The 69,876-nt window shown below is 53.4% G+C and overlaps 1 protein-coding gene and 1 long non-coding RNA gene across 4 annotated transcripts; one reads left to right on the forward strand and one right to left on the reverse strand.

Moving 5' to 3' along the window:
- Positions 1-238: 238 nt before the first annotated feature.
- Positions 239-20,492, forward strand: EPHB3 (EPH receptor B3). 3 transcript variants are annotated; one of them, XM_081235804.1, is made up of 16 exons: positions 240-823; positions 9,413-9,477; positions 10,916-11,588; positions 13,931-14,086; positions 14,885-15,235; positions 15,388-15,512; positions 15,674-15,833; positions 15,913-16,021; positions 16,408-16,460; positions 17,507-17,629; positions 17,740-17,987; positions 18,498-18,713; positions 18,825-18,974; positions 19,067-19,260; positions 19,364-19,519; positions 19,624-20,492. In XM_081235804.1, the coding sequence occupies exons 1-16, from the start codon at positions 712-714 to the stop codon at positions 19,730-19,732; spliced, it is 3,000 nt and encodes a 999-aa protein (XP_081091930.1). In that variant the 5' UTR covers positions 240-711; the 3' UTR covers positions 19,733-20,492. The 3 variants fall into 3 exon arrangements, with proteins under 3 accessions (XP_081091929.1, XP_081091930.1, XP_081091931.1); XM_081235805.1 differs by having other exon boundaries at positions 15,674-15,824; XM_081235803.1 differs by having other exon boundaries at positions 239-823; positions 18,498-18,974.
- An 18,400-nt stretch (positions 20,493-38,892) lies between these two features.
- On the reverse strand, positions 38,893-40,720 carry LOC308617785. Its single transcript, XR_014015937.1, has 3 exons — positions 40,651-40,720; positions 39,880-40,036; positions 38,893-39,758 (listed from the first exon to the last, which is right to left on the reverse strand). It is a non-coding gene; the product is annotated as an uncharacterized lncRNA (long non-coding RNA).
- Between the last annotated feature and the right edge of the window lie 29,156 nt (positions 40,721-69,876).

The following is a 69,876-nucleotide window of genomic DNA, read 5'->3' on the forward strand; positions in this document are numbered from 1 at the left end:
CCTCTGACGGACAGTATCGCTCCGCCCAATCTGATTCATCTTTTCCTTGGCCCCGCCCACCCCAGTCCTCAGAGAATGAGGGTGGGCGTGATGGAGCCGCCGCCAACTGAACTCCGGCAGAGTGCTCTCGAGGCCGAACCAGCGCGCCTGGCGGTCTGTGAGTGGGCGGAGGGGGACTAAGGGCGGGGCCTCAGAGATGACAGGCAGGCGGCCGGCCCCACCCCTCTCGCCCAGAGCGGCCGCGCCAGCGCTGGGGACAGCAGAAGTGAGTACGTGAGCGGCGCAGCAAGAACCCAGCTCGGACCCCGGACGACGCGCGCATCCGGAGTCCCCGATCCGAGTCGGACCCGCAGCAGACCTCTGGATTACTGTGCACACCGAACTACCACCACTTGCGCACTCCCTCCCCGGCCCGCCCCCCCGAGTCCACTGGTTCCGAGCTCTCCAAGCGCCCCGGATCCTCCAGGAGTGGTCCGTCCAGATTCCCCTGGGACCGACCTGCCCGCATCCCTCAGCATCGCCCGGCTCAGGGCGCCGCCTCGGTCCCGGAGCCGCCTGCCTGGATTGCACCCTCTGCTTGCCTGGATCTCCTGGGACCACCGTGCGCGAGCCTTCTTCGTAGCCCGTCGAGCGGACCCTCCCGCGGGTCCCCGCAGCCCCGCCGGCGCGGCCCGGCGCGGCTCGGCTCGGCTCCCGGAACCCGCCCTGGCCATGGCCCGAGCCCGCCCGCCGCCGCCGCCGCCGCCGCCGGGGCTCCTGCCGCTGCTCTCTCCGCTGCTGCTGCTGCCCCTGCTGCTGCCCTCCGGCTGCCGGGCGCTGGAAGGTGAGCGGCGTCGGGGGGCGCGTCCAAGGGTTAAGGTGTCCGGGGTCGCCCGAGCGTGGGCCGGGGAGGGTCTGCGGTGTTGGTCCGATGAGGGCTGGGCGCACTTCGGAGGAGGCTCGGTCACCCGCGCCCTTTCCAGGGTCCGGAGGATGGGGTGGGGAGGACGCTCTCGGCGCCGCCTCGGAGGCTCCAGCTACCTCTGTGGCAGGCAGTCCGCCGGTTGCGGGATCGCGGGCTGCTCGACTCGGGAGAGCGTCCCCGAAAGTCATGGCCCGGCCGTGAGCTTCTGAGGGAGTACCCCGCACTCAGGGCAGAGGAGCGGGGCCCTGGGCACCTCCTGGAGGCAAGGAAGTGTGGGCGACCCACCAGGCAAGGCGGGGGCTCTAAGGCTGATGCGGGGCTGTGGTGGGTGGAGGCGAAGCGGGACTCCCCAGGTTGAGGGGCGGCGTTGGTTCGGAACCCCTTGGAGTGATCTGTGAGAGTGTGAGTGCGTGCACCCCGCTTTGTCAGGGAATGGCTGCGGGGATGGAGAGGCGGGGGCCTGTTATTGTTTACGGTTTACGAGCGCCAACTACCCACGAGGTGCTGTGTTCACCGGCGTTGCACGCGTCTCTGCGGCACCCCCTCTGCCTTCTAGCAGGACACCCCGAGTGCTGGGGTCTCCACCGAACCCCTGAGGTTCCGGGGCTTGTCCCAGGTAGTGCCGGAGCCGGTGCCTTACCCATTAGCCGGTGGGAAAAGGCCGGGCTTCTCCCGATGGGTTCTGTGAAACCTGCCGAGACTGCTCCAACTTCCAAACGAGTGTGCTTGGATGGACAGCCCAAGTGTTTTTGGCCCCGGTGGGAGAGTTCACACACGTCCACTTGACACAAGCCTGAGGGGACAGAGGCACTGACACTGGTTAAACAATAGACAGACAGATGCAGACACAAACACACAGTTCCCAGAATTTTGGGAGCCGTTCAATGAGGGAAGAAAAACCTTCCTTAAGGTGGAGGGAAGGGCACCACAGAAATTTGGGGGAAATTGGGATTATAGGCAGTACTTATATTTGGTATCTTTAACAAATCCAGTCACTTTCTTAGTTTAAGAAGAAACACATGAATTCCGTGTGACTTGGTTTGTTCATATGTTCACAATCGGTAAACTTAGAGGTTGGAAGGAAACAAGAGCAGTGTTCTGAGAGAAAGGCATCCTCTGGTGCTTTCTCATTTTCTCAGGGGAAAAACAACATTCTTCTGAACGTCTTTTATCTCTGAGCCCATTGGTGCTGACAGACTGATTCACACGGGTGGACGCATGCAAATCCAGACAGACACACCGAGGTCGCGCCCACGCTTGTGCACGCTCACCCACATGTGTGTGATAGGATCACAGGCGTGAGAAACCGGTGTGGGGCTTTGTTGTTGATTGCCTCAAGGGTGTGAGCCAGGGAGCCTGCTGGAGTTCCCAGGTCTGTGTCTTAGCCCAGGAGAGGCGACACAGGCACACACACTTACAGGACTGTGTGTGCCAGGCCCCAGAGCCCTTGTTGTGGGGTGTGGTGGGTGCTGATGCTGAGAGTGGAGTGGGGGCGTGCTTTGGGTCAGGTGAGCAAGGGGTACCTGAAAAGGCTCACCCCTTCCTTCCTCCCTCCCTTCTTCCTCTTTCCCTTCCTTTCTTCCTCCTTTTCACCCCTCACAATCTGCTGGTCCTTCTAGACCCTAGCTGGCAGGCCCTAGCTGGGAGCTGGCATCCAGTCCTCCAGGCCCAGGACCCGAGGGGCTGACCAGGAGGCAGAGGCCTGATGAGCTGTAGCAGCCCAGGAAAGAGAGGACAGTGGGGCCACTGCCCCTACTCTGTCCCCTCCTCCCTCAGGCTGTGAAGTGGGATCTGGGGCTATTCCCTGGCTGGGTGGGTGGTGGCTGGGAGGCTGGGCCAGTGTGGGGTGCCCCTAGGAAGGTAGCAGTGCCTCCCAAGTGTGGCTTTCACGAGTTCCTTCACTTTTGCCATATATGAGAACTTAGGGTCTTCTGCTGGCGTGAGAATGAAAGGAAAAAGAGAGGTGACGCCTCAGGGCGCTGACCCCAGCCCAGTGGTCTACCTAACAACACTCCTGTTCTCCCTCACTGTGAGATGGGATAGTGGTTGAACCCACCTCCTAGGGCTGTTATGAAGATTGAATCCTTAATGTGTGTCAAGTGCTTAGCACAGCCATTGTTATTCAAGGATTAACTGTTATTATTGTTACCCTAGGGTCTGCTCCTTGGGGAGCACCAGAAAGTGAAACTGGTGTGTACCCTTGCCCTGCTGGAGGGAGCTTAGAGGACGCAATAATGGGAGGAGGAAAAGTTGATCTGGGGAGGAAGTTGTCCCCACACCTCCATCTCTTTCTAGCTTTGGGAGGAAAAGGATGGGATAGGAAGAGAGCTGGGTCAGGAGACAGCTGTCCTTGACTCCTGCCTGTACCCCATCCCTATTCTGGAGCTCGAATGGCGGGATGGGTGGACCTGGGGGTCCTGGGCTGTGGCCAGAGGACAGGGCTAGGTGGGACGCCCAGCACTGAAGCTCTCTTCAGCCCCCCAAGCTTTATGGGTGGAGGATCTCACTCCCTTGCTCCATCCAGCCTTCCCTTTGGTTTTGCCAGGATTTGGTTTGCCCTTGGCCTTAGGGAGCCTTTAGGCTCTTGGCCTCTGAGGTCATTATATTTAGGCCCAGGGTCCTTGAGCTGTGGGTGCTGTCCCTCATGGTCTCATTGATTAGATGCTGTCTAGCACCTGATTGTTCTTCCTCCCTATACACTTGGCATTCATGCAGCTACATTCTGCATCCAAATAGCTCATCAGTTTTCCATGAGGATGGAGCCAGGGTCTTTGCTTGTCCTCCCTGGTTGAAGAAACACCTCTCTCCTTGCCCTCTGATTGATTCCCATGTGCACACACACACACACACACACACACACACCTCACCAAACACACACACAAATTGCCCTCAAATTTACCCTCACTCACAGGGAAACAGGGCCACATTTTTGCTCACTTTGCTTTCAGGTAATGTTCCCCAGTCCCCCAAGCCAAGACCATTCTCCCCTTCAGGACCATGAACCAGGGAGTGGGGTCCAGTAGGTGAGCGGACCAGAAACGGGGCGTGGGATAGGAAGGATGTCTGGACCATAGGGTCCTTATACCTCAGATAGGATGAGGAGGTCCCTGCTGGGAAGAGACCCTTTTGAGAAAAAAGAAACAGTTACCAGATGTAAGGGGGCGGGGGCTGGACAGCCTTCTCCCAGGCAAGCCCTGTAGCTGAGTTGCTGCTGTAGTGGAAGCAGGCCCTGGGTGGGGAGAGGCAGGTTGTGACCCATCTCTTTCTCAGAGGCAGCAGCAGTGGCCACTGAGTAGGTGGCAGTGAGAGGGGACAGCGGGCTGGGGTTTCTGTGGCTTCCTCACTTGTTCGAGTGGCCTCTGGCTCTCCAGCCCCGCCGCCCCGCCCCTGTTTGTCTTGAGCTGGCACCTCAGAGCTGCGACAAGGGACAGCAGCAGGGATTTGGGGGAACCAGTTTGCCCGTCACTGTCTTCCCTTTAACCAGAACTGCCGCCACCGCCGCCGCTGTGGCCTCAGCGGCAGCGAGCTAACCCAAAGCTGCTGTGGGCAAGGCCTCCGCCACCCGCCTTACACTAATTAAACAGCATGAAGAGGCTGAATCACCAGGCCTGCATAGTTTGAAAATTGTAGCCCTGCCTGTTGTGCTGAGTCAAACTGGTTTGTCGGGATTGGGCAGCTGGGAGTGGGGGGAGGGAGAATGGATACATCTGGGCACCTGATGGGGTGGGAGAGGCCTCCTGCCCCAAGGGCTGGCCCTGGCGTCGGGGGTCTCCTGTTGCCTCTCCGCCCCCAGACTCCTGGTCAGACCCGCTGTGGCTGGGATCCCAGGGAAGGGCTCAAAGGCTAGCTGTTCATCAGTCCTTCTGGATGCTGGCGGGGCCACAACTGGGGTGGGGGCTATGGATGAGCACTGAGGCATTTGGGCTCCTGTCCTGTGCTTCTTCCTCCCTTCTCCTCCCTCTCAGGTTCATTTAATTATAAATCTCCATGATCTGAGGGGAAGAATGAAAGACAAAATGTGTTCTGTTCTGGGATGCTCCCCTCTCCTCCATCCCAGACTGGAGGCCCTCGGGGCCATGGCAGGGGGGGGAGATGGCCCTCCAGGTCCCATGGCAGGGTCTGCCTAAGACCCCTTTCTCCCCGGGCTGACCACCCTGAGTGTGCAGGTTGGTACACGCGTGTACACACACTGACAGCAGGGGAGGAGAAGGATGGGAGAAGACGGGACAGATCCCTTGGATTGGTTGGCTGAGGTAGGGACCCCAGGCGGAGGAGGGGGACCAACTCCGAGGTGACCAGGAGTTTCCTCCCTCTCTTTGCAGGCAGGGTTCCGGGGTGTGCCTTCTTGCCCGGACCCTGCCCCTCTGTCCTCCTGCCCCTGCACGCGCTGCTGGCCCAGCCCAGGAGCGTGACCTTTCCCACCACCTCAACGTCCTTGGTCTGGAGTTTGGGCCGGGTGGGTTCTTGCTCCTGTCTCTAGATTTTTTTGATTCTCTGGTCTCACTGGCATGCCTGTTCCCAGGGTGGGGTGCTCTGTGTGACTTGGGGCCTGGGGTTGCTGTGGGGTCTGGCAGCTCCATAAACTTGTGTGTCCCTGGCCCTTCACTAGGGCAGGTGGCAGGCTCCCAGCACCAGGGCGGCCCAGTGAGGCCCTCAGACACAGGCTGGGTGCCCACGATGTTCTCCTCCTGCTGGGCCCCCAACTTATGTGTTGCCCGAAGCTCCTGAGGCTAAATGCCTTCATCGTGCCACCCCCTCCCCAAGGGCTCAGTGCTGGGGATGGTGCCATTGTGCTGGCAGGGAAGTGGCCTGCTGCTTGGGCAAGGGCTGCACCTGGGGAGGCTGCACCCAGCCACACCCAGAATCATCTTCATGCCCCTGCCCCACCCCTAGCCTCATGACCTGTGACAGCTCCTGCCTGGGTCAGGGCCACAGGAAGCTGGTCTGGGGCTTGTTCCTTCCTTGAGCCTCTGGCCGAGGCTGCCCCAGTACCTTTGCTTTCTTAGCAGACAGTGCCCTCTCCCAACTCCTCCTCCACCCCACTTGAAAACTCACCTCATAGAAAGAACGTGCTTGTAGCGTGTGTGTGGGTGTGTGTGTGTGTGTGAGATGTGCATGGAGGATGCACCTCTGAGGCTTTACACAACCTCTAGGTATTGATACTTACAGTGTGTCTGCATGCTCCTATGGAATGTTTTGGTGCAAATGGGCATCTGTGCATGTGCAGCTGATGCTAGTTGTGTGTGACTGTGTAAGAGCATGTCACCGTGTCTGTACAGAGAAACTGGTGTTTGTGTTTGTACTTGACTACACTCAAGACTGTGATTTGTGGTTGGCAATAGTGTGCAGTTGGGTGTGTAGGGAGAACGCACTGTTGAATGCACGTGCCCTCACGTATGCATATGTCTCAGGAAATCCGCACATCTGAGGGCTGTGAGAGTGAGTCTTTGCCTAAGGCAAGCCCAATCTGTGTGTAGGAAAGACTCATTGTATATGAATGTCTCAGGAAGACTGATCTGCTTGTACCATATGTATCCGTGCGTCCGTCAAAGACAGACTGTGGCTGTGTGTGAAGCCGTGTGTGTGTTTGCGGGTGGCTGTGGCTTTGTGTGTTTTTGTCCACCATACGTGTGACTTGTCGCTCTTTGGCCCCAGTGGCGGGAACGAGCCCAGCCACTGAGAACTGGGTGACGTGTGTGCGTCTGTGTGTGCACAGGCGGGGGCCACACAGCTGCTGCCACGTGGCTGTTCCCCGCGGCCCTGTGAAACCTGAAAGGGGTGCTGCTTTCCTGCTGAGCACTGAAGCCCCAGTCCCAGAACATCGCAGAAAGGCCTGGTGGCCACTTCCCTGCTTGCTTCGTGGGTTGGTGGGGCTGTATCGGGGAGCAGCCACTTGGTGGGACAGGGGAGGGTGCGGGCCCAGTTGGTAGCTGGAGAATGTGGAGATTGCTCCCTCATTCCTCTTTTGTCCTTGTCCCCTGTACCTGTATCCTTTACCCCCGCATGTGTACCTACACACACACCCACACCCACACATGCCACACACATAGAAAAGGTGGGCTCTGTTGGGCTGGGTCTCTCCCCAGACAGATGGATTCTGGGGACCCCCCCCATGTTCTTCCTGAGGCTGGGACCCAGGCACCTCAGGGTCTCCCCCTTGCTGAAGCGAGCAGGCCCCTCCCCTCCCCCAGAGAGCAAGCCCCCTCCCCACCAGGGTGACCGAGCCCTTCCTCAGGCACACATGACTCGAAATCTAAGTCCTCTCCTCATTAATGGGAAAAATGTGCCGAGATTGAGCGATGGCCAAGGCTGAGCGATGGCCGAGGGCCGATCCCCGCCCCCTCCCTCTCTCGCTCCCCAGAAATTAAACAGAAACGAAGATCCTACCCCACCAACCTCCCCCCCGCCCCCTCCCCCCAGTCCTCCTCTCCGAGCCGGCGCAGGGCTTGTTTTAAACTGCGGAGGAATCTGGCTGGAGGGGGGAGGGGCTGAATATTTGGGTTTAAACAGTTCCAGATGGGTTTGGCACTGGCTGAGCAGAAGGAAGTGAGGGAGATGGAGGAGGGAGGCAGCGCGAGGGAGCGGTGGGAGCCCTGGCCTGCTCGGCGGCGGGCGGCGGGCGGCGGGCAGACAAGCAGGCGGACTGGCTGGGGGGAGGGGGTGCGCTAGGCTCGCCGGCTCCCAGGGACAGCGGTACTCGGGGCCGCTGGCTAGCGAAGAGGCTACTTGGCAGCCTCCCTCTCTGTCTCTGTGTCTGTCTCCTGGGGCCTCCTTGTCTCTCCATCTCGCTGTCTTTTGTAGTCCACCGCCGGCCATCCCGGCTGTCTGGTCCTAGCCAGCCGGCTCTGCCCATCTCTCCAGTTCGGTGCCGCCCACCATGCGCCTGCTCCGCCCGCCTGTCTCCCTCCCTGCCTGTCTCTGGGGCCCCTGCTTCTGCCCATCCCCTCTTCCCTCCCGTACCCCTCTACCCCCCTGCTAAATGTCTGTGTCTGTCTGTCTGCCAGAGGGGCCTGTCAGGCCACCGACGATGAAGCTGGGATAGCTCATCCTGCAGCCGGGCCCTCCAGGGACCAGCTGCTGCTGCAGGAAGACGAGGGAGCCTCACTCCCCAAAGTGAATGGCTGCTGCTCGCTGCCCCCTTTGCCTCACATCAGGGCCTGGGGCCACAGCTGCTTCATCCACCATCCTAGGCTCAGTCCCAGTCTGCAGGAAACTGGTGAAGGCCGCAAGCCTGGAGCCTGTGGGGTTTGGGTCTTTCCCTTCCTGGATACCTCCAGCCTGCCCCATTGTTGATGTAGAGGCCTTCAGAAGTTCTGGGGCGGCCCTGCCCCATTCCAGCTTGGAGTTGAGGGGAGAACTGCTGGCTGTCTTCCAGGCTATGGGAAAGGACTTGGGGCCTCTTTCCGGCTTCTAGGTCTAATGTTGGGGTCACACTGTCAGAGAGGAGAGTTTTCAAGCCAGAACCCAGGATCCAGGTTCCTAGGGGAGCAAGTTTACTTCAGAAACATTAATAGGCCCCTCCTGTGGCCGAGCAAAAGGAAACAGATAAAAAATCCCGAAGCTCAGAACAGGATCGGTGCTATGACAAAGCACCTGGCCCTGGATGCATAGAGGAAGGCATCCAACCCTGACTTGGTGGTTCAGAGAAGGCTTCCTGGAGGAGGTGACATCTTGGTTGGGACTTAGAGTATACACAGGAGCTTTCCAGGCGTTCTCTGTTCCCCCTTTACAGAGGGGCATATTGCAGTCAGAGTGCCCTGGTTAAGGGGTTAGTTGTGGAATCAGATAGACCTGAATTTGAGTCACCTTTCAACTTTTCACCTCAAGTCCTAACAGTTTTACCTTACGCCCTATATATACTGTATCTGGGCATCAGTTTTCTCATCTGTAAAAGAGGTACGCCGACAGTACTTTTATCCAAGGATTGCAGGAAGAACTGAACTAGCTCTAGAGGAACTAGTCTGGGCCTTGGTGGCCCTCACCCCATCCTCAAAGAGCATTCCTGTCCTGTCCTCCAGAGGTGATCTGTGGGAGGCTGGGTGAGAGTGGGCTCTGGCTTGTGACTGCTCTTCCCTTCCCCTGGGCGTGTGTGGAGCTGGGCCTTTGTGCTGGGAGTGGAGTCAGGGGAGGCCTGAGCAGCAGGGTCTGAAGCACACGGCCCTTTGTTCCAGGATAAAGGCCCTGCCAGCCCCTTTGTGTGGAGATTAGCAGAGCCTGTAGGTGTGTGAACTGGCCCTGGCTTCTGCCTCATTAACCCAGACCTGGGGTCAGCAGCTGACACCCACTCCCAGCTGGCCGGACAAGACATCTTTGGGGCTATGACATCTCTGGGGGTGGCTGCAGTGTCTCCTCTGGGCCAGGGGAGCTGAGGGTTTGGGGAACTTGGGGGTGGGGTGGGAGTACCTGGTGGGAATCAATGTCTGGCGTCCTGGCCTTTCCTGGGCAACCTCCTCTTTCTCTTCATCCTAAACTTGGCTCCTGACCTTTTTTCTCCTTTTGCTCCCCCAGAGACCCTCATGGATACAAAATGGGTGACATCTGAGTTGGCATGGACATCTCATCCAGAAAGTGGGGTAAGACTTCCCCACCATTTCTCCCGAGTGTTGGTTGCCAATTAACTCCTGCAGCAGAGCTCAAGAAGGGCTGCCTCTGCCCACTGCTTGTCAGTTCCCCCTCTTGCGGCATCCCCATCCTCTTCATCTGTCACCTTCCTCCTTTGCCTGATGGTCCATTTCTGTGAGTGTTTTCATCTCTGACTCTTCAGCCTGCTTCCGTCCCCCCCCCATACACACCATCTTTGTCTTGTTCTCCCTCTGCCCACCCCCCAGCCTGTTTTCAGCATATTTCCATCCCTCTCCTGCCTGACAGCCCTTTGCATGTCTGTCCTGACCATCTCCCTCCTTCCTGGGTGCTTGGGAACAAGGAAACCTTGGTTCCAGATCTCTGACTTGCTGTGTGACCTTGAGCAAGACAGTTTGCCTTTCTGGGCCTCCATTTCTTGACTGTTACTTTCCTGTAGTCCTGACGTCTCTAAAGTGTTCTAATTAACCTCCCTAGATGTCCTTCACAACTACACTAAGTTCTGGAACACTGGATTTGGGTGATATTACAGGCCCTTAGTTACCAGACCTAACTCTGTGACCTTGGGCAAGTCTCTGCCTTTGTGAGTCTTGACTTCCTCTCCTCTGGAGTGGGGACAGCAGATGTATTGGATAGGCCAAGAAGTTTGTTTGGGTTTTTCCGTGAGATGTTACGGGAGAAAGCTGAACGAACTTTTTGGCCAGCGCAATACCTTATTAAGGAGCTGTGAAGGTTAAATGTGATGGTAATAGTGATAACCAAAGTTTACTGAATGCTTGCTCTATCTATATCAGGCATTGGCGCAAGCTCATTACATATATTAAACAGATTTAATTCCTCAAAGCCTCATTTCCTTGCAATCAGTCCCACTTTATAGACAATGAAATTGAGGCATAAAGATAATAAACATTATAGCTAATTCTCACATAGTACTTACCAAGTGCCCCGTTCTAAGTGCTGTAGTCTTTTTTTTTTGCGGTACGTGGGCCTCTCACTGTTGTGGCCTCTCCCGTTGCGGAGCACAAGCTCTGGACGCGCAGGCTCAGCGGCCATGGCTCACGGACCCAGCTGCTCCACGGCATGTGGAATCTTCCCGGACCGGGGCACGAACCCGTGTCCCCTGCATCGGCAGGCAGACTCTCAACCACTGCGCCACCAGGGAAGCCCAGTGCTGTAGTCATTTAAAGTCATTTATTCCTTATACATCTTCTTCTTACCATGTTACAGATGGGGAAGTGGGGGCACAGGGAGGTTAAGTGACTTACCTGTAGTCACACCACAAGCAGAGAACTGGGATTTGAACCCACGTAGTCTGTGTGCTCAACCACTACACCATGGAAGCATCTCTGTGAAGTAAATATAGCAGATCTGGGCATGTGATAAGCACCTGGCAAATGCCGGTGCTTACTCTGTCTTTTTCACTTGGCACAGTGGGAAGAGGTGAGCGGCTATGACGAGGCCATGAACCCCATCCGCACGTACCAGGTGTGTAATGTGCGCGAGTCAAGCCAGAACAACTGGCTTCGCACAGGGTTCATCTGGCGGCAGGATGTGCAGCGGGTCTACGTGGAGCTCAAGTTCACTGTGCGTGACTGCAACAGCATCCCCAACATCCCTGGCTCCTGCAAGGAGACCTTCAACCTCTTCTACTATGAGGCTGATAGCGACGTGGCCTCGGCCTCCTCCCCCTTCTGGATGGAGAACCCCTACGTGAAGGTGGACACCATCGCGCCCGATGAGAGCTTCTCGCGGCTCGATGCCGGCCGTGTCAACACCAAGGTGCGCAGCTTCGGGCCACTCTCCAAGGCCGGCTTCTACTTGGCCTTCCAGGACCAGGGCGCCTGCATGTCGCTCATCTCCGTGCGTGCCTTCTACAAGAAGTGTGCATCCACCACCGCAGGCTTCGCGCTCTTCCCCGAGACCCTCACTGGGGCTGAGCCCACCTCACTGGTCATTGCCCCTGGCACCTGCATCGCCAACGCCGTGGAGGTGTCGGTACCCCTCAAGCTCTACTGCAATGGTGACGGGGAGTGGATGGTGCCTGTGGGTGCCTGCACCTGTGCCACCGGCCACGAGCCAGCTGCCAAGGAGTCCCAGTGTCGCCGTGAGTGGGGACTGGCCTGGGGAGGGTCTGGGCCACAGCCGCCCGCTGCCCCCTACCCACTGCTTCCTACCTGCCAGACAGGGGGGGTCTGGCCTCAGCTCTGGGGCAGAGGGAGGAAAGGGAGGAGGGGTATCAGGTGCAGAAAACATGGTGCAAGGAGGGAGATGAGAGAAAATGAGGAGAGACACCAGGATACCAGGAGGAAAAAATGAAACTAAAGAGAGAGGAAGGAAGACATGGAGAATTCTTGACAAGGAGGCACCCGAAGAACATGCTCAGAGTCTCAGGAGGCCAGCAGAGATGCCCGTTTGTCCAGCGCCACGTTTACGTTTCACCCTGCAAGGCTTAGGTGGGACCCAGAGCTGCAGGCACCTCGTGCTTGGCTGTTTTACCTGGGGGGGTCTCACCTGCATCTTGAGAAGCAGTATTTATAGCATAGAAGTTAGGGGCCCAGTCTCTGAAGTCCTGAGTCCTGACTGCCACTTACCATCTGTGAGACCTTCGGCAAGTTATTTAACTCTTTGAACCCCGGTTTCCTCATGTGCAAACTGGGGACATTAATGGTGATTCCTTCGTGGAGTTGTAGTGGGGCTTAACTGAGTCAGTGCATGGCAGGCCCTGGAACAGTGCCTGGGACGTGGGGAAGCACAGCACCATGTGTTAGCTGTGACTCTCGGGAGCCCTGGGATGCACGGGGGACGAGGGTTGTTTGGTCCTGGTTTCATATACGAGGAGGTTAGGAGGCCTGTCTTGGGTGGCTTGCTGAGACTCGTAAGACCTCACGGTGTGCTAGATTTTCCAGCTATAACACCCGTTCATGACAGGTTCTCTCATCTGAGCCTTACCACAACTTTGTAAGGTAGATTCCAGCTACGTCTCCTGTTTAGCCAATAAGAAGGCCCAGAGGGGTTCTGCCCTCTAGGCCTCACAGCTGGGAATGTGGGAGCTGGGACTGCAGGCTCATCCAGTGCTGGACCATGCAAGCCAAGGTGCTGAGGGCCTTGTCTTCTGTCCCCTCTGCCCTGTTCTCCCTCCTGGCACTTGCAGCCTGAAGCTAGTAGGGGTGGGAGCTGGCTGTTAGCACAACCCTCAGTGTAAGGGGGCTGGAGGCCCAACCTGGCTGTGAGGCCCAGTGTCGGGTGCTGTCGTGGGAAGGTGAACAGTGCCTTGCCCTGCCCCTCTCCACTTCTCTATGGGAACCTGCCCCCAGACTTCCTCCTCCTAAGTGGAGAAAGGGGTGGGGGTGATGAGCCTGACAACCTGAAGAGCGGCTAACACTCTGCAGGTCCCTAGCAGGAAATGCACTATGGTTCCCATAGCAACCAGGCTGGCCTGGCCCCTGCCCCCTCTCCCACTGGCTCAAAAGAGCTGGGATGGAATATCACCTTAGTCGAGGGAGAGTAAACCCCAGAGAAGGGCACAGACCCAACTCTGGGCATACCACACCCCGGACGACCTCCCCAAAGGCAGTTGTATAGGGTCAGGATGACCATATGCTTTAGTATGTCCAGGGCAGTCCTGGTTTATGCCTGTCATGCTAACGTGATTATTACTAGTGCCCGCTTTCACTCTCAAAATAGTGCAGTTTGACTAATAAATTATATGGCCATCGTAGATGTGGGGACTCTCCAGAGCCCAGGCCCAAATAGAGGCTCTGAAGGGGTGTTCAGGCACCGAGCTCTGGGCTCCCTTTGGAGATTGGGGTTCCCCTCCTGGATGCTTTGAGGCCTCTGAACTCCAGGTGACCCCAGCCTTCCTGCCTGCTTTCTTTCTCTCCTTTTCTCACCCCTCCTCAGCGCCCACCCCTGCCCCAGGGCAGAAAGGAGCTGCTGCCCTGCTCCTGGGTGGGTGGGGAGAGAGGCTGGCTGTGAAACTCAGAGGCCCCACCTCCTGGCTGTTCTGGGGTGTTCTTGAGGATCTTCAGGAATAATTATCCTTGAGCTTCAGGGAGGGGTGGGGCACCCCAGCAGAGTAGAGGCTGCTGCCAGCCCACTAATGGTCTCTTCCCGTCCCCCTCCCTCCTCTTCCTCCTACCTCTCGTCCCTGCCTCGACAAGTCCAGGCTGTCCAGGTGATGGATCTGACTCTTCGTCCGTGAGGCCCCAGAGTTGGGGGTCGGGGGCGGGGCAGGGGCGGGGAGGAGTCCGCTGACGTGGGGTTTCCACGGGGCAAAAGGGCCTTTTGTAGCTGCAGCTGGACTTAGGCAGTACCAGCACGGCCCCTGCAGTCTGGGAAGTGGGGGGCCAAGACCTGTGCTTGGGAAGGGCCAGATTCCCACAGAGGTGTGGCGGGTTGGTGTCTGCAGGGATGGAGGTGAGATGTCCATCCTCTTCTCCCCGCCAGCCTGTCCCCCTGGGAGCTACAAGGCAAAGCAGGGAGAGGGGCCCTGCCTGCCCTGCCCGCCCAACAGCCGCACCACCTCTCCAGCCTCCAGCATCTGCACCTGCCACAGTAACTTCTACCGTGCAGACTCCGATTCTGCAGACAGTGCCTGTACCAGTGAGTGAACGCGCGTCCTCATACTCTCCCACTCCAGGCCTTCCCTCTGTGGGCCAGCCTGGGGGTGCCTAAACAGTCTCTATGAATAGCTCCACTTTCCAGATAGGATAACTGAGGCTCAGGGGGGTTAGATGTTGTGTTCAACATGGCACAGGTAGGAAGTGACCGGCCCTGAGCCAGAATCCAGGTGAGCTGAAAGGCTTAGCCCTTGCACCAACATTTAATAAGCATTTGTTAGCTCCTCGCTGGGTATCAGAAACCGGCTAGGACCCTCTAGTCCATTACTCCTTCCTCTGTCTAGAACTGCTATTCTTTTGGCCCAACTCTAACCAGAGAGGGGACCTCACACCCCTGGGGCAGCATGGTGTCCTGCTTTTTCCCTGCTTCGGCCTTTGGTGCCAGGAATTGCCAGGCGCCAGGGATATGGAGGAAAAGATACAGCCACTATTCTAGGAGCTTGCAACCTGGTGGGAGAAACAGATGTGAAAACAGATAATGACCATATAATGTGCTAAGTGCTGGGCTGGAGGGATGCCCAGGAATTGTTACAGGAATGCAGAGGACGGGAAGAGAATGAATCAAGGAAGGTTTCCAAGAGGAGGTGACCTCTCAAATTGAGCCTTAAAGGCCAAATAAATAGGAGTGTGCCCAGTGAAGAAGTGTAGGAAAGGTATTCCGCTTATTAAAGCAGAGGCAAAGGCAAGGAGGTAGGAAGCAGCTTGGAGTGTGCAGGAACTCTGGACAGACGGTGGTCCTAGGGCCCTAGCTCACTGTCCTCTCCTTCCACCTTCCCCACAGCGGTGCCGTCTCCACCCCGGGGTGTGATCTCCAATGTGAATGAGACCTCACTGATCCTCGAGTGGAGTGAGCCCCGGGACTTGGGTGGCCGGGACGACCTCCTATACAATGTCATCTGCAAGAAGTGCCATGGGGGCCTTGGGGCCGGGGGCACCACGACCTGCTCACGCTGTGATGACAACGTGGAGTTTGTGCCTCGGCAGTTGGGCCTGACAGAACGCCGGGTCCACATCAGCCATCTGTTGGCCCACACGCGCTACACCTTTGAGGTGCAGGCAGTCAACGGTGTCTCGGGCAAGAGCCCTTTGCCCCCCCACTACGCGGCTGTGAATATCACCACCAACCAGGCTGGTGAGGAGGGCACACAGGAGGGTAGGGCCTGGGTCATCTTCCCCCACATAGAGCTGAGGTTGCCTGGGGCACAGACCATCGGGGGTCCCATGGGAACTGGGTCCTTGGGAAGGATGCCAGGGCCCGTGATGAGCGCCCCCCCCTTCCCCTAGCCCCGTCTGAAGTGCCGACACTACACCTGCACAGCAGCTCTGGAAGCAGCCTGACCTTGTCCTGGGCGCCCCCAGAGCGGCCCAACGGAGTCATCCTGGACTACGAGATGAAGTACTTTGAGAAGGTCAGAGCCTCCAGGGGCAGGAGGAAGCCTTGGGACAAGAAGATTACCCTGGATAGTGTCAGGGGCCCTTGGGAGCAAAGCCTTGGGTACTGAGGGGGGCTGGGTAGGGGCCGATGGGCGTCAGGGCCCACTGAGACACAGCCTTCCTCCTGGTATCGCAGAGTGAGGGCATCGCCTCCACAGTGACCAGCCAGAAGAACTCCGTGCAGCTGGACGGGCTGCGGCCTGACGCCCGCTACGTGGTCCAGGTCCGCGCCCGCACCGTAGCTGGCTATGGGCAGTACAGCCACCCGGCTGAGTTTGAGACCACAAGTGAGAGAGGTACACACCCCCACACACCTGTCCCTGCCGCTGTCCACACTTTGCACCCCACCACTCACCTGTCCCTCCCCGTCTCTAGGCTCTGGTGCCCAGCAGCTCCAGGAGCAGCTCCCCCTCATTGTGGGCTCTGCCACGGCCGGGCTTGTCTTCGTGGTAGCTGTTGTGGTCATTGCTGTCGTCTGCCTCAGGTACTCCCAGGCCCAGGGGCTGGCTAGAGCTTCCCTTTAGTGCCCTAGAGCCCTCTCGCCATATAGGTGAACCATCACCCACGTCAACCCTAGAACCACAGCCTTCCTAGGCCCAGGCTATCCTTGTCGGAAAGGCTCTCTCCAGTCCATGCCTATGTCCTCGTCCTGTCCCCTCCCTGTCCCCTGAATCTACTGGCAGATTCCCTCAGGGACCAAGTCCACTGAGCCTCTTGCCCGGAGACCCAGTGGCAGCTGTAGCCACTGACCATAGCACCAGGCACTGGGCGGTCCCCTATGCTCTCTGCCCCTCCTGTGAGCCCAAGGGTCCCCTGAAGGGAAGGAGCTGCGGACTTGTCTCATGCCTACCCTCCACCCCGCCCCTCCAGGAAGCAGCGGCACAGCTCTGATTCGGAGTACACGGAGAAGCTGCAGCAGTACAGTGAGTTTGCCTCCTCATCCCAACCTCCCAAAGCTCCCTTCGTCCTTGCAGGGCTTGGAGACACCCCTTTCCCTGTCTGGGACTTTATTCCTTTAACTCCTACCCTGGCTGCCCCCTCCTGCTTCCAATTAAATGCCATTTCCTGAGCCCCTACCACACTCCCGCTAGCCCCAGAGATGAGTGAGATGTGACCCCTGTCCTCAGGGGTAGTCAGTCTTGTAAGAAAGACAACACAGGTATACACAGGAAACAATGAGAGAACAATTAAGTGTTAAGCCGGGTGTTCCTGGGACAGAGGGCAGTGAGAGTTCAGAAAAGAGGAAGGCTTCCTGGAGGACGTAGCCTTGGGCTGAGCTGAGCCAGGTGGGATAAGCAGGGTTTAGAGAGGTGGGGGAGAGCATTCCCGGCTAGAGGAGCCTCTGGAAGGTAGTGGGTGGGGTGGGGAGAGTGCCCGACGTGGGGGGCAGTGAGAAGGCTGGTTTGACAGCTGCTGGGAAGCCAGGCTGGGTAGTTGCGGCCAGTCCTTGGAGGGTCGGGTCGTGAAAGGCAGGCAGAGGAGTTTGGACTTGACTGCACCACCGGTAATCTGAAAGGCTCTCAAGCTGGGGAGCAATACAATGAAAGTATTGTAGGAAGACAGGTATGTGGGCTACATTGGTGAGCAAAGTCTAGAGGCAGAGAGCCCAGCTGGGGGGCTATTGCAGTAGTCTGAGTGTTGATGGCCTGGACAAGGTCAGGGGCAGTGGGAATGAGGGGAGGGACGGACCTGAAATAAGTTGGACACCATGAGAGATAAGGGAGAAAGAAGAAGAATCCTAGGTGTCTAGCCGTTATGGTTATTAGTTCTCACCAAGAGGACAGTGGCGGCGTGGGGTGGTGCAAGTTCTGGCTTCAACAGAGGAATACGGAGCAGGTTTAGCAGAGAGGCTGGGAATGTGTTCCTGTCTGGGTTAAGAGCCTGGGGCAGTATCCCGGGTCGCAGAGTTCCCTCACTGTCCCCAGCTCAAGGATCTCACCCCCTCTCACGCCCACCTTTTCTTCCTTAGTTGCTCCTGGAATGAAGGTTTATATCGACCCTTTTACCTACGAAGACCCTAATGAGGCTGTGCGGGAGTTTGCCAAGGAGATCGATGTGTCCTGCGTCAAGATCGAGGAGGTGATTGGAGCTGGTGAGTCCTCTGGGGCACGGTGGGGAGGAGAGGCTGGTGGTGACCCCGAGGGAGGGCAGAGGTGGTTGGGTACAGAAATAGCTTTACTATCTGCGCCCTGTGCCCCGCAGGGGAGTTCGGGGAAGTGTGCCGGGGTCGGCTAAAACAGCCTGGCCGCCGGGAAGTGTTTGTGGCCATCAAGACACTCAAGGTGGGCTACACAGAGAGGCAGCGGCGGGACTTCCTCAGCGAGGCCTCCATCATGGGTCAGTTTGACCATCCCAACATAATCCGGTTGGAGGGCGTGGTCACCAAAAGTCGGCCAGTCATGATCCTCACCGAGTTCATGGAGAACTGTGCCCTGGACTCCTTCCTCCGGGTAAGAGCCAGCCCCCGGCCCCTCCCCCTCTTCCTCCCCCCATCCCCCAGAGAGCTAGGTTGGGCAAACCACCCCTTCCCACAAGTCAGGCAGACCCTATTCAAGTCCAAATATTTACCGAGGTGGCATGGTGCAGGGAAAGAGCTGGGCCTTCAGAGCCAGAAAGACCAGAGTTCTCATCCGGACTCTGCCCGCCCCCTACTGCCTGTGTGACCTCAGGCTTTACTTAACCTCTCTGAGTCTCAGCTGCCTTGGTTGTAAAATGAGAATGGTAAGAGTTATTTGGGTCCTCACGGGGGTTAATTGGGTTGATATATACAGATGCCGGCCACACAGGAGGGCTGCTTCCTTACTCTCAGGGCACAATGGACATGGTCAGAGGGGTAGATGAGGCATGGTCTTGGAGGACTGGGAGAGGGTGGGCCCGCGGGCAGGCAGGAAGGTCTTGGGTGGGCCCGGGGCCAGGCAGGAGGCAACGGGCACCCCCTTGAGCCTGTTCGTTGCCTCCAGCTCAACGACGGACAGTTCACGGTCATCCAGCTGGTGGGCATGTTGCGGGGCATTGCTGCCGGCATGAAGTACCTGTCTGAGATGAACTATGTGCACCGAGACCTGGCTGCCCGCAACATCCTTGTCAACAGCAACCTGGTCTGCAAAGTCTCAGACTTTGGCCTCTCCCGCTTCCTGGAGGATGATCCCTCTGATCCTACCTACACCAGCTCCCTGGTACAGGAAGCCGCTGGGAGGGAGACTGGGGGCGGGGCCAACCAGGCAGGGGCTCGGGGCTGGGGACCAGCCCGGAGACATAGGGTGAAGGGCGTGTGCCCCCCCCACCAGGGCGGGAAGATCCCCATTCGCTGGACCGCCCCAGAGGCCATAGCCTATCGGAAGTTCACCTCTGCTAGTGACGTCTGGAGCTATGGAATCGTCATGTGGGAGGTCATGAGCTATGGCGAGCGACCCTACTGGGACATGAGCAACCAGGATGTGAGTGGGGCCAGCCAGAGCGCTCGGGTGGGTGGGAGCTGGCTGGGGAGCAGAGTGGTGGCTCACTCCAGGGTTCCCTGCTCTTGGCCCAGGTCATCAATGCCGTGGAGCAGGATTACCGGCTGCCCCCACCCATGGACTGCCCCACAGCACTGCACCAGCTTATGCTGGACTGCTGGGTGCGGGACCGGAACCTCAGGCCCAAATTCTCCCAGATCGTCAACACCCTGGACAAGCTCATCCGCAACGCCGCCAGCCTTAAGGTCATCGCCAGTGCCCAGTCTGGGTCAGTTCCTCTGCCTCCGCCCCTGCCCTGCTCCCGAGCCAGCAGCACTACCCCTGCTTCCCCTGACGTCAGGACTCATCAAGTCCCTCTCTTCTCCCCACAGCATGTCACAGCCTCTCCTGGACCGCACGGTCCCAGACTACACGACCTTCACGACAGTTGGTGACTGGCTAGATGCCATCAAGATGGGGCGGTACAAGGAGAGCTTTGTCAGTGCGGGGTTTGCATCCTTTGACCTGGTGGCCCAGATGACCGCAGAGTGAGTGTGCCTCACATTTGGAGGGGCAGGGCTGGGGGCCCTGAGCTGGGCCCAGAGTGGTGGGCAGGGGGGAGGGACTGACTGTGCCCTTGGCCCGTCTGCAGAGACCTGCTCCGGATCGGGGTCACCTTGGCGGGCCACCAGAAGAAGATCCTCAGCAGTATCCAGGACATGCGGCTGCAGATGAACCAGACACTGCCTGTGCAGGTCTGACACCCGACTCCCACTGGATGGGTGCCCTCCAAGGACTGTGCAGGGACTCTGACCAGCTGGCTGGACTTTTGGACTTTTGGATGCCTGGCCTTCGGCTGTGGCCCAGAAGATGGAAGTCTGGGGAAGGCCCAAGCTGGGACTTCTCCTCCAGGCCTGTGCTCCCTCCCCAGGAAGTTTGCCCCAAACCTCTTCATATTGAAGATGGATTAGGAGAGGGGGTGGTGACCCCTCCCAAGCCCCTCGGGGCCCCGGCCTTCCTGTTCTGCAGTGGGGGATCCCCACCACCTCAGACTTGGCTGTTCTTCAGTGCTGGAGGTCCTGGCACAGTCAGGTGGGGAATAAACCTGGGTTCCATAGGGCCCAGCCCTGGCAGGGGTCTGGCCCCCCAGGTAGGCAGAGAGCAGTCCCTCCCTCAGGAACTGGAGGAAGGAACTCCGGGCATGGGGAAATGTGACACCCCCATCCCGAAGCCAGCTGGCCCCTCCAGTTTGCACAGGGACTTGTTCTGGGGGCTGAGGGCCCTGCCCCACCCCCGCCCTTGGTGCTGTCATAAAAGGGCAGGCGGGGGCAGGCTGAGGAGCAACCCCTGGCCCCCCAGAGACTGACTCTCAGAGCCAGAGGTCGGATGTGAGTGAGTGAGTGTGTGTGTGTGTGTGTGTGTACATGCACTGGCCTGCACAGAGAGTATGGGTGAGAGCTTGGCCCTCTGCCCTGCCGTGGGGCCAGCTGGGCAGTCAGCGAAATAAAGGCAATAAGATGATTCTTTTGCCCCTTCTCATTCGACCTCCCAAGGCAGGATTCCCTGATGCCCTCAAGTTCACAGTCCCTCAGCACCAGCCCTTCAGAATTCCCAGGAGTCATTGGGAGGCCAGATCCAAGCCTCTCCAAGTACAACTTCCCTTTTCTGCTTCAGCTTTGCTGCATCTAACTTCTTGGAAGTGGGGCAGTAACAGTAGAGAGCAAACTACCCCAGAGCGCCTTCCTTCTAAGGCCCAGGCCTTCCCAGGGGCTGTCGGAGTCTGGACGGTGTTTTACAGACGGTGTTTCACACCCATTGTCTCTGAGGGGGCTGGGGGTAGAGGGAGTTGGTCAGCTCCCAGGGTCACATGGCCCCGGACAAAGGGGATGAGAACCCACTGGGGTTCGGATGCAGAGGCCAGCTCCTTTCAGCAAGTGTCAGTGGAGAAATGTGGCTCCTCTTTACTGAACGATTACTATGCTCCTGGCACTGGGCTAAACCGCTCCATTTATACACGGATCTTATTTAATCTCACAACAACCCAGCCAGGGAAGGAAGTATTTTTATCTCTTTTTTACAGAGGAGGAAAGGGAGAGGTTAAGTAACTTGCCCAAAGTCGCTGAGCCAGTAAGTGAGGCCCGAGGCTGGGATTCCCACCCAGAGACTGCCTGCACACTTGAAAGGTTCAGAGGATAAATAACCAGAACCAGGGACAGGGTTAGGAAAACAGCTTCTGGAAATAAATGTCAAAGGAGAAAGGGGGTGGAGTGGGCGTGGGCCTCAGAGGCCCCATAGATGCAGAAACACGCAGGGAGGTAGGGTGGGAGGTGTGTGCAGTCACTTTCCCAGTGTCAGAGGAGGGAACCTTGGGCAGTAAACCTTGGTGGGGCACGGAACATGTTTCCAAAGAACCTTCCCATCCGGGTCTGGCTGGACCCGGGAGGGAGTGTGGACAAAGCCTCACAGATCTCGCACATCTTTCCAGGCAGGGCAGAGCTCCGTAGAGGAATTCTAAGTGGGGGCAGTAGCTAGGGGGAGGCGATGCTGCAGGTGTGGAGGACCAGGCAGCTATTTCAGGTGCAGGGGACCGGCCCCGGAAGGCAGGCCAGGCCGGCGGGAATGGAGTTGGTCTAAGGCGGAGGTGGAGGGTTTCGGCTCGCCGGCTCAAAGCCTGTCGGGGAGAGGGTCAGGGGCACGGCTGTCGCGCGGTGCCGGCTCCGGGGCCCGCTCTGCCCCTCGCCGCGCGCTCCCGCTCTCGGGCTCTGGGGCTTCTCCCGCCGCGCCGCTCCTTAGTATTCCCCCCACGGAGCCCAGCAGCGCTGCAGAGGCTGCCCGGGGGAGGGGCGGCCCCGAGGAGGTGGGGCGGGAGGCGGAGGGGAGGACCCGGGGACCGGGGATCGGGTGGGACGGAGCTCCTCCACCGAGCCCTCCTTTCTTCCCTGGTTGGGGACTCTGCCGAGGGCGGGGGCTCGAAGGGACGATGCGGGGCCCCGAGGCCGCCTTGGGCCCAGGCGCCGCCGCTGTCAACGGCGCGAGGTGTGGCGGGCGGCCAGGGGAGGGGACGCGGTGCTGAGTGGCGTCCTGCACACCCTGCGCCGCATTCCCGGGCTGAGGGCTCAGATGAAGGGGAGGGGGCGTTCCAAGCTCCTGCTCAAGTGTCCACTTCCTACTCCCGAGGCTGCGGAATGGGGGAGGGTCCGTGGCCAGCGTCTCCTGGAGTGACCCCCTAACCTATTCCCTCACTCTAATCATTTTAGCGGGAGTCTCGGCTGGGGGCTCCGCACGAAGAGGTAAGGCATCGCCGCCTACCGGGTAGGCAGAGGGAGCGGGACAGTTGGGCGCTGAGCGCCGGGGTTGGGGGGTGGTTGGGAGCCGCACAATGAAGGGACACTTGGTGTGTGCGCTCCAGGCTGAAGATTTCAAGGGGCGTCTGGAACTCAGCAATCCGGGGTGCATAAGGTACTCTGTTGGATGTGCCCTGTGCAGCACAGGACACATACCACTTTTCACGTGTGATCAGATCTGTACTCCCCTGCATGCACACTATGTCCCCAAGTCACCTCCCTTACCCAGGTTCTCACGTCCTGTTACAAGATCCTCCCTGGCCCCATCTCCCAACCCACACACCATAAGAGCTTACCACGACTGAAAAGAGGTGGGGGAAGGGATGCCGAGAAGGAAGGACAAAAGCCATCCCCCTTCCTGGAAGGCTCCTCCCCCCCAGTGCATTCCCACCTGGGCCGTCTAACCCTGCTAACCTGTGTCTGTCTCACTGGGGGCTGGGATGAGTCCTCAGACCCAGGAGCTGTTGGGTACAGAGGGATGGGGCGTGGTTAGGGCATAGGAAGGATGAGGGTACTCCGGAGGGGTCTGGCTTTCCTGCGGGCAGGTGAGGAATGAGAGGTAGTGAGGTGTTAATCTGGTTAGAGTCTTCGTTAATTAATTACACATTCCTGGGGGCAGAAAATTAGATCTCCCAAGTTAGTGCTTAAAAAGGGAAGCCAGGGCTTCCCTGGTGGCGCAGTGGTTGAGAGTCCGCCTGCCGATGCAGGGGACGCGGGTTCGTGTCCCGGTCTGGGAAGATCCCACATGCCGCGGAGTGGCTGGGCCCGTGAGCCATGGCTGCTGAGCCTGCGCGTCGGGAGCCTGTGCTCCGCGACGGGAGAGGCCACAATGGTGAGAGGCCCGCGTACTGCAAAAAAAAAAAAAAAAAAAAAAAAAAGGGAAGCCAGTGGGATGGGGGATGGGGGATGGGGGGTGGGGGGAAGTGTTAGCCCTGGGGTACCGGCAGCTTCCCGTCACCTCCCTCATCCCATCTGCCCCAGAGAGGGAGTTGCAGCCCCAAATAACACATTTCGTGCCTCTCTCTGTGCCTGAACACAGAGGGATAGGTAGAGTAAGCTGCTCTAGACTGTGCTCAGCCCCTGACAGTATCCCCCTCCTCCAGGATGGCCCCAGGGAGAGGTCCCTGGACAGTAGCTGTTGGATCTAAGTCTGGGTGGCCAGACCCTGGATTAGAACCCCGAGATCTGGAGTGACTGGGGTAGTGCAGTGGGAATGGCTGCAGATTTAGAGTATAGGCAGACCTGGGGTCAAAGCCCAGCTTCCTAGTCTTTGACCTCGGGCAGGTTGATCTCTCTGTGCCTGGATGTCCTCATCTATAAAAAGGTGTAGTAATCATTTCTACCTCATGAAATTGTTGCAAACATTAAATCAGTTAATACATGTAAAGTGTGTGCTGGGATCATAGTAAGTACTCAAAAATGTCAGCTACCATTTTTATTAGTATGACGTTTGAATAAAATATAAGAACAGATAGGAAAATCTGGAGTAGTGCTTGGTGCATAGCAGGGGGGAAACGAAGGCGTGGGGGGAAATCCACCAACCCCGTTTCAGCCACGGGGATGCTGGACATTATGCTGCAGGCTTAGCCCAGGCGCTGGCCCACTTCCTGGGATAGGGCTGCTGGGGCCTGGGTGGTTTGATGGCAGTGAGGGTGAGGGTGACGAAGCTCATTAAGGGGTAGAGAAGGAACCTTGGCAAGTTGCCAAGGAACCGAGGAACAGGGACCGTGGTTTCTGCATTTCTCCCTTCAGTGCACTGATCCTGGGTCTGTTTGGGGGAGGGGGAGGGGATTCCTTCCCTCCAATATTCATTCATTTTTCAAATATTTACTGGATATTTGCTATGTGTCAGGCATTGTGTTGGGCACTAGGATATTGTGATGAACAAGAGAAAGACAGATGCTGCTTCAAAGAGCTTAGTCTAATAGGGACATAGATGCTCTTCAAATAATCATGCAAAGAAATGTATATAATTACAAGGCAAAGTAAATGTTATGGGTGCAGGATCAAATCACAGCTTTAGTGACCTGAGCCAGTCTAGGACAAGGCCAGGGGTCCTCTAACCAGTTATCTGATGCCCAGCAGAGGAAGCTGGGACCCCCATTACCATCCAGGTCGCTTTATTTAGCCTTTTGGTATCTGACCCTGAGTATATCTTCCCTCCCTCCCTCCCTCCATTTATTCAATATACCTTCATTGGGCTCTTCCATATGCCAGTCCAAGTGTATGGAGCTGAGAGTGTGGGGATGAACCGGTTATACCTCCCACTTCCTCAAGGTACACAGAGCTCAGAGGAGGACACTGATATAAAAATCAACTAATACAATGTGGTGAGGTAAGTGCTACAGCTAGGTAAGCACCAGGGGCTGGAAGGAAGGGACCTGGGCGGGGAGTTCCATCAAAGAAGGTTGCCCCAGAAGGTGACTTGAATTAAGCTTTGGAGGCTGCTTGCAGTTAGCAAGAGGGGAGAAGGGAGCAGTATATGCAAAGGTCCTGCGCCAGGTAAGAGCACGGCAGTCCAGGGGCACACAGGACATTCCAACTCAGGATGAGGAAGGAACAGGGTCATGGACAGATGACATTGACCAAGACTTCCCCTTTCCCATAATTCCTCCCCAGCTGGGCCTTCCACTTCTCACAGCCCAGAAGACTAGTCTTGGGCACCTGGTCCCAGCAGTTCTACAACTCTACTTGGGCACCCTCTCCATTGCTGCTTCTGTAGCCCTCTGCTCTACCTGTTCCCTGCTGCGAGGCACATTTGTCTACAAGCGTTTCTGAGCACCTGATGCCTTCTATCCCCATTCTACAGAAGAGCTCAGAGAGGTGACATGGCTTGGCTGAGGTCACAGAGCCAGTCAATGGCAAAGCCAAGATCTGAATCAGACCTAACCTATCCACGATTCTGTGTTCTTCCCACTACAGGATAGCTTGGAAAAGAGCCTAAGGGAACCTAGAAGTGTTTCACCTGGGCCACTTCAGAGTGACACTCTCCACCCCAGGAGGGGGCTCTGCACACATGGGCAAGGGCTGCCTCAGCTTTCCTTCTTCAGAGAAGGGAGGAGAGAGAGAGCAGGAGAGCTGGGCCCCCAGGTGCTGAAGGCCCTTGTCAGGAGTACAGTCCAGGAATGGGACAGGTTCCACCTTGGGGGAAGGGGCGTTCTGACAGGCAAGCAGCTCTGTCCCTCCACTTTGCCTCTCTGCCCTTCTCTGTTTCTCATTAATTATTCCTGTCTCATGGAGCAGGAATGAAAACAGACTTGGGCTCTGGCTGGAGGCCTGCTGTGACATCAGCCCGGAGGTGGCTGCCCTGACCCTGACTACTGGGGGCTGTGGAAGACCCCCTTCCCCGCTTTGTCGTGGCCCGATAGGGAGAAGGAGAAAGGCAGGAGACAACTCTCCCTGGACCCGTCTTCCTTCCCTGGGCATTGAACTTGGGGCACGAGAGAGAGGTGGCATTTGCCTGAGGGGACCAGGAAGGGAGTGTCTGCAGGAATGTGGGGGACACTGGAGCCTGCTTTCTCCAGATACCCTGCCACTCCTTCCCCTCAGCCACCCCCAGCACTGCTCCCAGGCATTGTTCTCCCACCATCCTCTCCACTTACTTTTGAAGCCACCTTTGAACTCTTCCCTTGTACTACCTTCCTCCCATCCTCACCTCCCTTGACCTTTCTGAGCCTCAGCTTCACAGTTAAGCTTCTTCTGGGACTTGGTACCTGGCCAACCTCTCTTCCTGGCTCCAGCCTCTTGGCTTTCACACCCAGATGCTGACCTTTTACCTCCGGTGACCTCCCTTTCATTTCTAATTGGCCTCCATTTAGTGCAACACATTGGGCTACACTGCAATCCTGGTTATCACTTAGCCATCTCCTCCAGATTGCAAGTCTGATACGCCAGGCTCCCACCACTTCCTCCTGTCTGCCTAGTTTCAAAATCTCTGGCCCCAAAACCCCTTTTTCTCCTCACCTGGGGGCCTTCTGAGGTGCACTTCTCTCCCTGCCCAACCTGGACTATTCCCACACCCAAACATTCCCACCATGATGTCTCTGAGCAATCCTTTTCTTGTTTTGCTCATTTTCAATAAAATTCCCTCTGCAGCAGCTGTGCAGACTTTTCTACACTACTGGAGCCCCCACTTGCACCTTCTTCCATTCTCACCTCCTGTTTTACTAAAAGAATGCATCCTCTCAACAATCACTTCCTGAGACTTCCTCTTTGCCAGGCATGGAGCCTCAGGCAATGTAGATAAGTGAGCTTCTCTCAAGAAGCCTCCAGTCCAGTGGAGGAGAAAGACAAGTGACAGGGTGTTATAGGAATATTCCAGGTGTCACTGATGGATTTTGAAGAGGAGAGTGACATCATGAGCACACTGTTTTGGGAAGTGGAGTGATGCAGGTGTGGGATGGATTGGAGGACACTGAGATAGAGGCAGGTAGGCAGGGGAGGAGGCCACAGTCTAGGTGAAGGGTAGTAAGGTCCTGGATGGAGACGGGGTGAGGGAGAGGTGCTGTAGAGATGGTGAGGAGAAGACAGGATGTGAGGGATCTTGCAAAGGTAAGTAGCAACATGCTTAGTGACTGACTGGATGTGGGAGGGGAAATATAGTAGAGGTCTGGGCCTGGGTGATTCTGAGGACTGGGCAATTGGGTGTCCTTTGGCACCATTTATGGATTCAGGAGTGCAGGAAGAAGAACAGGATGTGTGAAGGAGAACAGTAGGCTCAGTTTGAAGCTTTCAAGGAGAGATGCCCAGTAAGCCATTGAATATACCAATCTGGAGCTCAGGAGTGAGGTCTGAGCTGGAGTATCAGGCATAAGATGGAGTCCAGGGATGAAGTTCAGATAGTGGGTAGGACTGCCCAAGAGAGTTTATAGAGAAGAGAAGAGGCTGAGGTGGGTATGTGGGGAATGCCCCCCTCATTACTCCTAGGCATCCTTCATGCCTCTCTGAGAGCTCTTATCCCATGCATTATAAGTGTTCCTGTATGTCTTCTCTGCCTGGATGTGTGCTCCTTGAAGGAGGCACCACGTCCTTATGAAGCATATTTCCCAGGAAGATGTACATGGGTCTGGCACAAGATAGAAACGCATTAATGCCTGAGGGAGGGATGGATGATAATAGTAATGTGTTGAGGGCTTACTATTTGCCAGGCACCATTCTAAATGCTTTACGTTTAGTAATTCATTTAATCTTCGGGACAGCTCTACATTTCCAGCTCTCAGTGGAAATGTACTCTTGCCATTTCCATTTTACACGTGGGAAAACTTGGCTAAGAAAAGTTAAATAACTTGTCCAAGGTCACAGGACTAGTAAGTGGAAGAGCCAAGATTTGAATCCAGGTAGGCTAGCTCTAGAGTTGATGCTTTTTACTCCCACACTATTCTTCTTCTCAAATAAAATCTTAGAATAAGAACAACTACTCTGATTACCATTATTGAATGCTTACTGTGCCAGGCACTGTGCTAAGAACTTGATTAAGTTATTAAATTTCTTTCTATATAAATGAGTTAACAGATAAATGTATTGATGGTTGGAGTAAAATATGTATGTATGTATGTATGTATGTATATATGAACAAGTGGATGAATGATGGATTAATGAATAAATGAGTAGATGAAAAAGTAAATCACAGGATGGATAGAGGGATAGATGGATAAATAAGTGAATGTCTGTATGAATAAATAGTTGAATAAATGGATGGCGGGTAGGTGAATGGATAGATGAATGGATATATGGATGGATGAATAGTAGGTGAATGAAAGAATAGGCAACTTGATGTATGGATGAGAGAATGCATGGATGGATGGATGGATGGATGGATGAATATGAGAAGAGCTGGAAGAATAGGTGAATAGATGGTTGGGTAGAAGGATAGATGGAGGGATGGAAAGATGAATAGATACACAAGCATAGATGAGAAGATTTTTAGGCAGGTGAACGGGTGAATGGATGGATGAGTAGATAAATGAATGGGTGGATGGAAAGATGGATGAATGGTAGGATGAATGGATAAGACAATGGGTATATGGATGAAAGGATACATGAATGAACAGATAATTAGATGATTAGATGACTGGATGATTGGATGAATGGATGGTTGGATGGATGAGTGGATGTTTAGATGGTTGGCTGGATAAAGGAATGAATTCCTGTATTTAGGGCTATAAAAGAGAATAAGAAAACCCACAAATTATAGCCTCTATCCTTTTCCCTAGATATATCTATGACTTCTCTTGGCCATTTCTTCCACATTGGTGTATGGAATCTGTCCTGTCTTACCCACCCCACACAAACCCACAACCAGACACCAAAGCTTGGTCCTAAACACCTCCCCACGCCCCAGTACAGAGACACCCTGGAACGGATTCCAGCAATCCTGATTCCTTTCCTGGTCTTCTGCCTTGATGGCCAGGGAAAAGGCCCTTCCAAATAACCAGCCTAGGAAGAAGGTGAGTGGTAGAGGAGGGGCTCCTCCCTCTGTCCCCTGTGTGGTCTCTTTAATAGGCCTAACCCCAGAGCCCCAGGACACAAGCAGATGCTAGGGTTGGAAGGTTGTGATTAAAGTAGGAAACTAACAGGCGTCACAGAAGGTGTTAGGGGCACAGTGTTAAGGGGAGAGGGGTGTTCTCTGGGGCTGGCAGGACAGCCATATCTCTTCTCAGGTAGAGAGGGGGTTTTAGGAAATAGCGGTCAGGCAGACTGGAAGGAATGAGGCCTGGCCGAGTTAGAAGGCAGGACCCATCTCTGAAGGCATCCAATTATAAGTCCTTAGCTCTACCGCAGGGGAGCTAATAGCATCCACCTCACATGGTCACTGAGAAAACGAAAAAAATGAAACAAGATGATGAAAAGAAAGTGTGTGGCACATAGTAGACCATTAACAAATGCTTTCAAGAGGTAATAAAGTGTGAAGGTTTCATTTTTTACTTGAGGGTAAGGGTAGATAGCTAAGGCTCTCTGCTCTGCGTCCATTTAGGAAGAAGTGTAGGTTTGGGGGGACAATGATATCATGGGTCTAGGGTCCCCATGGCCTCTGGGGACCAGCACAGCCTCACGGGAACCTCCTGGAGAAGCCCTTCCCCTGCCTTCTGCCCCTTGGCAATCTCTAAGGCCTGGGCAGAAAGAAGTGGCATCCGGGTGCAGGTGGGACCGGGATCTAGCCGTGGAACCCCTGTGGAGGGAGGCCAGACCCACCTCACAGCCCCTGCTCCTGCCTCTCTGGGCCAGGCACCAGCAGGCAGGGCACCCCGCTCTGTGCTGAGCAAAAAAGGGTGGCTTGTTGTGGAGGATGAGTCATGGAGACCCTAGAATGGCCCTGGGAGAAAAGAGGGGTGGAGGGTTCCTCCTCTGATACAGGAATGGGCCTTCTCCCACAGTGTGTGAGCAGGTGGGGAGCATGTGGATTAGAGGAAGCCAGAAACTGGGATTTGTACCTTTTCCCTTTCCCACTGCTCTTACTTTTACCTCTCTTGTCTCATTTTATCTCTACCGTTGATATGTTTTCAGGTGGAAGAACAGAGGCTGGACATCTTGCCTTGGGTTTCACGGAGATCTCTAATATTGAATAGCTGGACTTTTGACTCTGCTGGGGGCACTTTCTCCTCCTAAACTGGGCTTGTACTGGGCTTGAACACAGAATGTATGAAGGGAGGAGAAGGGAATGACTATGTCTTGTACTAGACCTTTTTTTTTTTTTAATGTATTTTCATCCCCACAGCAACCCTATGAGGTTATAAGGAACTCATTATTGCCCCATTTTACAGATAAGGAAACTGCCTTATCTGAAGGCACATGCCTACTGAAGGTTACAGCCTGTATTTGAACCCAGGGTATCTGACACTTGGCAAGAGTGGTACCCCTTAGAGAGGGGGCCTTGAAGACAGCGACCCCACAAGGGTTGGGAGAGGAGGCAAGAAGCTCCAGCAGCACAGGGAGGACTGGGGTGCGTTTCTGTTTGACTCAGCACCAGAGCTCTGGCTTCACGTGCCGTTCTGTGCGGGGAGCCTAGTTCTGTGTGTGCAAAACGAAGTTGCTGGGGCTTCCCTGGTGGTGCAGTGGTTAAGAATCTGCCTGCCAATGCAGGGGACACGGGTTTGAGCCCTGGTCCGGGAAGATCCCACATGCCGTGGAGCAACTAAGCCCGTGCACCACAACTACTGAGCCTGCGCTCTAGAGCCTGCGAGCCATAACTACTGAAGCCCATGCGCCTAGAGCCCATGCTCCGCAACAAGAGAAGCCACTGCAATGAGAAGCCCTCGCGCCGCAACGAAGAGTAGCCCCCACTCGCTGCAACTAGAGAAAGGCTGCGTGCAGCAACAAAGACCCAACACAGCCATAAATAAATAAATAAATAAGTAGATAAAACGAAGTCGCTGAATCTGTGCCAACCCAGCTCCCACCCGAGGGCTCAGGAAATGACACACCTGAACTGCAGAACAGATTGTTGGACCCATCTCTAGGATCACCTCCCAGGAGAGGAGTTTGCAGATGGTGGCTCAGCAGTCCCTAAGAGGGCAGAGGGCCAGGTGTCCTGGGCTGAAGAGTGCCCTCCAGGCTGACCCAGACCCAGCAGTGTGGGGTGGCGGACACTGGCCAGGGCTCAAGTCCTGCTGTGTGTTCTTAGACAAGTTACTAAATATCTCTGGGCTTCATACTCCTTTTTTGTAAACAAAGGTAGAAATTTTCTTCTGCCTACCTTCTGGGCATAGGGCCTGGAGGGAGAGACCTTCTATACCCCGTGCGGGTCTGACTTTGGGTCAGAGCACAGTCTTAGGAAAGAGGTGGGGGAACGGATCTCTGCCTGATCTTTCTGTTGGTAAGGAGTGTTAGGAAGCATGAGATAGCACCCCGGGGGCTGTCTGTAATTTTTTCACAAGTCTGGCTGTGCACAGGGACAGCTTCCTCTTGATACCCTTGCTGTGGTATCTGAACACAGAGCTTTTCCTGCTCCAGGGGACTAAAGACTGTGTTGGAGGCAGGCGGGGGTGGCTAGTAGGATAGGGGTTTGCTCTGGTCTGGCAGCTAAACTCTACTGAGGGCAGGGCTGGGCTCTGGGCTCAGCTCTAGAACATCATCTGCTCCTGGCGCAGGTGGGGTGACTGAGGCCCCAGAAAGGACAGCCAGCAGAGCCCAGGCTCCCACATTCTCAGACCTGAGACAGAGGTCTGGGTGGCCAGCCCGCAGTGTGTCTCTTTTGGGGTCGCAAGTTGTGTGGAGGCCGGGAGTGCCTGGGGGGTGGTGGCCGGTGTCACTTTGAGTGTCGGGGGTGGAGGGTCATCCCTTCTCCTTCCACACCAGCCTTGGCTAGGGCAGCAGCTCAGGCAGAAGGCAGGCTGGGGGAGGGGAGGGCAGAGCTTTGCAAAGGAGGAGGGAATTCTGGTTGGAAATCATTCCAATGAGGCTATGAAACCAGAACCCTGTCTCAGAACAAATTGGCCAGATTTGGCCTGAGGGGAAGGGGGGTTACTAGGGGAGTGGAGGAGGTTGGGCCCTGGCTGAGGGGGGAGGGGCTGGACAGGACTCCCACGTGTGTTCCCAGGAGGAGCCCAGGCCTGGGCTGTCACAGGTAGAAGGGGGCAGCCATCCCCTGGGCTGCCTGCTGTGCTACAGGAGGGAGAAGCCAGGTGCCCAGGCACCCATGTGCCCTTCCTGAAGGGGACGGGGCTAGGCCATCGTTGACTCCCTAGGACTGCCCAGCTGTGACCCTGCCACACCCCTCCCCCGTCTCTGTTCCTGTTCTACTTCTGAAGCAGCGGAGCCCCTGTGACTCCCCATCTTACCAAGTATTCATTCAAAATTTCCGTTTCCCTTTTAAGTCTCTGGCTCTGTACTAAGCCTGAGGGTACAAGGATGAACTTGGCTGAGGGCCCTCAGCGGACTGGGGAGGAGTCGATTGCCAAGGCTTTGAGGTGTGACTTGAAGATGGATCCTCATTCCCTGTCCTAGCCGCGGAGGTGTCTTGGGGGTGGCCCTCACGGGGCAGAGCTGCTCTGGGCAGCCTGGGGAGGGCCTCTCCTCCCCAGTCAGAGCCAGGACTAGGCCTTGCTCTGAAATAAGGGGAGGGGTGAGCAATGGGGGGTTCACTGCGGGGCCAGGCAGGGGCACACACAGCAGAGGAAAACCAAGGCCTGCAGAGACTCATCAAAGGAGCTGCTGTGTGAAAGAGGCAACCTTGAAGGGGTCGCCGGGTTCACACCGCCTGGAGAGGCATTAAGGCCTCGTCTGATGGGGGTGGGGTGGGGGAGCGGCTAGGGGACTGGCTAAGGGAGGGAGTGGCCAGCGGGACATCAGGTCGCTCGCTCCTCCAGCGCCAGCTTCCTGTCCTGCTGGCTGGCCAGCTGTGGGCGGAGCTTCAGGGAGCACTTTTCCTTTTTTTTTTGACATATTTATTTTTGGCTGCCTCGGGTCTTCGTTGCTGCGCGTGGGCTTTCTCTAGTTGTGGCGAGCGGGGGCTACTCTTCGTTGCGGTGCGCGGGCTTCTTATTGCAATGGCTTCTCTTGTTGCGGAGCACGGGCTCTAGGGCGCAGGCTCAGTAGTTGTGGTGCGAGGGCTTAGTTGCTCTGCGGCATGCGGGGTCTTCCCGGACCAGGGCTTGAACCCGTGTCCCCTGCATTGGCAGGCAGATTCTTAACCACTGCGCCACCAGGGAAGCCCGAGGAAGTACTTTTCTAGGGAGAAGTTCTGTCAGTCTTCCTGTCGTGGTCTGGGTGTCTGGACCCCTTCTCCAGCAGGAAACAATGTTCCTCAGCCACCCCACTCCCATACCTCCTGGCCTAGATTCAAGGGCCAGAATCAAGTCTGGGATCGGGATGGAAGGAGGACGCAGACCCAGGCCACGACTCCAGCCCCCTTTCGGCCCTGACCCTCCCCTACCCTGATCCCCGCCCTGGGCTCTGCCTGCTGGCTGCTCCTCTGACACTATCCCCATCGTGCAGGCTTCTGCCTTTGTCATACCTTTTGTCCTATATCTCCTTCCTCCTTGTGACTCAAGTCCCACCCTGTGGAGAGGAAACCAGAGACTGATCGGGACCCCCCTTCCCACTCCTACCTGAGCCCACTAACCTTCTGGAGACCTTGCTCCCCACCCACCTCCAGTGTGGGTGTGTCAGACGCCTCTCTCTGCCCTGCCTGCCCCCTCCCAGAGCCAACAGATGCCCCCAGACTCCTTTCTGCTTTGCCCTCCCTGCCTGCCCCCTCCCAGAGCCAAGAGAGGCTCCCAGACTCCTTTCTGCTTTGCCCTCAGTGTAGATTCCCAGGGTCTTCACGGACCTGCCCCATCAGAGTGCAGGACGTGTTCACCCCTTTTGACACGCGCCACCCGACCTCAGCGAGCTCTCAGAATTCTGTTTTCCCCCCAGCCCAGTGTGGACTTCCAGAGTCCTCCTCTGTGTACTCCCCAGTGGGAGCCCTTGAAGAAAGGCACTTCTGAGGGAATGAAGGGGGGCGGGGGGCAGCCACGGCTCAGGATGGGAGGGGCCTCGGCTTCTGGCCCCTCCTTGGGGACCCGGCTGGGCCCAGACCTCTCTTCTCAACTCCCCCTCTCAACTGAGGGGGCCCATGCAGCGGCGGTGTGCGAGCTAGAGGGGGATGGGAGGGGCAGGGGAGGTAGGGGAACCGGTCTTGTGTTGTTCTTGGCCTGGCGCCCCCAGCCCCAGGGAAATCCTGACTCTGTGGAAAACTGAGCAGGCAGTCGGGCGGCAGGGGGGTTGGGGAGGAGTTGGAAGAGGAAGAGGAGGAGAAGGGGGAGGAGGACCAAGGGCTCAGGGTGAGGGGAGGGGAGGGGCTCGTCTCATAAATCAATCCCACCAGCTCTCAGGCCTGACAAAAACCAGAGACCCAGGGTCCCTTGGGGGCTGGGGCCAGGGAGCGGGGAGCAAGCCATCCGCCGGGGTGGATGGTGGGGGAGGAAAGGCTGAAATGAGGGGCAGTATCCTGCTCAGAGGGCCCTGCCTCAAGACCCCCCCAAACAACAGGTGTGTGTGTGCGGGGGGGGGGGGTGGTCTAAGAAAACGACTTACAACCACAGAAGCTGAACCAGGGTGGATATGACAGATTGATGGGGGCGGGAGTTTCCCTCTGGTCAGCAGTTCAGAGCACTTTTACTGCCCTGAAGACTGGCCTGGTTCAACTCCTGAGGAGCTGTGTGATCGCAGACAAGTGTTTCACCCCTCCAGGCCCCTCAGTCTCCGCAGATGTGAGAGGGTGTGTGTTGGGCACGGCAAGGGGTCTGGCAACCCCTGATACTACGCTCCGGCCCTTCTCGGCGCTGTAGAGCAGAGGAAAGAATACTGCCCTAGAGCTGTCAGGACAACAGTTAAGAGTCAAGGTTCTGCTGTTTAATAACCGGCCTTGGGCTGGACACAGCCTCTCAGATCCTCAGTCTCTGTATCTATCAAATGGGCACAATAATGCTCCCTGGCAGGGCTGTTATGCCAGTGAGTGAGACAACATATGTTAAGTGCTTGGCATGGCAGATTCTTAGTTAAAGGCCGTTGTTTATTTTGTGTCCACCTCTTGGGTGTCAGCAAGTCTTAGCCTTCCAAGGATCGCCTCTTCCCTTTAATGCTCAAATATTCATAACAATCGAGTGACCCCAGCTCCCAAACCAGCAACGCAGGACACCCTCACAACCCAACCCATCAGTATTTCCAAGGACTCCTGAGATGTCTGTGCTTCTCCTCCCCGCTGCTGCGGTGGCTGTTGTCTTCCTGAATCGTTGCCCCACTCAGGACACAGGAACTCTGGGCTGTGCCTCGTGGGCCATCAACCAAGGTCTAGGCTGTGGCAGGAGGATGCCACCAGCACAGTGCAGCCAAGCACGTTCACTTGAACATCAGCCGCTGCTGTCCTAAACCCTACTCTTGCTGGCCCCTGGCCTCTTCCTGCAAAGGTCCAACAGCACCATTTTCTCAGCCCTTCCCCTTCAGGTACTCCTCCCAAAGTCCCGTTCCTGCCCCTTACTCCACCCCCCTTCAGGTTCCTGTGGCTATTGACAGAGACCCTGAGGACCTCTTTTGGGCTGCCCTCCAGTCCCTGCTGGGCCTGGGCCTCACTCGGTTCCACCAGATCCCCATTATGATACATGGAGACATTTCAACCAGCAAAAGGGCCGACTTTTGAGGTGTTGTATGTGCCTCTGTGAGAATGCTGAGGGGCAGCAGTGTGTTTATTTCCTAGAAAATAAGATTTTCTTTGCAAATTGATTATATGATTATTATATGATTATTTTCCAGGAAAATAACCTTGACCAACCCACCTTCTGCTCTCAGCTCCCCTCCCCACTCCCAGGCCTACCTTCCTCTCCAGGCGGCAGGGCCCTTTCTTCAAGGGGAACCCGTAGAGTGTGTAGGGAGTGGGGAAGCAACGGCCCAGGCCACTCCAGGTCCCTACTCTGGAGTCTGAACAGACCCGCTGGGCTGGGCCAAGCCCAGGGCTCAGCCTGGGAAGAATTGGGACGGGCGGGGGTTCCCCTTTCCCAGGAGGCCCTGCTTTCCTCTGGGATTTCATACCCTGCTTCAGCCCCAAGGGTCTGTTCCCCAAGATGAGGAGGACAATGGAATCAGAGGCCTAAGAAGGCCTAAACTTTGCTGGGTGGCTCTTGTGGGGACCAAACCTCTGTTGTCTGAAGGTGTGGGCTCCCCATGGCGAAGGAAGCGTGAGAAGCCTGGAGGCGAGGGGATGGTTTACAGGCTCTCAGAGAGAACCTTTACAAATCTGTCTTCTCCACTGGAGGATGGGGCCAGTACACGCACACTGTGGGAGCACTTTGGCCTTCTGAGCCCAGTGCTCTTGCGAGGCCTCATCTTCACTTGGGTCACCCCAGGGCTGTGAGGAGTCCAGCCAGGTCAGCTGGGAATGTCTAGAGAGACCACTTCTCAGACAGCAGGGTCCGCACTCTGCAACCTCCATGACCAGCGGGCAACCAGCCTCTGCTTGACCACTCCCAAGGATGGGGCAATCACTGCCTCACAGGACAACCCCTTCTAAGTTGGGTAGTTGAGATGATTGAAAAGTTAGAAATGGAGAATCCAACAAACCTTCATTGCTGGTCTCTCTGTGGAAGTGAAGAGGGGTTGGGGAGCACAGCTGTGGATTCTCCATGAGGGAGGGAGGTAAGGCAGGCTGCCTGTTTAGGGTGAGGCCCAGATCCTGGGGAAAAGGCTTAGGCCTGGGAAGTAAGGGACAGACAGGGTTTGAGTCTTTGCTCTGCCAGTAACTAACTATATGGCCTTGAGGGAGTCCCTCCGTTTCCTGGGCCTCAGTTTCCATCACTGTAAACCCTATGGGCTGGGCCCGGGGACTTCTAAGGGCTCTGCCCCTGGCGACGGATGCTCTTCCATGAGTCTATGAATAGCTGGCAAAGAGGGATCAGGTCTTGGTCCATGGGGGCTGGGCTGGCACAAGATGCTCAGAGAATGGGCCTTGTGTGGGACGGGACAAGGTTCCCTTTCATTTCGTGAGGCCTCTGGCAGCAGCCCAGGGCCCACAGACTCTCCCTCCCGCCAAGGTCAACCTGACCCTGACCTGGGGGGCACAACTGCCTGGGGCAATTGAGGTCAGAAGCTGGTGACTTGGGAGAAGGAGCCCAGTGCAGAGGTTCAGATTCCTGTCTTCTGGCTGAGGTGAAGGTCTGAGCAACTGTAGTTTTGTGTGTCTAGAGTTCCTGACAGTGACCCACTCCACCCCCACTGCAGTCTTGGTGGTGCCTGTAAAGACCTCTACTGGCCTTGGCATCAGACAAGCTTGGTGTGGAATCCTGATCTGCCCTTACTAGCCCAGTGACCTTAGGCAAGTCACTGCCCCTCCTCATCTAGAAGTTTGGGCCTCAAATTCTACCTTGCACAGTTGCTGGGGAGATAAGGCACAAGAGCAAGCATCATGCCCATCCATGGAGTGTGGCTGTGATTACCATTACCAGAGGCCTAGCTAAGCAGGGAAGGTGACAAGGAACCAGGAACAGGCTGGACTCTCATCCTGCTATCTCAGCCCGCTGTCTCATGGTCTGTTTGTCCATCAGGGCATTGGGGGCTTCCAATTCTCAGGCCCTACAATCTGAACAATTTAAAGGAGTCAAAACAAACCCTTCACTCTATTTATGCCGAGAGGGAACAAGCTCCTGGCCGGGCCTAATGGATTCCAGGTGTGCCCTGTGCCCTGCAGCCGCTGAAGCAGCTGCGGTGGCTTTGGCTGTGACTCTGCCCCACTGACTGGGAGCGCTCAACTGGGCCAGACCTTTCCAGCCTGGCCCTCCAGCCTGTGAAGAGTATAGAGTTGGGCCAGGCCCTACCCAGTACGGTGGGACAGTCTGCCTTGTGCTCAGAGAGCCTGGGGGTCAGAGCCAGGAGGTGCCGTCCCCTGCAGCACACATGGACCTCTTCCAGACTGCCTCCCCACCCCTCCCCAGCTACCCCAGTCAATGCTGAGCACCCACTGTGTGTCCTGCCTTGACCTCAAGAGGTTCTGGGGTGGCTGAGATGATTTTCACAGACCTCTAAAGCTCCTTCTCACAGGAGGTCGACCATGGGAGTGACCTCCCAGAGAGGCTCAGGGAACCAGGTGGGAGCCCAGGGGGCATGAGTGAGGTTTCTTTCATTACCATTATATATTAATTATCATGTTATACAATCAGAGTGACAGCTGCCATTTATTAATGGCGAACCATGGGGCCAGGCACTATATTCAGTGCTTTCCATGCATGAGCTCATTAAATCTTCACAGCCATACATGGCTAGGCTCTTGCTCTCTCCAAGAACAGAGAGGGGACAGGAGGCTCAAGGGTCCCAAGAGCCTCGCCTGAGGTCAAAAGGTCAGGAACTGGCTGAAGTGGGGTCTGAGGCCAAGGCTGTCTGACCTCAACGCAGGGCCTGTCTAGCTCTACTGCACTTTACACAGACCCTTCCCTAAAGAGTCAGGGAGAGTGCCAGAGTGCACACTGTGCACTGTGTGAGTGTGTACCGGAGGACCTGGTTAGAAGGCAGAGCAGGGAGGGATTTCTCCCTGGAGTGATGCCAGAGGCTCATACTCCCATCAACTGGGCACACTATCCCCTCCTCCAGACCCAGCCCACCCGTGCTCCCAGCTTCCTTACCACCTCTGGACTGGGCACCCCCTCAGTTCTGAGCGGGGTGGCAGAGGGGGCTGTCGGCATCAGGGCCACCATCTAATCATTCCACTACCACCCATATCAGCTGGGCCCTCAGGGACAGACTGGGTGGTCACTGCTGGGGGAGGACTGGAGACCCACCCTAGAATTGCAGGTGATGTGTGGGCATGATTGCCTTAGTCCTCCTGTTTGGGTAATTATTAGTAATAATCATTTTTAGTCTCTATTGTCTCAATAATCATCCCATATATACAGACCTCTTGTTGTTATAACTTCTCAAAACACCCCATACTTTCCTTCCTAACACCAATTTGTAATTATAAGTTGATTTACATATCTATTTGGTTAATTCTGCCTTCCCGCTAGACTGCAAGCTCCAAAAAGGCAGTCTGCTTTCTGCTGTATCCCCAGTGCCTGGCACAGTGTTGACACATAGTCCTTACTTAACAAATTTTTGTTGAATGTATTTATGGATGAATGAGTGAAATGGAGTCAGTGGGAAGCAAAGAAGAGGTGGGGTAGGGCCACGGAAGGAGGCTGGGAAGGGGGAGAGGTATGAGGATGAAGCTTTTGGAGTCTATGCAGCTGAGCGGGATGGCACTGATGGTGTCCCCTGAGAAGCCACGTGTGGCTCTGGGATGGGGCAGCTAAGCTCTAGGGCCTCTTCATCTGCCTGGACCTGAACTGTGGCCTGCCACCCCTCCCCCACCCCCCTCTACCCCCACCCCCTTCCCCAGCAGGAAATTAGAGGGAACCTGTGGATTAAAGCCTCTCTTGCCTCTCCAGACCCTCACAACCCAGAAGGGCCACCAGCCAATTTTTTTCTCCCTCCCACTGACATTCAAAAGGGAATTCTCGAAGGACCTCAGTATTTGGGCCACTCAAGGAGGCCATGGAGAGCCAATCTAGACTTATATTGCAGGAAGGGACTTTTGCCAGCCTGTGTCCCCTTCCTTTTGTGTCTCTAGAGCTGTTCAGCTCAAGACACCCTCTCCATCCCTCAATCCCCACTCCTTTGCCCCAATATTCTGGGTGTGTGGAAAGGGAAGTTGTTAGGAAGATCTGGGTTCAAAATCAGCTCTAGCAAGTTCTAGATGGGAGACCTTGGGAACCCTTAGCTTCTACAAGCCTCAGTTTCCTCATCCCTAGAGATGGAGATGATAATCTCCACCTTGTAGCGTTGCTGAAGAGCTAAACAACATCGTGTGTGCAGGGCGATTCCAGTGTGGGACACCAAGTAGGCACTCAGCAAAGGGCATTCCTGGGCTCGCATTCCTGCTCTGCCACCAACTCGCCGTGTGATCTTGGGGAGGACACATCACCTCTCTGGGGCTCAGCTTCATCTGTCAAAGAAGAGCATTGGATCAGATCATCCGAAGGCCCCTTCCAGCTCTGACTTGCTTGGTTCTCTTCTGAGCAGGGAGCCCCACCCCTGGGGCAGGGGCAACAGGAGCACTCTTTCACCTTAGATTCAAGTCAGGCTTGCCGGGCCCCATCTTGCACATTTAGCCTGTAGCTGTTGCCACACTGGCCGCGCCTCCGACACCGGGCTGTTCCCCCACCCTACCCCACCTGCCAGGGCCACAGGTGGGTGGCTCTGTTCTTGCGGGACTGCAGGAGCCTGGGAGGACAGAGGAAGAGGATGGGAGAGAAGAGGGAAGGGTAGAGGGGCTGGAGGAGAGTAGTGAGGGCTAAGGGCAGGGCAGGGCCTCGAACCCTGTGGAATTATTTCCAGCCCTGCCGCTTTCTAGCTGTGTGTGTCCTTGGGCAAGTGGCTTTAACGTCTCAGAAGCTTTCCTTATTTATGAACTAATAGTAATAACAATTTTTGGATTGCTGTGAAGATTAAATGAAGAATATATGTCAAGTGTCTGGCATTCTGGAGTTTTGTTCTCCGGAGGCGGGAGGAACATGCATCCTTCCCTCAGTCCCCAGGGAGGGGAAGTTCCACGAAGGCACCGTGGGGACGCTGGGGCGACTCCCCCGCGGGCTTGCGCACCTCACGCCGCAGCCGGAGCGCCCTCCCCCGCGGCTGGCAGCCTGGCTTCCTAGGCCGGGGAGCCCCGCCCACGGCGCACGGGGGAGGCTGCGGCCCGAGCTAGCCTCCCGCCCCCACCCGCACCGCCTCTGCCTCCGCGCTAGCGTCTTTGATCTGCAACCTTCAGGGGGATTAAGAGCCTGAGAGACCCTCTCCCCGGGGTCCCCCGCTCCCCGCCGCCCTCCCTCCGGGCTGACCTCCCAGTCGGCGGCCCGGGCTGGGGGCTGGCTCCTCCGCCGGTGGTCCCCGCTCCTGCCCGCCGCGCCTCCGGGCAGGCCACTGGGATTACAGGGGCAGCGGCCGCGGCGGGCAGCTTCCGGGAGTCCCGGGGGCTGGGGCCCTGGTGGGGGGGGCGGGACGAGGGGAGTGGGCTGGGGGTGGGGTGGGTGCGGGCCCGGTCGCCTCCCGGCCATTTTGGCCGGGGAATCTGTGTAAAGTGTTTAAAAAGAAAAACTCTCCGGAGGAGGACGTAACCTTTTCTTAACATCTGGGGCTCAATTAGCTAATGACAGCAAAGCCTTCTCCGGTGTCGCTGACCCTTGGGCAGCAGCCCCGCTCCCCCACCCCCGCTATTTATACAGCTGCGGCCCCTCGCTGGGACGCGGGGCAGGGGGCTTGGCTGGGTTATCTCGGCGGAGATCCGCCGCCCACTCCAAAAAAGAGAGAAAAGGCTTAGCACACTGTCCCAGCCACCGGCCCCGCAGCCCTCCTCGTCTCCGCTGTCTCCCCTCCCTCTCCCCGCTCTTGGCGCTGCCTCCGCCTTCCTCCCCGTGGCCTTCTCGGCTCTCCCTCTCGTCCCCTCACACCTTCTTCTCTCCTTCCCTTCTCCTCCTGCCCTCTTCTCTTTTCTTGTTGCCTCGCCCTTTCTCCTCTTTCTCTGCTTTCTCCCCTTTGTTTCCACTCTCTGCTTTGCCTTTTCTGCCCGCCTTTCTCACTCCTCCACTCTTTCACCCTCTGCTCTGTCTCTTCCCTTTCGTGTCCACCATCCCCTTGCCTGGTTGTCTGTCTCTCTTTTCTCCCCTCTTTCTCTGTCTTTTCTCTCTCTCCCCAGCGGCTTCCCCTCTCTTTCTAACTCTGAATAGCTCCCTTGTTCCCCTGTGGGTTCCTGTCTCTCCCTCTTATTATAGTGCTTCCTCCCCACCTTTGTCTGTCCCTGTCTCAATCTCTGAATGCCTCTCTGTCTGTCCTCCCAGAGGTGCGTCCTGCTCTGGCTGCGAGGCAGATACCCCCAAGGGAGGCAGGCCTAGTGTTGGGCCACCTCTGGGCCAAGCATCCTTCCTACTGCAGAGCTGGGCAGGCCTGGGGCTGAGCGCTTGAAGACCTACCCGGATCCCCAGTGTGGGAAGTGTGGGAGGACTGTGTTTAAGGCACCACCTCTTCGTGGTTAGAGCCAGAGGGGATCCCTAGTGGCTTCTCAAGATGCCCTGCCACTCCAGCTCCTGGAATCTCACCTTCCCTGACACTTGCTCACTGCCACCCCACCCCAAACCTCTGCTTGGTATTTTGAATCCAGATACAAGTGCAGACACACGCTTTCCTCTTTATCTTTCTTCAGCGCAGTTAAAACAGGCAGGAATCTTTTTTAAAAAATTCACCAATACTAAGAAAAAAAGTGCAGAAACTATAAATAGCACAAAATAGTCCCGTCCAGAGGCAGTGTAGGGTAGCAAAGAAGAAAACAGGATTTGGAATTAGAGAAGCTGGGTTCAACTTGGAACTCCATTATTTAAACAATTCTGTAATCCTGGGGGCATCACTTGAGCCTCAGTTCCCTCACCTGTAAAATGGGGATAATAATAGTTATTAAACAATAATGAAATTCATTGCCTATAAGCCTGCCTATAGTAAGTGCAAGGCGAAGTTCTTTCCGTTAGGACATTTGCTTTTTATTTTCCTGGAGAAAATCTTGCAGTCTGTTTTTCCAGGAGAGCGCCATTATCCAGAATTCTGCTTCTACCTCTTCCTCTTCCAAATATACTTGAAACTCTCGCACCCCTTGGAGACTCCTCTATATGAGTGAAGACTTCAGATTCATTTCACCGAAAAGCTCAGGTGGATAACGTTCGCAAACAATGGGGGTGGGCGGAGTTCCCAGAGTTCCTGAAGCCCTAGGGTTGATGCCGCGTAGGACCCTCGGCTTACTGCGTCCTGGGCACTGCGGCGGGTGCTTCGCATACAGGATCATGAATCCCCACGAGAACCAGCAGAGAAGGGTACTGTTACCCCTTTTTACATCCGGGAAAACGGAGAAGCAGTTGTCCAAGTACCACTGCTATCTCGGAGCAAAAACTAGACTGGACCCCAGGGGTCTCGCCTCTAGAGCCCAGGAGAGGGGGTGGGGTGTCTCCCGACCGGTAAGAGGTATGAGAGGGAGAGGTGCGGGGACACTTTGGGCAGCCCGAGCGGGGCAGAGGAGGGGCACAGCTGGCACTCGTTCTGGGAGGCATTGGTAGGTGGGCTCCACTCTCCGACCCGGAGCCGGCCGACCCTGTGTGCAGGCGGTGGGGTGGGGGGACCCAGGGAGGGGTGCTGAGCCCTGGCCGCCGCCGCTGCGCCCGCGCCGCCCCCAGGACTGGCTCCCAGTGCGCCCGGCTCGCTGCCGGCACCGGATGGAGAGTCCTGAGAAGGCTTAATTTGCAGGAAGACATTCTCATCAGATCTCGTCTCCGGCAGCGGACCGCTGCTGCCGGGGGTCGGACTGGGCTCCTCCCAGCACCCCTCCCCCGGGCCCTGGCCGGGCGCGAAACAGAGATGGTGGCAGCAGTAACCGGAGCCCCGGCGCCGGGGCGGCCGCGAGGGGCCGAGGCCTTTGAGAGCTTGACTGCCTCTTGCCAAGGTCAATCAGACCCTCCCACGCTTGGGAGCCGTGCGCTTGGCGGCGAGGGGCGAAGGGCTAGAGGTGGGGGGCCCGAGCGGGCCGGCCAGGGTAGGGCAGGGGCCCGGCCTCTGCGGACGCTTCCCGCCCCCTTTCTGGGCAGGTGCTCGGGGTTCCCGGGCCCGGGGGAGGATGGTGTGGAGGTGCGCGGGCCAGAGGCTGGGACCCACGCAGCGGGGTCTGACCCACCCTGGCGAAAATGGAGACGAATTAGGGACGTTTTAATTCAAATATGCACCTGGCTGAGGGCGGAGAAAGGGTGTAGAGTAGACGGGAAGAAGTTCCGGAGAGAGGAAAGTTCCGGAAGCACTGATTCCATGATAAAGGCTACAGGGCTCTACTCACCCGCTGTGTGGCCTTGGGGAAGTTACTTGACGATGTTGTTGGGCTTCAGTTTTCTACTCTGAAAAAGGGGGAACAAGGGTCAAATTTATTCCCAAGCTGGGTCACTCTGTCAGCAACAGGTTGGAAGTCCAGCCCTCAGGTTGCTCTCGGAGGGTGGAGAGGGGACGGGCTGCAGGAGGTGTGAGGTGCGTGTCAGAGGGCAGAATCCTGGGCGTTGCAGAGCATCTGCAGTCGCAAAAACCAGGAGCACGTTTCCAAGGACCTGTGGCTAACTGTCCCCACTGTTGACCAGAAGTCAAAGTGAGGGACCCGGAGAAGGAGACTGAGCAAAGGTCCCCGGATTGATGGCAGGAGGGTCAGAAGGAGGCGGCTCCGTGGTAAAAAGAAGATGGGAGATGGGGTGGGAAGCAGGGAGGAGAAGTGGGTGTTTTATGGTGGGACCCGCTTGAGCTTAACTATAAGGTTGGAGTGGAGGGGAGGGATGGGTTGAAGATGCCAAGGAGAGAAAGGGGAGTTGACTGATGGGGTCATGTCCTGAAGCAGGCCAAAGGGTGGGAGCTAGGGCACAGGTGGGAAGGAACAGAAGGAGACACATCTGGGTGGTAGGTGGGGGGAGGAGGAGAGGATGCTTTGACCTGGAGGGAACACTCTTCATCGCCTTATTCAACTCAACTCAGTGGTGGAGGAGGCCTCAGTGTGGTCCTCTAGTGAGGGTAAGGGTGGACCTGGGAAGAATTCACCATGGAGGCCAAATCAGGAGTAGGGTGGGGAGGCTGGAAGTGCTGATGAGCAGGGATGCTGCTGAGGTTGGATTACAGGAATTTGAAAGCAAAGTAAAAGAAATCTTTGAGGAGACAGGAGAGGGCTGGCATTTACTGAGATTGTCTTGTATCTTCTTATTCATTGTCTCATTTAATTCCCCACCACGCAGTGCAGTAGGTGTTATTAATCCCCTTTTATAGATGGAAAAATGGAGGCTCAGAGTGGTGAGGAACTTTGCCCAAGGTCACTCAGCTGGTAAGAGATGAAAGCCTGATGTGAACCCAGGTCTGTCTGCCTCAGAATGGAGGCTGCTTCCATTTTGCTTCGCTGGGTAGGAGTTCTGACCCTGGGGCCTCAGCGGTCCTTCCTTCCCCAGGTGTGGCCATCCTGGGGCACTGACCCATTTGGCTGGAAGGAAGGGGCTGGGCTTTCGACCCAGTGCAGCTTGTCCTGGGCCAGCCTGAACTTGCAGGAAGCCTCCACCCAGCTGAGATGAGGGGGGAAAGAGTGGGCATTATTTTTTCCTAAATGAGATCAAACCATTTATATTTTTCTGCAAAATGCCATTTTTATCTTAATATTCCCATATATATATGTGTGTGTGTGTGTATATATATACACACACACACACACACACACACACATATATATGCCAGTTTTAAAGTTGTGTAATCTTCCTTTGTATAGCTATTCCATTTATTTTTTTTTTCCTGACCACTGGACATTTATATTGTCTCCAAAGTTTTGCAATCACAATGCTTTATACACATCCATCTTTGTAAGAATATCTTTGAGCAGATAGAGGTATTTCTACAGGATAGATTCCTAGAAGTGGCATCAATGGGTCAGGGATATGCTTGTTTTAAGTTCTTATGAATAGTACTAAACTTCCCTCCAAAGAGGGAAGTATCTTTGTATCAATTTACAGTCCTTCCATCAAAGTATGAGCATCCCCATTCTTTCACATCTTTGCCACAGGGTATCATATAATATATACATATTTGCCAATCTAATGAGCAAAAAAGAGCTTTTGACTTTTGTTTTCATTTGTTTCCCTGACTCTCTACCGATTGGTCAAAGGCTCATTAGCTGAAGAAAGCATTGTTTGTAAAGACCTGAAGAAGATCTCAAGAATGAGTAGCAGAGGTGTAAGGCAGCTCTAAGGAAGAACTTAGGGTCAGTGAATGCTATCGGGGACCTAGATAAGGGAGGCGGCACCATCCCTTTCTCTGAGCACATTCCTGTGCTCCTGGTGGGTCACACGCCCCCTGAGCTCTGAGTGAGGGCTGGCTACCTAGGCACATATAGGCTGGGTGAAGCCTGGCTCCACAGAGGCTACAGGAACAAGCTAACAAGCTGCATGGGGCAGAGGAGGGCAGGTTTCAGGGAGGGCCCAGCAATGAGGTCAGCTTCCTGAAAGAGCCAGGGAAGATGAGGGTCACCAGGCTCCGGGTGCTGAATGAAAACTGGGAGGTTCATAGGCCGAGGAGCTGAATGATGGAAAGAGAATAGGACTTCAAATTATTATTATTATTATTTTGGCCGTGCCACGTGGCTTGCGGGATCTTAGTTCCCCGACCAGGGATCAAACCCCGGCCCCCGGAAGTGGATGCACAGAGTCCTAACCACTGGACTGCCAGGCATTCCCTCAAATTCTTTTTTTTTTTTTTTTTGCGGTACGTGGGCCTCTCACTGCTGTGGCTTCTCCCGCCCCAGAGCACAGGCTCCAGACGTGCAGGCTCAGCGGCCATGGCTCATGGGCCCAGCTGCTCTGCTGCACGTGGGATCTTCCCGGACCGGGGCACGAACCCGTGTCCCCTGCATCGGCAGGTGGACTCTCAACCACTGCGCCACCAGGGAAGCCCCCCTCAAATTCTTAACTTAGCAAAAGTGGGGGTGGGAGGAGATGGAGAGTGGTGGGAGCATTCCCACCCTCACACACATACACCCATACACATAGCTATCCCCAGGCTGTTTATAACATAGTTGTTATTTTTGAGTACTCACTACATGACATCGTCTTGTGTCTCAATTTATTGAATAATTTTGTTCTTGCAACAATTCTATGAGATAGCTCTAATTATTATCCTCATTTTAGAGATGAGGACATGGAGGTGTAGAGTTAAGTTGGCTACGCAAGGTCACAATGCTAGATAGTGGCTAAACTGGAATTCAGGCACAGGGTACGGGGCTTCAGAGTCCATGCTTCCAGCTGCTATGCAAATGGCTTTTCACAACCTTCCTCAGCCGGTATAATAATAATAAGTACCATTAATTGAGAGCAAACCAGGCACACTATGTTTTTCATCTCTAATGCTTACAAGTCTGTGTAATGGAAGGTGTTATCCTTAATCTAAAGATGAGAAAAGTGAAGTTCAGGGAAGCTGAGTACCTTGGCTAAGATCACCTAGCTAAAAAGAACTTGAGTCAGAATTTGCGCTCAGATTCATATGAATCTGAAGCCCCTGCCCCTCTGTGTCACCACAGGACCTTTCATGACATAAGGAGAGGAGAATTGGTCAGGGCTGGAAGGGACCTCTGAAACCATCTAATCCAAATCTCTCATTATAGACGGAGAAAGAGAGGTGCAGAGAGGGTGCATGCTCAAGGTTACGCAGTGAGTCTCAGAACCAGACACCTCTCCGGGGCTCCTGCTGTTCTATGGGGACTGAATTTTTGTCCTCATCTCTGCAGAGATGAGAGAGCATGTGAGTGCAGCCTGGAGGGAGAAGCTATGTGTATGTGTGTATGTGGGGTGGAGGGGGAGGGCAGGGGGGCTGTCTGCAGTACTGCGGAGAGCCCTCCCTCATCAGCAGGGCTGATTGGGAAGCAGAGTGACAGTTTGGAAGAGGAAGCCATCCTTTTTCTGGAACTGGAACCTGGAACCTCTTCCCCTCCCCGCCCCCTTACCTTCCCACGCCTGGGTATATGCACACACACACATATCCATCCCCAACTTAAGCACAGCATGATCTGGTGTCCTGGACAGAGCTTCTTTTGAAGGGTTTCAAGAGCCTCTCACCATGCTGGTTGACCCAAGGACTGCCATTTCACCTTATAAGGCCACCTGATAAGTTATGCATTGTCCTTTCCAAGGGTATGTTTAAAAATGCAAATTACCCTAGGACCTAGCAACACAGTGAAAAGGCTATATCAGTCATTCACACCTTCCTGTGAATGAGTTTGTGAGCTAGGATGGTACCTATTCTCAGAATTCCTAAGTTCTCTGAATATTTTTAAAATCTGGATTTAAATTTCAATGATATTAAAATAATTTAGCAGTTATAAAGATAGAACTCTTTGCAGTTAAACATTTTACTGCACAAACAGGGTCTATGAACTGCTGGGAGCTCACACACAAGATCTATGAGAAGGGAGACTCTAAGCAAGGATTAGACAGGTGGAACCTCTGTTACAATAGGCCTTTCCAGCCCTGGCACCATATCTGGCAATGCACTAGAGGCCCAGAGATCTGGGCTCTAAGTCTTGGCTACTTGACCACTTGGGGCCTCGGTTTCTCTAGGTATAATATTCACTCACTCTTCACTTTTCCAGCATCTTCTGCCAGCCCTGCATTGGTTGCCAAGAGAGATAGGATATGAATGAGGTTCGAGCCTATGAGGTCCAGACAAGCTGGTGAAGGCACTGAGTCTGGCACCCTCCTGTCTGACAGTTCAACACAGAGGGTAGACAAAGGTGACAGGGGTCTAGAGGAGGAAGAGGTTGCTTCTGCCTGCCCAACACAAGTGGGCTTTATAGCTGACCTGGCTTTGAGCTGGGGCCACAGACCGTGAGGACTCTGGCCCTACAGGTGGAGAGGATGTGTGAAGTCGGGTGGGTGGGGTGGGCTTTTGGACATTGCTGGGGAGTGAAGTACGTTTAGGGGACTGGACCTATAGCTGCAGGACCTCGGAGATCATCTCGCCCAACTCTCTAGGGTAGAAGGGAACATCATGAGGCCCAAATTGGTTCAAGAACCTCCCCCCAGTCACACAGCCAGTTGGGGCTGTGCAGACAGCAAGGAGCTGGGCAAGAACTTTTCAATCTGGAGCTGAGTTCCCAGCCTCAAGAATGTTTTCAGGGAGTCCAGCCCGAGCTGGCAACCCCCTCTTCTACCACACATTCCATGAAGCCTGCTGTAGGCTCCAACGACCCACCTCTTTCCCACCCCCAGGGCTCCTGAGACACACTGGCCCACACACCTGGGGGTGTTTTAATTTTATTTCCTGTCAACAAAACAGCCACATCCTGGCAGAAACCAAGGTGGAGGGAAGCCTTTAGCCCACCCTTCCCAGCCCCTAGTCCATGGGCTGCAGTAATAGAAGTCAGGCCGGAAAGAGGTGTATAAACCAGAACCCGCAAAAGGCCTCCCCAGACCCCAGCTTGTACAACTTCCCGAGCTGGGAATAGCCTTCTGCTAACAAGGGCTCTTGAGCACAGACTGTCCGTCTCCACCTGGCCCAGGGAGCCTTTCCCTCTCCTTGGCTGTGGGGACTCTCAGGCCATGCTCACACCTTTGGGCTGGAGGAAATCCTCCCCACACGGACTTCTTAAGGTCCACCGCCACCCAGCCCATCTGGGCAGAGAAGGGGTTTGTTGCCCCAGGATTAACAGGTAGTGGTGAGGTGGTCAGAATGAGGATGGGCACCAAATGGCCTACAGTGTGCCCACTTCTCTCAGGAAAGAACAAGCTAGTGTGGGTGTCCATTATAGATGTCCAAAAGGACAGCTGTGAAACCCAGATTTACTAGGTCTAGTCTGTGACCACCAGGACCATCAGCACTGTCACCATTTCCATTCTTACCACTATCACTGTTTGCATTTCTATCACCACTGTTACCACCATCTCCATCACCACCACTGCTTCCATCTCCATCATTACCACTGTCTCCATTTCCACCACTATCATCTTGTTCATCTCCACCACATCCACCACCTCTATCTTTACCACCATAACCACCACCACCTCCACACCCACCACTATCAACATCACCATCAATCTCATCACCATCATTTCCCCCTCAACCATGACCTCCATCACCACCTCCACTAGTATCACGACCTTTATCACCAGTACTATCTCCACCACCATCTGTGCCCCCACCACTTCTCTCTCCACCATTATCACCATCCATCTCCATCACAACCACCACTTCTGTCTTCATCACCATAACCATAACCACCTCCACACTCGCCCCTAGCAACATCTCTGTCACTCCTCACCATCACCTCCACTATAATCACCAACTCCACCTCCACCACTCTTAGCATTTCCATCATTGTCTCAACCATGACCTCCACCTCCACCACCATCCATACATTCACAGCCACCACATCTACCACAACCATTACTTCCATCTCCACTACCATCATCACCTCTAGTTCCTTCACCATTACCACCATCACCTCCACTAATATCACTACCTTTCTCACTAGTACCATCTCCACTACCATCATCACCTCTAGTTCCTTCACCATTACCACCATCACCTCCACTAATATCACTACCTTTCTCACTAGTACCATCTCCACTACCCCTCTCATCTCCTTTAACACTTCTGTTACCTGCTACCACCAGCACAGTTACCCTGCCCACCCCTACCTCTGCCCATTTTAAACCATCCACACTACATAGAACATAAAGAACTGCTATTTGGGTTAACCCTTCAACCTCTTTTCATTTGCCCAACCCCAGAAAGGCCAACCAGAGACCCCATATCCCCAGTTTTTCTTTTGAGACTTCTCATGAAAGGTGAAATTAAATGCCATGCTCTTTAAGTTAAGGAAGATTATGTGTCTGCTGCCATTCCTGGTTTACCAGGCCCATCATTCTGTCCTGGAAGGAAATTGGATTACTCTGACAGAATGTGTTCTTTGGAAAGCAGTGCTGGTTATTACCTAATTCCTTATGACCTAGTGTTTGAAGATTGATTTTTTGACGACGTGTCCCAGTAGTTATCTATTATAGCAGCTTGGTTGATGGTCCCAGAACTTCCAAAGGCATCTGCTTTCCTCCAGGTTTAAAGAGAGGCAGGGACAGGCTGCCTGGGTCTCCCTCTTGTCTCCAGGCCCCTCACCAGTTCCCCATAAATCCCCTCAGGGTGAGAGCTAGTGATCTGATTCCACCTTGGGCCAATTCCTTAAGTACCTAAGCATGTAAGTCATCAGGACCGTGGATGTGAATACACAAGTTCTTCCCTTTCCCCCTTGGCTTCCTGCCTTTTCATGATCCCATGCAGTGCCTCTTTCAGCTTTTAGATCACAGCTGACCTTTTTAGGCTAAGAAAAAATTAAAAGCCTCTGCTTTTTTAGTGTCATTGCTTATAGGCTTTCTCTCCCCAACTCAAAATGAGCCAATAATCTGCTTATCCCCTTTTGTTGGCCTGTTAGAGCTAGAAAATGTTTTTCTCATTCTTTTGCTACCTTATACAAGTTGTGTCTCATTTCTTTTTCTGAACGACTCTCCTGATTTTTCTCTCCACAGCCTTTTGTTATTTTCTTGTACTGTAACCCTTCTTCATAACCTGGCCTGACTTCCACTTTCTTTGGCACGGTCATTATCATTTTAGTTCTCTGAGAAGCTTTCTGCGTAACTAACGAGTAATCTCTGGATCCCTTTAAGCTGTTTGATGCATCAGGAGAGTTTCATTCTTTTCTTCTAATTTTGTTGCCTTACATGGAAATGTCCCATTCTCCTTAGAGAGTGCCTTTGGTTCTTAAATTCAGTATTTATGCTTTTCATCTTGGTTCTCAAAGCTCAGCGTGGAAAGCTTTCAGAAAGGGCCAATTTCTTTTTTTTTTTTTTTTTTTTGGTGGTACGCGGGCCTCTCACCATTGTGGCCTCTCCCGTTGCGGAGCACAGGCTCCAGATGCACAGGCCCAGCGGCCATGGCTCACGGGCCCAGCTGCTCCGCGGCATGTGGGATCTTCCCAGACCGGGGCACGAACCTGTGTCCCCTGCATCGGCAGGCGGACTCTCAACCACTGCGCCACCAGGGAAGCCCTAGGGCCAATTTCTGAATCTTGTTTGAGTTCCTGCTTTTCTTCCTTTCTCTCAGGTGGTGGTCCCCTTTCTCAATACACACTCCCTTCTCCAGTGCCTTTAGTGTGTGACTGTCACACCTAGTTGGCATCTGGTCCCCAGGACACATATTGGGGTAACCACCTGGGGAGGGAACTAGCACTTGGGTCTGGTCACTGGTGCCCACACTGGGTGAGGGTGGGAACACTCACTAGGAGTGTTTGGTTACCGAGGCGGGCTCTATCCATGCACAGACCCATTTGCTCGTTCTTGGACTCCTTCATTTCCTCTAGAACCTCTGTTTTTGTTTGGGGACCTGCCAGCTGTGGACTCACAGGATGGATGAGTCTTCCTGACAGTCAGCTTGATAATGGCCTGGAGGAGCACACTGGCTAGTAAGGTACACAGACCTGAAATCAGGTTAATTACATAGGAGGTTGCAATTGCAAGGCATGAAGACAGTGGTGTATGTGTGTGATGTCTTCTGCCTCTGTGCTGCCGGAGGCTTCTCCAAGAAAGCCATATTTGAGCAGGGTCTTAAAGTTAGGTAGGTGGGGACTTCCCTGGTGCTCCAACGGTTAGGACTCCTCGCTTTCACTGCAGGGGGCCCAGGTTCGATCCCTGGTCAGGGAACTAAGATCCCACAAGCCACATGGCATGGCCAAAACAACAACAACAACAGCAAGGTAGGTGTTTGCCAGGAAGAGGAATGTAGAGGGCATTCCAGGCAGAACAGGGTATGTGTTCCTGGCAGAGAGGGCCACGTGAGGCAAGCTGAGCCTCCAGACTCCATGAAGGCCCATGGTCTCCCCAGCCCTCATCCACTGGTCTAGATGAGTCATGTCAAGATGGCCCTGCCAAGACCTCTTTCAGGACCTCTCCAGGAGGCCCCAGTGGTCCCAGTCATCTGTTGTCATCTCCAAACTTGCCTTCTCAGTGAAGACTTTCTCCATCGAACCTGGCCACCCAGTGTCCCTGTACTGCTGGGAGGAGACTTGGGACCTCATCCCTTCCCTTTCCTAATGGCTGTGACAGTGGGAACTCCATGAACCCTTCTTGAACTCCCCCTGAGACAGGGATCTTCTCTTCTCCCCCAGGATCCAGCTAAGCATCCTTTACACTCTAGATTAAAGTTTCTATGTCTAGAAAAGCTAGAAAATACACATTAGCAAAAATTTAAGCATAGTTTCAAAAATCACACATAATCTGGCAGTTCAGAGTTAACCTTGTTGACATTTTGGTGTGTATCCTCCCAGAGGTATAATTTCCTCTGACAAAACATGTAGTCAGCAAAGTGGGCGTCTTTCAGAAGTACACATAGCTCTACCTTATTATTTCAAAGAGCTCCATAGTACTCCGCTGTTCAGTTGAACCCTAATTTATTTAAATCTGGAAGCTTCATGAATGGTGCTGACTGAAAAAAAGATGAGGAAGGGCCTTTGTAGATTCTCCTGCATTTTTCATGTTCCTTTGGAGCCCACTGTTTCACAGGATATAGAAAAAGCACTGGTTCTAGAGTCAGGAGATGTGAATTTGAATGCATTTCACCTATGTGTGTTGGTCTCGAATCTATCCACACTCTCTCTGAGCCTATATGGCATTTTTGAAGCATTTAACACAACTGACCACTTTCCCCTTCTTGACCTCCTTCCTTCCTCTAAGCCTCTGTGAGGACACCCTCTACCCCAGCGCTTCTCCTATGTTTTACCTTTCCTTCGTAGTTCCCTGAGCTGGAGCCTTGTCTTCTGACCAGCACTTAGCTGTTGGTACTCCCCAGGGCTCTCTCCCCTCCTGCCTCTGCCCACTTCTTCCCACTCAGCTCGTTCCCTTTGGGAGACCCATCTAGTTCCATATTTTGAGGACCAAACTCTCTCCAGCCCACCTCTCTCTCCTGAAATCTAGATCCACATGTTCAATCGCCCAAAAAAATCTCCATCACAAACTCAGTGTTTCCACATCTGAGCTCATTTCTCCTTCCTCCTTCCTCCCAGCCTGTAACTCCTCTTGGAGTCTCTGTCTCAGAGACTGATGCCATTCATCCCAGCCACAGGCCAGGAGTCATCTTGCGTCTTCTCTTTCCCGCCAGCTCCCCTCCCAAATCCAATGCATCAAACAGCCTTGTTCCTTCTCCAGCCCTGTCCTTCCTCTGCTCCCACACCCTGCCTCAATTCAGGCTGTGGGATCTTCCTCCTAGACTATGCCCGCAGCGTTCTCACTGGTTCCCCACCTCCAGATTCTCCCACAATCCGCCCATCAGGTTACTTTTTACCAAAAAAAAATTTTAAGGTATAATTTGCATACAATGAAAGCACATATTTTAAGTATACAATTTGATAAATTTTAGTAAGTATATTACATCCATGTAACCACCACTCCAGTGAAGATATAGAAGATTTCCATCATCCCTTAATGTTCCTCATGATCTTCTTTGGTCAATCCCTGTTCCCATGGGCAGTTGCTGCTCTGATAACATTCATCGTAGATTAGTTTTGCCTATTCTGTAGAGCTTCACATAAATGAAATCATATAGTTTGTATTCTTTTGCTTGGCAAAATATTTTTGAGATTCCTTCAATTTTGTAATCATTTAAAAGTGAATATTTATTTAAGCCAATCTCCTGCTTACAACTTTTCAATAGCTCCCCATTATCCAATTCCTGGCCCCTGCATGGATCTGGCCTCCTCTCACATACTGCCTATCCTTTAACCTTAACCTTTCAAAATACTGAACCATTTGTTCACCTGCACAAACATGGCTCTTTGTGGGTGAGTCTGCTCATCTCCAAAACAGTTTGCCTGTGAACTCCTACTCATCTGGTAGCACTCTGTTCAGATGTAGATTCTGTGAGGGTTTCTCTGACCTGTTCCCACCCCCAGGGCAAAGAGTCTGTCATCTTCACTATAATGGACTGTATCCACTATTCTAGTCACCCCTGAATCCCTGCCCTTCATTGATTGGATGGATTTCTTTCTTAGCCTGATTCCTGTACATCATTTATCATGTAATGTCCTGTACATTATTTATCACGTTCCCATTATACTGTATGTGTTTATGTGCTTGTGTAACCCCTCAGCTATGCTCAGAAGGATGGAAAGATTCATTCTGTTTCCAGAAATTCTTCCTGTGGAAGGCGCCCTTGTTGCCTTCTCAAGTGACATTCCTGCAGTCTTCTTTGCTAACAGATCTTGATCTTGTTCAAGCAGCCATGTGCCCAGAGATACTTTTGCTGGTGATTGGTTGAGCCGTGGTCTAGTTCTGGCCAATGAGACATAAGGGACTAATCTTCAGGGGGCTTCTGGGAAAGGTTTTTCTCCCTGAAAAGAAAAAATGAGAGGTAAATGCCTCTTTTATACCTTCCCCTTTCTTCTTCTTTGGAACACTATTGTATGAGGGTGTGATGTTTGGAGCTATGGTATCCATCTTGTGACCATGAGGCAAAGGCCAAAAGAAGAACAGAGACATGGATCCAGCACGCTGGCATTACTGAGAAACTAAACTACCTTCAAACTTATTGTTATATGAGGTAATTGAATGACTTTACTGCTTAAGACAGTAATGTAATTATTTATTATTATTTTTTGGCCATGCCACATGGCTTGGGAGATCTTAGTTCCCTGATCAGGGACTGAACCCAGGCCATGGCAGAGAAAGTGCCGAGTCCTAACCACTGGACTGCCAGGAAATTCCCGTAAGACACAATTAGTTGAGTTTTCGGATATTTGCAGCTGAAGGCATTCTTAACTGATAAATTTTGTGAATAAACTTTTTATTCCAAATTTTTTTGAGAGAATTGTAGAACCTCTATATTTTTATGAGATTATGAAGCACTTAATATCCAGGTGGTGCAGAACAATCTGTAGTTTTCCCCTCAAGTGACCATACCACATCCACGTCTACCTTGAGTGGGCCTCAGGGAGGCTTTCCTTTCTATCCATGTTTTTCAGTCTTCCAACCTCTTGACCCCTCCCCTTGGAAAAACGAAAGAGCTTTCTCCTTTGGACTTCTGACTGAGGCTCTCAGTCAATCAGTTCCAGGTAGTTTTTCCCTATTGGAGCTGGGGAGGGAGGGTTTCAGGTCCTAGATTATCTTCTTAGCAACCCATGAAAAAGGAGTTGTTACCCCATTCCGTAGAGAAGCTGAAAATCAGGTTATTGAAAACTTTAACTGGAATCACACAGTTAGTAAGCAGAGGAGCCTTATGGTGAGGTGTGCTCAAATTCATGGTCTTTACTTCAGTACCGAGCCTTTCTTGGGCTATGAAGTAGGTGGTGGTTCCATTTTGCTTTGGGTAGTGGCCATGAAAATGCACTGACCAGGTCTCCTACTCTGGGGGGTGTAATTGGCCAAGGGCCCCAGCTGCTGAGCATTGGTGCTGGGGCCACACTTCCCACAGGCTTGCTCCCTCTCCCCACACCGAGCACAGCAGGGGTCCTAAGAGAGGCCCGCTCCTGAGCAATGCAGCCTCCTCTGGGAGGGACTTTAGCTCAAAAACTTCCTATTGGCTTGGCTGAAACCTCCCAAGAATTACACTACCCATCCCACCCTTCTTCCTTCCCTCTCTCCCTCACAGGGCTCAGACCCACAGCATGGCCTGACAGTTCTCTGCTCCTCTGGCTCACTTCCCTTTTTCTTTCACAGATGCTTCAGCAAATTACTCTCTTGCATATCTAATCCCATCTTGGGGTCTAGCTTCTCAGAGGATCTGAACTCATGTGCTTTGGTTTTTTAAACCCCCAAAGTCAATCTGGCATCCTGTATACAGAGAACCTGGCATGTACTGGGTTGTTTCCTTCTCTTTTCCTTTCAGAGTATATGAAGGTATTAACAGTGGCTATGCCATGAGGCTGTTCCTTTCCTAATAGGAGCAAGATGGACTACCCCGTGCCCAGGAGAATATGCGCATACCTGGAAATTATTATCTCCTGAGTTCAGAGAGGCCGAGGCACTTACCCAAGGGCATACAGCTCATGCCCAGGTGCCCACACATATACACACTGTGCATGGAGTGGGGAGACAAAGTCAGAGTGAAGAGACAGGGTCAGGATGCAGTGTGGGGCAGGCAAAGGGCATGAGGAAAGCAGCCCCTTCCTGCCCCTCCCAGCCAACTTCCACGGCTGGTCTGTGTGTTTTGGTGCCATGGCAACAGGCTGTGAGAGCTGCTCCTGGAAAGTGAAGTTTAACTTCAGGACACTGTGGGGAACTAAGCTAGATGGGCCTAGTAGATACCAGATCCATGACCTTCTGGCCTTCCAGCCTTGCTCCAGCCTGGAGACGCTGCCCAGCTCAGCCAAGCCCTCAGTCATTAAGAAATGCCTTTCTCGGGCTTCCCTGGTGGCGCAGTGGTTGAGAGTCCGCCTGCTGAGGCAGGGGACACGGGTTCGTGCCCTGGTCCGGGAAGATCCCACATGCCGCAGAGTGGCTGGGCCCGTGAGCCATGGCCGTTGAACCTGCGTGTCCGGAGCCTGTGCTCTGCAACGGGAGAGGCCACAACAGTGAGAGGCCCGCGTACCGCCAAAAAAAGAAAAAGAAGAAAAAAAAGAAATGCCTTTCTCTGTTCACACTCACTGCTTATCCAGCCAATTGGCTCACCTGCTTGGCCCTACTAGCTCTGATTCTATATAGAATGCTCTGTTATGTTTGTCTAAATCCTCTCCATCTCTCAGGCCTATTACAGTCTCACCACCACTTGGAAGCTTTCCATGATTTCCCCAGTCCACAGAGCCCTTTTCTTCCTCTGAGCTTGTCTAGCAGTTACTGTACTATCTGTAGCATTCACATTGTGATGTTTGGACTTTGTTCTGATCTGATTCAGCAAGCTCCTAATATGTGCTAGACCCTGTGCTAAGTGCTGAATGCTCATGTGGGTATCTTGGGGCCAGGTCTGCTCTAGGGTCATTAGACCTCAGACAGGAGACTAGCAGACCATCTTGAAGCTCCAGCTTTATGAGCAGGAGAGGCCCCATTGGCTCCCTAACTAGGCAGGACAGAGGGTGCAGGTTGTAGCTTATTAGATCCTTGCATCCGAGGGCAGACAGGTCACTGTCTGAGTCTCATTTTTCTCAGCTATGAAAAGAGGATGATAGAACCTACCTCAGAGGCTTGTTTTGAGGACAAATGAAATAATATATGTAAAGTACCTAATACAGTGATGAGTCAAACCCCACCCTGAGCCCCCTGAATCTGCCTAAATGAAAGCATTGGGTTCTCCTTTTTCCCTTAGGGCTGTTCAGAGAGCTGACTCTCCTGGGTGGTGAGGTTAAATGAGGCAAAGGCCTGCCCTCTAGGAGCTCAGCATCTAGGGCTTTCGCACATTTGCTCTTATTTAACTCTCCATCAGCTCTGGGATAGGACGCGCTGTTCCTACGTCAAAGATGACGGAGGAGCCGGGTCTCAGAGAGGCTGAGCCACACCCTAGATCACAGAGCTAGTGAGCAGTGGAGTTGGCCTCAGAGTCAGGCCTGAGACATAAGAGAATCCCTCAGTAAATACACAGAGCCCTTGGGTGAGAACACTTGACACTGTGAAGATGTCAGTTCTGCCCGAAGAATTCTATAAATTCAACATAATGCCAATCAGAATCACAACAGGATGTGTCTATGTGTGAAATTTAACAAGCCAATTCTAAAGATAATCTGGAAGAATAACTGTGTCGGAATAGCCAAGAAATATTTGAAGAAGAACAATGAGGGAGGACTTGCCCTATCAGATTACAAAACACCATCAAGCTGTACTAATTAAAATGGTGGTGTGCTCGCACGGGACAAGACAAATGATTGGATCAAGGTCACTGAATAGGGAGTTTAAAAGGGGTTCTTGTCTAGAGAGGAATTCAGGATGTGATAAAGTAGCATTTAGAAACAGCATGGGGACAACCCGCAGTCGAGTGAGCGGGCCGCAGCGGGAGCGCAGGGCGGCGGGGACACGATGACGAACCCCATCCTCCTGGTGCTCATTTCTCCGCTCAGTGACGGCCGCGGACAGGGCACGCGGGACCCGGGGACCTGGGACCCGGCAGCATTTTTCTCCAACGTCCCAGGGCGAGGTACAACTGCCGGGGAGGGGACGGATTCCTCACTCCCCATGCCGGGCCGGTTCCGGCGCCGGCATGCGATTCCACCGGAGGTTGACAGCAGGCCGGCCTCAGCCGGCGCGAGTATGTCGATAACTAGAATTTCCTTTTGTTCTTGTTGTTGTTTCCCTCTCCTCTTTCCCCTCGCTGCCGCTGCAATGAAGGAACATCCACCTATGAGACGAATAAAAATACGGTAATATTTAAAATTTAAAAAAAGAAAAGAAAAGAAAAAAGAAACAGCATGGAAAGGATGAACTCTTCAAAAAATAGTGTAGAGACAATTGGCTATCCTTGTGAAAAAACATAAAGTTGATTCCTGCTTCACACCTTTCACAAAATACATTCCAGATGGATTAGAGAGCTAAGTGTAAAAAAACCAAAGCTATAAAACTATTAAAAGAAAATATAGGAGAATTTGTTTATAACCTTGGGGGAGGAAAGGCTTTCTTTAGCAAGATATAAAACGCAGAAACCATAAAGGAAAAGATTGCTAAATTTGATTCGTCCAAATCTAAAACTGCCATATGACAAAAGGCACCATAAATATTGTTAAAAGACAAGTGACAGCCTGGAAGAAGGTATCTGCAACATATGCAAACGGAAAGGATTAGTATTCAGGATATATAATGAATTCCTACAAATAGTAAGTGAAAGATAAAGAACTCAAAAGAAAAATCGAGTGATAATTCGGAACAGACAGTTCACCTCTGAGGAACTGCAGATGGTTGATAACAATGACGACAGCTCAGCCTTGCTAGTCAGCAAAGAAATGCAAGTCATACAACACTGAGCTAACATTTTTCACCCATCAGATTTGCAACATCTTTAAAAGATTCATAATACCTACTGTTGGCAGGAATTTAAGGGTACGAACACCTTTTTCACTGTTGGTAAGAATGGAGTTTGTCACGGAGTTTGTAGAACACGATCCTGCAGTGTCTGTGGAAAGTGAGGGGCCCAGACCCTCCACCACAGTGAGCCCACATCTCTGCCTGGAGAAATGCTCCAAGTGCACAAAGAGGCCTGGCCACAGGGAGCCTTGGTGGTAGTGGCAGAAATGGGAACAATCAGACACAACCCAAAGGGTTGTGTTTTCTCTATTAATGAATAGAGAAAAGGCTAAATACATTTCTGAATATCCACATTAATAACAGTTTTCTGAGGCCCAAACAAATGAGGTAGACCTCTGCATCCTGAAGTGAAAAGGTCTGGATACCAGAGAGAAGCAAGTCACAGGATGATCTGGCTTTATTTATGTAAACATGGATGGAGGCTTTGAAATTATATGCATGAGGAAGAATATTCTGGAAGGGTACCTATCAAATTGACAATCCCTGGGGAGGGGAGTGGGATTGTGTAGGAGCCAAGGTGGGCTTTATCTGAATGAACTATTTAAATTTTTTTTTTTTTTTCGGTATGCGGTCCTCTCACTGCTGTGGCCTCTCCCGTTGCGGAGCACAGGCTCCGGACGCGCAGGCTCAGCGGCCATGGCTCACGGGCCCAGCCGTTCCGCGGCATGTGGGATCTTCCCGGACCGGGACACGAACCCATGTTCCCTGCATCGGCAGGCGGACTCTCAACCACTGCGCCACCAGGGAAGCCCCTAAATTTTTTTTACAATGAGTATGTATGCATGTGTTACTTATATAATAACAATAACACGTTTTAAATAACTAGAAAGATCAGCTCTTACTCAATGCCCAACAGTTTATGTCCCTAATTTCCAAGCGCTGCATCTGCTACTGCCCTCGACCTGTTGCTTAGATCCAATCACTGAGTCCTGACTACACACATCAACCTTTACCACCTCTACCACACTGGGCTCCTTATCTGGGTTCTTGACTTGTGCCCCTTGGCCTATCATAGATCACAACAAAGGGGAGTTGCTCATGGCCCTTGCCCCAGAAGAGCACATGGTCCAGTAAAATAACTTCAGAAAAGATGTGGTTGGAAAAACCAAGGAAGTCTTCCTAGAGGAAGTGGCATTTGAGTTGAGGCTTGAAATATGGATTTTAAAAAAAAATAGAATTTTATATTACTTTATTTTTTGGCCATGCCACACAGCATGCGAGATCTTAGTTTCCCGATCAGGGTCAAACCTGTGTCCCTTGCAGTGGAAGCACAGAGTCCTAACCACTGGACCACCAGGGAATCCCCAAAAGACGGATCTTTTTATTTTTTAATAAATTTATTTATTAATTAATTTATTTTTTGGCTGCGTTGGGTCTTCGTTGCTGTGCGCAGACTTTCTCTAGTTGCGGCGAGTGGGGGCTACCCTTCCTTGCGGTGCGCGGGTTTCTCATTGCGGTGGCTTCTCTTGTTGCGGAGCCCGGTCTCTAGGCGCTTGGGCTTCAGTAGTTGCAGCACGTGGGCTCAGTAGTTGTGGCTCGCAGGCTCTAGATCGCAGACTCAGTAGTTGTGTCACACGGGCTTAGTTGCTCCGCGGCATATGGGATCTTCCCATACCAGGGCTTGAACCCATGTCTCCTGCATTGGCAGGAGGATTCTTAACCACTGTGCCACCAGGGAAGTCCCAGACAGATCATTTTTATCCTAACCTCCTTGCCCCAAATTCTGTTAAAAACTACATAACATTATTACCGAAAATTTGGATAACAGAGAGGAAAAAATCACCCCCATAATCTATCCCCTAAGCCAATAACTTTTGCAAATTCCCTTCAAATCTTTTCCACAAGGCACATACATATTTAAGTATTACTATGAACTGAATTGTGTTCCATCAAAATTCATATGTTGAAGCCCCCTAACTGAATGTGATAGTATTTGGAGACAGAGGCCTGTAGAAGATAATTAGGTTTAAATGAGGTCATGAAGGTGGGGCACTCATGATGGGATTAGTGCCCTTATGAAAAGAAAGAGACACCAGAGCTCAGCTCTCTCTTTGTGTGCACACACAAAGGTCATGTGAGAATGCAGTTAGGAATCAGCTGTCTGTAACCCAAAGAGAGAGCCCTCACATGAACCCTGCTGGCACCTTGATCTTGGATTTCTAGTCTGCAGAACTGTGAGAAATAAATTGCAGTTGTTTAAGCCACCCCATCTATGGTATTGGGTTGGCCAAAAAGTTCATTTGGGTTTTTGGTAGGGTATTACAGAAAAACCCAAACGAACTTTTTGGCCACCCCGATATTTTGTTACAGCAGCTTGCGCAGACTAAGACAAGTATGCAATCTAAATAATGCATTTGATTATATGTTTTGTTTTTTAAACATAACATTATATCATAGCCCTTTTTTACATTACTAAGTGAAATTTATAATGGTCACTTTTAATGGCTGTGCGATATGCCATTCAGTGAGTGTACCATGATTTAATTATCCATTCCTCTATTGTTGGATTTTTAGGTTGTTTCTTACTTTTAAAGCTGTAATGAATATCCTTGAGCATGTAGGGGTTTTTTTTCTTCCCTTTTGGGTTATTTCCTTGGAACAAATACATTCTCAGAAATGGAAATACTGGGTCAAAATTTATGAGCACTTTTATGGCCCCTGAAACATGTTGCCAAATTGCTTCTAAAAGTATAGTTCCAGAATACACTGAAGGTTTTTTTAGGCAAATATGAGAGGTATAGGAACAGGATGGGTGTCCCAATTCCAGGAAACAGCATGTGTGAAGGTGCATTGACCAGTAGAGACTTCTGTGATTTATCCCTTGAATGCTACAACAAGGCCGCAAGGTAGAATTCTATGGTAGATTACATAGTTACAGATTTATATAGCAGATTTACATAGCTTCACCATCTCGAACTAGTTATTTAAAATGTTTGTCCTGGGACTTCCCTAGTGGCGCAGTGGTTAAGAATCTGCCTGCTAATGCAGGGGACACAGGTTTGAGCCCTGGCCCAGGAAGATCCCACATGCTGTGGAGCAACTAAGCTCGGGCGCCACAACTACTGAGCCTGCGCTCTAGAGCCTGCAAGCCACAGCTGCTGAGCCCACGTGCCACAACTACAGAAGCCCACATGCCTAGAGCCCACGCTTCACAACAAGAGAAGCCACTGCAATGAGAAACCTGCGCACCGCAAAGAGTAGCCCCCGCTCACCGCAACTAGAGAAAGCCCGTGCACAGCAACGAAGACCCAATACAGAAAAAAATAAAAATAAATAAATAATTAAATTTATAAAAAATAAATAAAATGTTTGTCCCTAACAAACATTTTTGTTTGTTAGGGACATTTGTGTCCTAATATATAAAATGTAGATAATAAATCTTTCTGAAAGGGCTGTGGACAGGATTAACTTTTAAAAAAAATAGTAGCATGGTGTCTACAGTATAGTAGAAACTCAGTGTCCTAAGGTAGAGTGTGGTTTGGTTTTTTCCTTTGGTATGAGTGATGTACTTGCTACCTGACAGACTAGAAGATGATCATCTAAAACTAATTGAGAGGCATGACACAGAGAAACAATAGTAGCAACAAATGACAGCCAATATTTATCGAGCACCTTCTATGAACTATATATGTTAAGTGCCTTACATTTTTTTTAAAGAAAAAAAAATTCTATGGCAGATTATGTTGGTTGGCAAGCTCAGTAGCCATTCTCAATCTCCTCTCTTGTTATTCTCTCACCATAGGTAGTAAAAGCCCGATAGTCTGCTTCCCAGCTTCTTTTGCAGCTAAAAGTCACCATGTGACCCATTCTGTCCAAAAAGATATAAGGGAAGGCTCTGGGAAGAATTCCTTCCTTCTTTTCTCTCTCTTTCTTTCATTCACATTTTCAACCTGTTCATTAAATCTTTCAGCTGCGAATTGAAGTCTTCTGATTTCCTGATTAAAGAGGATAATGTCATTGACACTGGCTCTCCTTCCTTCTTCCTGCCTTGAATGCAGATGTAATGCCTGGAGCTGCAGCAGCCACATTAAGATCATAAGGTTGGACAAGCATGAGGACAAAAAGCCAACATAGTGAGGGTGGCAGAAAGGCAAGACAGAAAGAAACTGGGTCCTTGATAGCACCATTTGAGTGGCTAAATCAACATCACCAACCACCTACCTCCAACCTCTTGTTTTGTGAGAGAAACAAACCCTTATTTGATTAAACCATTTTCAGTCAAATTGTTTTTGTTACTTGCAGTCAAATGCTTCCTAACAGATAAAAGACTCCACCATCTTGCCCTGTCTCCTTCAGACAGCACCTGGGATTCAGGTTCTAGTTCTATTTTACTAGAGTTTAATCCTATCTCTTGGAACTGGTGACTTTGATCTCTGAAGCCCAGAACATTTACTGCCTGCCTGCCCACAGTGTGGAAGGTATCCCCTTCCTAGCTCTGAGTGCTCCTAGCAGGCCTCAAAGCATGAGGCCAGCTTCTGTAGTCCCTGAACCCTGTCTGTTTTTTCAGGAGCAGCCGGGACCTTGGGTTCAGCATATGCCAACCACTGGTTGCCTTTGAGGTCTTAAGAGAATCCTGAGTCAAGGGTCCTAGATTCATTTCTGGATACTTTCCCGTACCAGTCATGTGGTCTTGGTCGAGTCACTTAACCTCTGAGCGACAATCTCCTCGTCTGTAAAACAGGGATAACTAGGATTTCTGGCAAGATTTAGAACTACAAATTGGGTAACACGGTAGGTGTCTAAGAGATTTGATGTGTCAAATCATCACATCACAGAACCGGGGGTAGACTCAGCGCGAGCCTCTATCCAGGTGCATTCCAGTAGCCACGTGGCCTCCTCTGTGGAGACCTGGGTCCAGGAGTGAGGCATGCTCTTTCCCAGTCGCTCAGAATGGAAACTACAAGTGAGGGTTGTCCCTGGGCTGCATCACGGTGAGCGCAGCAGGCCTCCAACGGAGAGAAGGAGCCTCTGCTTCTGGGCCACGGGGCTGCACGCACGGCCTGCTGAGCCCTCGGGAGCTGCTGTGCTGTCGCCAGGGCCGGCCAGAGGCAGGGGGGCTCTGGCTCTGGCCAGAGTCAGGCTGGCCTGCTCAGCTCCCTTACATGAAGTCTGCAAAACTGGCCCCAGGTCTCTCCTGCACATTCCCAGCTGACAACTTGAGGGCCAGATTCCCCAAACCAAAATTAGGACATGGGCTTGCTCAAAGGACTCTTTCCATGGCTGAATGTATTTATTTGAATGTTCTTATTGAGGAATAAAAATGAACTCCACCAGAGGTTTAATGAATCACTTTAATTGGAAGGCACACAAATATGTGCAAACAGGGCTGTCTTGGGCACATTAATGATGTCAGGAGAAGTCTCCTTCTCAACAACTGAGGCAGTGAAGTCTTAGGCCCAAGGGCAGAAGTGGAGAGACGGAGGGGTGGCTGTGGGCAGAACTTATACTTCCTTTGAACAAATTCTTCCAAACTAGCAACTTTTCAACAAATTATAAAGGGAATAAAGAGGTGTGATGATTAGTGAAACTGGAATGAAGAGATGTAAACGGATGCAGTGTGAGCAAATCTAGGGATCACAGAGAGCAGCTGATCAAAGGGTTGGCATTGTCATTTTACTTACCAACTGCCCCTCCCCCCCCACTCCGCGCCCCACCCCACACATACACCCCTTGCCAGCCAAAGAGGTCCTGTACCCAGCCCCACTGCAGACTTACCTGTGGAATTACCCACACCAGCCTGGCCTCTGCACTAGATGGAGACCAGGTTCCCATCCCCCACAGACAGTTTCCAACTACCTTCAAAGTCGCCTGCAGCCTGTGGGAGCCGGAGAGAGAGAGGGGAAGGGAGGGAGGCGGGTGCAGCCCAGGGTGTGCAGCAAGATTATCCTGATGGAGTTTCCACCAGTCCAGAATAAGGTTGGAGTCCCCTAGAAGTGTTCCTCATCACACCTGCCTCAGGGAACACACCACTCATGGCCCCCAGTCTCCCCCAGGCACCAGCCTCTCTGAGAAAATCACATGCTTGGGTGGGAGAGACCTGCGTTCTGGTTCTGACTGCGCCCTGGTGTCCATGGGGAGGAGCCCATCAAGGGACAGCTTGTCACCTGAGGCCAGAGGAACACATGGGGCCCTGGGTGCAAACCCTTGTTCTGCATCTTACTGTGTGACCTTGGTCAAGGTATTTAATCTCACTGAGTGTCAATTTCCTGTAATCTGAATCTAATGACTGTCTTCTAGGCCTCATCAAATATGCAGAGCGCCTATTTCATTGTCTGGCACATAGTAGCCACTGATAAATAGTGACTGTTAGTGCCATTAAGACACGTGAAAGTATGAGGGACGCCAACATTAATAATAATTATAGTAATTATCCCCTTTTTCTCATCCCCCCCAGGCAGAAGGAAGCAAGGAGAGAGGCCCTTTCAGCCCTGATGCCTGACTTCTCATGGGGTCACTCACACTGCTGTTAGGGAGATGGACTCTGCTAAGTTTATGGGGACTTTCTTCTTATACAAGTCTGTTCAAGCCCAGGGATCTGGCAAGACCCTGTTCTTAGCTGGATAGGGTGCCACTCTCGCCCACTCCATAACAGTCAAGGCCGACATCAGGGGTATTGCACCCTCTTGCCACTGTGTGGGAGCCCCAGGAAGCTCCCTCTCCAGCTGCCACAGCCCTGGTGCATGACCCCTCCTCTGCCTGCTCAGTGGGCTCAATGGCACTGCATGTCAGCAGTGGCTGCAGTGCTGGGCGTGACCACAGGGGAGATGGAGACGCAGAGCAGCACCCCGCTTCCTGCTCGTTGTCTGCCCCATCTCCACATGTGCCAGGCTGGGTGGCCGGGACCCCTGCTCTATAAATGTCCTCAGCCTGGCCTAGCCTCGCAGCCGGGTCCCCCATTCCTCCCCCCACCTCCTGCAGCCTGCTGAGGGTGGGCAGCGAGGGGGAGATCTTAATTTCTCCAGCTTCTAATCAGCACAGCTGGGAGAACCAGCAGGCAAGGGCAGGAGGAGGTGAAAGGCCACAGGCCTAATCTACAAGCTACCCAGTCACCAGAGTCCTGCTTTCCTCCTAACAAGCCGTGCAGCAAACAAATTATCTTTGTTGTTCCTGGGAAATCTGCAAGTACTTACCCGTGTAATTAGCATCTGTGCCTTGTGCCGGGCAGTTCAGGTGAACAGGCCACAGCCACCCAGTGCCAGGCTGCCTGTAATGAAAACCAAAGTGGCTGCCAGGGTGCTCTTGGGTGAAGACGATGTCAAACTCAGTTTGGGCCTCACCTGGGAAGGTGACCTCAGGAACTGGCGCACGTTGGGGCCTCAGTAGCTCTGAAATGCAAGAAGGGTGGGAGGCCTGCATAGCCTAGTCTTTTTCACAAACAGCCCTGGCACTCTGAAGCCAGGGCAGATGGAGCACCTGAGGCCTGGCCCACTGATGCAAAGACCCTGGGCCCAGGGATCTGCATTTTTAAGCAGCTTCCCAGGTGACTGATGCACAGCCAAAGTTTGGATGTTCCTCAAGATCCCCTCAGTTGATGCAATGGTTAATAGTGATAAGTATCATTTACTGAATGCCTACTAGGTACAGGGGCTTTAAATATGAATACACGATTTCATTTTAATTTCTCAGACCTGCAAGAAAGGTATGAATATACCATATTTACAGAGAGAATAACTGGCTTGCCCAGTCACATAGGGACAGGGCTGAGCATCAGACTGAGGTGCGCCTGCCTCCAAGTCCTGCTCTGGGCCCCTCCCCAGAGTTATTTCCCACTTGAAGCTACTTGTTCCATGCAGTGTGGAGGTTAAGTGGAGTCACCACGACATTGCACATGGAGTGACAGCTCCTTCTGCCAGAGGAGACAGCAAGGATACAACACGGGAAGCCTTGAGTTGTCTTGTTCCTGACTGATGGTGGAAGCTGTTCTCGGCTTCCTACTCAAAGCAGGGAATAACACACACTTCCCTTTATCTCACTGGGGCAGAAGGTGGCACCCCTATGCGGAGCAGGAAGGACAGGCCAGAATGGGCAAACATATGGTGCCAGGAACAGGGCGCAGAGCGGGGGATCAGCATGGTGCTCACAGAGGGAGGTCCTCCCTGGAGACCGCAGGCCTGGGATTTTCAGAGAGAAGAGCCCATGGAGGTTCAGAGAGAAGAGGCAGCTCTCCTTAATACAACCGACAGAGGTTGCACTTAAATGAACCCTGAGTGTGTGCACCCTTGGAGACTAACAGTCAAGTCAAAACTCTGGAGCAGCCAGCATGGAGCTGGGGGAAGGGGACAGAGAGCCGGGGTGAGAAACAGCAGGGTTTGGATGAGCAGTGAACAAAGATGCTGATTCTAGCCTGGATAGCACAGAGACTGGGTTTTCATCAGTTCCTCAGTGAAGAGGAAATTGGAAATTAATATCAAAATCCCACTGAGTAGCGTCCATAGTTTCCATATGTAATCATGCTTGGCTTAGCTAGGTAGTAAAATGTTTATGATTTTCTTTCCAAGGTTGAGTTTAGTCATTCTCAATGAACCATTTTGTTGGCTCCATAAAGTCCTGAATTAAAGAACCCCTCTAGGTGATGTTATAGATGGATGGATACCTGTGCTACGTGGACCCTCCTAGCTGTTGAAGTCCAGGCCTGGGGCCCAGACAGCTGCTCTAACAGGGCTGGGGTGCCACATGCCACGTGAAGCGCCAGCTTGACAAAGAATGCACCGTAAGTCTGTTCTGAGCGCCTCCCATGGCATTTGTGATTCATCTACAGAAATTCAAATCGTTTGCTGCTTCCTCCAAACTTGTGCTTTTGGTAAACTGAGGCATCGCTGCCCTCCCAGATGCCAGCTGGGGTGGAAGTGGGTGGGTGCGGGCATTGTGGGCAGGCAAACAGCAATGCCAGTCCTTCCTGCTTCCTTCTGGACGGGGCGAGGAGTGCCGCAGCCTGTCGCTCCCAGCCCTCATCTTTAGTTCACTCTACACAGAAATTTGGAGACAGATTTAAAGACCGACACATACAATTCCCTAAACATCTTCTGGGAGCTGGAGGCAATAAGGGCAGCAGGGCGGGCTGAGGGCCTGAGGATCCCATCATCTGTCTACATGTGCGCGCACACACACACACAGACACACACTCACACACACACACGCAGACACACACACAAACACAGACACACAGACATACACACACAGACACTCACACAAACACACACACGCTCACACACACATTCAGGTGTACACACGTACATGCTCACATACAGACACATTCATTCACAGGCTCATACACACACATATACAGAGACACATTCTAACACACACCATCATATGCAGATACACAGTTGCACAGACACTAACACACGTATGACACACCCTTACACGCAACACACAGATTCCACACCCCAGTGCGCACGCGCGCTCCCTCCTCAGCTGCCCTTCCAACAGGAGAGGGCCTCGTGGCCCCGGGCAGCTCCTGCCAGGCCCTCCCCTGAAGCTCCCACCTTGGCCACTCAGGAGCGGCCTGATGATGGCCGCACGCCCGGACCCAGCCTCCCCTGCCTGTCTGGGCTTCTCTCCCACACATCAGCAGCCTCGGTCACAACAGCGCGTCCCCCTGCAGCCTCTAACACACGCACACGCACACTCACTCAAGCACACGGAGCGTGCTCGCCCCCCAGATCTCTCCTCTCTGTCTCACGGCCTCACTGTCACACAGGGCTGCTCAGTCTCCAGCCTCTCCCACTCACATCCACGCCGTTGGCCTGTCAGCTTGGGCCTCCACACCCCCGGCCCAGCTTTGGTCTTTGTCTCATGCACAAATACACACAGCCCGATGCAGACACCCTGTATCTGTCTGTCTGTCTCCCACATACCCGGAACAACTTGAGCGATGGCAAGTGGGAGAGGGTGTCAGGCCTGATAGAAGCTGTTATTCTTAGCCCTGTCACTGCACACTTCCACCCCCTCCCCAGCTCAGTCCCTGCCCTGCCTGTCACCCTCCCTTCCAGACAGAGCCGAACCTGAGGTCCAGCTAATCCCCCGTCTGTGGGGAGGGAGGCAGGCGGTAGGGGATTGCAGCCCAGCACTGAAAAGGAGCAGAAAATGCGATTTATTTTTGCTGCCCCCCACCCGACTCTGCCTCCAGCTGCTCGGAAAGCAGTTGTGAGGGGGACCGGGTGGAAGGGAGGGAATTTGCATTTGAAAATACTTGTTGGTTGGCCTGAAACATTTGGCGCCATTGCTGATCCAGTTCTCTGTGTGTGTGTGTGTGTCTGTGGGAGTTTGGGCACAGTAGGGGGTGTGGGTGAGAAGACACTGAGGAAGCAGGACTCAGGAGAGGGCACCAGGCAGTGTCTCTCCTAAGCCATTTCTTACCCCTTTCTTGCTTTGGGGCTGCAACCGGCCATAAATAGATTACCCAGCTTAGCCTCTGCTCAGCCCCAGGGACCGCCAGCCCCAGGCCTCTCTGTGCCACCAGTCCCTCTGTAGGCCTCCACACCTGCCAGGAATTGG

The sequence above is a fragment of the Mesoplodon bidens genome, assembly GCF_964165515.1.
Source record: "Mesoplodon bidens genome assembly, chromosome: 5".
NCBI classification, from domain to species: domain Eukaryota; kingdom Metazoa; phylum Chordata; class Mammalia; order Artiodactyla; family Ziphiidae; genus Mesoplodon; species Mesoplodon bidens.

What these genes read in the sequence shown, in the direction of transcription:
- EPHB3 (XM_081235803.1), top strand. Translation starts at nt 712, where the DNA reads ATGGCCCGAGCCCGCCCGCCGCCGCCGCCGCCGCCGCCGGGGCTCCTG. An exon ending in CAAGGAGTCCCAGTGTCGCC is followed by an intron (nt 11,589 to 13,930) that starts GTGAGTGGGGAC and finishes TCTCCCCGCCAG; the next exon opens with CCTGTCCCCCTGGGAGCTAC. An exon ending in ATCGCCAGTGCCCAGTCTGG is followed by an intron (nt 19,261 to 19,363) that starts GTCAGTTCCTCT and finishes TTCTCCCCACAG; the next exon opens with CATGTCACAGCCTCTCCTGG.